Raw genomic sequence first — 71,087 nt, 5'->3', positions numbered from 1 at the left:
CTGTCAGCCTAGTCACCACAACTACCACTTATTCTCTGCTTTTCTGTTTAGCCTTTTATAGAAACCTAGTACTTTTCGAATATTTTCTGTTACACCGCATCCACCATAATTCCACGTACACCACTACATGTCGACCACCATTCACCCTTCCTAGTCAGTAGGACACCATCTTAATTTCCCGTCTAGGTAGAGACTCAACCCAAGCGTGGTAGCTAACCAAACCTTTCCAAATATCACCGCGGTAGTTTAAACGCACCATCTCTGTGGGATTCGACCCTTACGTCCACTATACTAGCCAGTAGAAGTGGGTTGAGGAATCTTTGAAACCAGGGTTTAGGCTTAGTTAGGATCTCTATCCTGACCAGTAGGATATATCCTTGCTTGAACGACACCTACGCACCGCTGTGCTCTTTCACCCACCCAGCGAGAAACCTCACTCTCTGCCATATCTTGGGAGTGTTCGTCAGAAACAAAATCATCATGACGGAGGCCGAAGACTTATCCGACCAGATCATGGTGGATCCTCCTGGTCTCTTTGATACACCTTTGTTCGTCCGAACGAACACCGCTTACATGAGGCAGGGCGTACCACGTTTCTACGCAATGGGAGAAGAAGCTATACCGACTGGGAGGTCTGCAGCACATGCGGGAACACAAGATCAGGAGCAGAGACAGGAAAGGCTAGAGAAGGTAGTGGAAGAGTTGGCGGAAGAGAAGAGAAGAGCAAGAGCGGAGTTAAGCCGTTTGGCAACTGTGATGGAAGGAAACTTGAAAGAGTTGGGAATCGGGAAGTTGGTCCGTGAATCTGGACCGAGTGGCCATGGAGGCCGAACTAATGAACCACGAGTATCAGAGGAGGTATTAACCGAGACGAAAAAAGCAGAGCAGAAAGAAGAGGCGGAACAAGAGGAAGGAGACGCCGAAGAGTCGGCAGAATCTGGGAACAAGCAGTCCGAGAATGAGGAGGAGCAACCGGAAGAACCACCTGCACACAACCTGCCCCGCGAAGGAGCAGGAGGAACAAGTGACCACCACCCCACCTGACCAGTTAGTTTTCTTTTTATTTTCAGTTTTTAGTTTTTCGTATTTTAATTGTGTTTTTTTTAGGTAGTATAATCTGTATAGTACGTGCGCAAACCCCTTTCATAACACTTAGCCTACGCAATAGTCTAAGTGTGAGAAGTAAAGGGTTTGCTATTTTTGGCCCATGTGTTTGTGTATTTTCTATTTTCCTTTCTTGTATGCAGGTCAACTCACACTTAGCCTATTTATAGTCTAAGTGTGAGGAGTTTGTTGTATATACATGTTTCATTTTGTTGGTTTCTGTTTAGATTTTTTAAACTCTCTCACTTAGCCTATTATATAGTCTAAGTGTGAGAAGCTTTTAGTATAAGTATGTTTTGTTGTGTTTTGGTATTTCTGTGCGTCAACCATACTGGCCATTACCTTTTTCCACTTCACAGCCCCATCTGAGGACAGACATTGTGAACTGGGAGGGGGAATGCACTGGCCAGTATGACATTTGTGCATATGTGTTATCTGTGTTTAAGTGTTTGCGTAGTGTCTAGGTCTAGTTTTTATTTGATTGGGCTTAACACTCAACTGGCTTGAGCTGACGGTGAGGGGAATTGAGGGAGATAAAACATGCTGGAAAATGGAAACCACCCCCCTTAGTATCTCCTAGTCAGTATGGATGATGCGAGTATGAGAGAAAAGCCCACACTTAGAGCCAAAACACAAAAGCCCTCTTTAAATGTGAGTTAAAAGCCTAAAGTGGAACCACTTTCCACTAATTCAGAAAAGAAAAGAGTGGCTGCCATAAGGTGCCTAGGGTGAAGTGACTGCGTGTAGCAACACTGAAGACAGTAGGAACCCCCCCCCCTAAAAAAAATTATTTTCCAACCCTTAGAACCCCACTTTCTAGCCATACACATACCCAGATATAACCCCTAGCCCCTGGAATTGTGTGTGCAAGGCATAAGGCAAGAAGAAAACTGGCCAGAAGGTGTACAAGAAAGCAGAATCCAACTGGGCAAGAGTGATTGAAGGCCCAAGGAAGAAAATCGACCAGGGAGTCATCCCAAGTCCCAAAAAAAGAAGGAATAAGGGTGGCGAAGCCACAAAGAAAAAAAAAGAGAAGAATATGAAGAAAAATGGTCAGAAAAACTTGACCACAAAAAAGAAAGAGAAGGAATAAGGGTGGCAAAGCCACAAGAAGCTACTGACCAGTTGGAGATCAAAGCCAGAAGCGCCAGCCAAGAGAAGCAACAACCAAGAGCCCAAATGCACACAGTTCCCCTACATCAAATAAAATAGAAGTTTTTGAACCTTAGAGCCTTAGGAACATCCACCCAAAACACTATAAACCAATAGCCCCGTTTCAAGCGTTTAAGCCCTTCAGTAGCTGCACGTGAAATCTAAGTCCGAAGCAATTGTGGTCGAGCAATATGAGAGAATGCAGTCCTAACATTCCCGGTGAAGGTATGAGTGACTGAGTGAACCTAGTGTTTGGCCGAGAGTTTGGGCGATCATGACGAGCGGATATACTGACTGGGAGAGAAAGGGGGGGGCGGCGGAAGTTCAAGGCTGTCTAAGGCCGGATTGCACCTGATCCCGAGGGGAGGGATGGTTGAAAATATAGCCCAATTACTGTGTTAATGTGTCTAAGTGTTTTAGTTTTCTTTTATGTGTTTCTCTTTGTTATGTGTTTTTCTTCGCGTCATAGTTAGAGTCTAGGGTAGGATAGAGTCGGGCAGGGGAGTAACCAGGCTAGAATTCGACTTACTTCTTTTTGTTTGTTCTTCACGCTTGAGGACAAGCATGTGGTAAGTGTGAGCAGTTTGATAAGTCGTATTCTAGGCCTTGGTTACTGGTCAGTATAATGTGCATAATTGGTATATATTCTGCAAAAACAGTTGCTAAAGTGTGCAGGGAAGTGTTCTAGCCAGTAAGTGTTCTATCCAGTAGGCAAAGCTTCGGATACTTCAGGCGAAAAGGGCGTCAGGATGTTGTTATCCTGACCAGTATGCATGCCAAAAAGGCTCGAGATGGAGAAGAAGGATAGCTGGGAAGATCAGCAGCAAGCAAGGGGGCAAAAGAGTCATTTCATGTTCGAAGTCTACCCTAAAAATCAAGGGAGGCCTCCCTATAAAAGGAAGCCACTTGGAGAGAAAAGGAGAAATTAGTTAGTTAACTCCTACGCTTAGTTAGCAATTTCTCTTCGGTAGATCCCTCCTTCAGCATTATCCTTCGTAATTCTCGTTCCTCGCCACAGCCATGGTCACTTGAAGATCATCAGTTCGCCGGAGTTCCATTCTCTCGTTCCAGTCAGCACGATCGTAGTTAGCAGTTCCATCGCCCGGAGTGGCAAAAATAATCTTTATTTGCTTTCTAGTTAATCTTGTTTGTTTTCTCTACGTTGGATCTTTCGCATTTCCAGTATTTTGCTTATTTTGAAGTCTTGGTTGTGATCCAAACGTTTTCTAAATGCTATGAAGTTGTTTTCCAGCATCGGTTCATGTTTGTTTTCGCTTCTTTCTGCCTAGATAGCTTAGATCTAGCTGTTACGGTAATTTCCAGTGTGGAATCGCATGTTTTAACTTCTGTAGTTAATCTCTCTGAGTTTGCAAGTCTAGATAGCTGTTAGATTTTTTATCTGAATTAGTTAAGTGTGAAAACCCAGTTTACGTGGTTTCTGCCACCCTGCATGTTGACCAGTAAGCATAATTGCAGTTTCAGTGATCTTTTGATTCGAAGTTTTAATTGTAGATCTGAGCTGTGAAGTTTGTTAATCTGTGTTTCTCGTTCATGAAATCTGAGATTGTTGATCTGAGTTTATTCATGTTGAAGAAGATAACACCCACATCCAAGTTTGGGACCACTTTTACTTTTTTAGTTACTTTTGCTTTTGTCCTTTACTTTTTCTACCTTTTCAGCTGGTACCCTACAGATCTGTCAACCTAGTAATTTTCTGATTCAAAACACACTCTCGAATGAAATGACAATCAACTTCAATATGTTTAGTCCTCTCATGAAAAACCGGATTATTCGCAATATAGATTGCAGCTTGGTTATCCCAATGCATCGGTAAAGGTTCATTGTTAATTCTCATTCTTGACTCCAATCATCTCAGTAGCAGTATGAGCCATAGCTGTTGGGGTTTGGTGCCCCTTGCACAGTGGAAGACTTGTACATAACAAATAAATCAGATAAGGATTGACCAATTATGCGATTAATCAATTCACATGTTAAACAGATAATTGCATGCTAGAACGCAAATAATTCAAGCTTAAAGAAAGTAAATCCTAAACATGAATACTACGGTTTATAGTTGCCGATTTGATTCTCCAAAGAATCGTCGATTGCTTGCGCCTTCTCCACGTGATGATCTTCAATACTAGACCACGGATCTTCTGATTGGTTCCCGAACTGTATTCCGATATCAAGGTAGGCTGATCTTATCAAAATACTTGGACTCGAATAAAGAAGACAGAAAAGTCTCATGGAGGAGAGCTGAAGAAATTTTCGTCCCCTACTCTGTATTGGAATGGACGAAATTTTCACAAAAATTAAGTAGTGGTTTTGTCTCCTTTATTCTCATATTTATATTAAGTTACATATTGGGTCCAATTAGGGATCTATGAAAGGTTTTGGATATGGTCTCCCCCAATTAGCTTTTTACTAATTAAATTGAATCCACAATTTAATACACGCTTACATTAGAATATTACGAGCAGCCACTACAGAAGTAATGTTGCACTGCCCATCCAAATTTGAAATTATAAGTAATTCGGGCTTCCTTGTTTAAATGATTATTTCTCGTGCTTAAGATATAAATTTCCATTAATTAATTGAAGTCTGATATGGACTTAATTAATTAACATCTTATTATTTCCAAGAGCGGACGTATCAAGAAACACTTATTTATTATTCATGGGATAATTAAATTCCAACTGGCCAGTTTCCGAATAATAAAACCTTGTTTGAGCTCCTCTTGAGGACATTATCAAACCAGACTCACCGGCGCGCGATTCAACATAATAGCAATTCTTGCACCGCTAGATATTAATTATCACTACCCAATATATCAGGATTATTGGGTTGCGAAAAACCCACACCATTTGATAAGTCAAAGTAGTGCATAATCAATATCGTATGCTCAATGCTAACGTATGTTGATTAATAAATAGTTATTTATTAAGACCTAATCTTCCAGTAGATAGCATGAAGACATGTCTTGCTGTTAGATCCATTCAGTGCTATACCACACCAATGTCATCTTATTTCAGTAAGGCTTAGAAATATGCGGACTGATATTGTAACCTTTCACGATAGGTAGTTTAAGCCTATCTGGGTTGTGAAATTCTTATTTTTCTTTGTTCAGAACAGACCGTGTTACCTTAAAGTGGACTTAGACTTTGTTTGCTTCTTATACATTTAAATGTTTGTAAAACATTTTATAAATGCACAAGCAAGCACAATGTAATAATATTAGTGATTCTTCATGTGAAATTGCTCGAATAATACTGAATCGGGTTAAAAGTGTATTATAGAGTTTTTCGTATACAAGCAAGATTCTATTCGTGCTCGAAACATGTTTTTCAGTATACCAAACCTAACAATAGCTCTATACTCAGCCTCGAGAGACGATCTCGCAGCAGTATGATGTTTCTTACTTCGCCAAGTTACCAAGTTTCCTCCCAAATAGATGCAATATCAAGAAGTAGACTTTCTATCAGACTTAGAATTAGCATAATCAGCATCTAATATCCTTAATTAACAAATCCATTACCCATTATATACAAATGTATACATAAAATAAAGATTGCAAATTTCTGAGTCACCAGAAATCTCTCCCCCACTCAAATAGATAAAGAAAAAGATAGATAGAGAGCAGAAGACACTGGGGATCTCATCTGGCCTCCAAGTCTGTAATAGTGATTGTATTCTCTGACTTAAAACTTGGTGATGTAGAACTTCCGGGTGGGCTTGAACTTCTTTGAATAAAAAATCCAGGCTCTTTTGGTTCAGGCAAAACTGCGGCATTAGATCCTAACATTGACACTACTAATGACATGATAGGCCTATCATCCGCATATTTTTGAACGCATAATAACCCCACTTGAATGCATCTCTTCACTTCACACTCCCTAAATGTCTTCCTCAAACATCCATCCATCAACTCCAAACACTTGTTTTCTTTCCAAAGCAACCATGCCTACCACACCACAATAATAACAACCTCAGTTTTTTGACATATGAATAAAAATGGAATCAAAGTAGTATTTGCATACATGGCCCAACAGGTTAACATTGTGATTGGTGTCTTCATACCCTCTGTTCTTTTTTCCACTAATAATCTCCAGCAAAACCACTCCAAGACCAAAGATGTCAGATTTCACTGAGTATTTCCCATCAATTGCATACTCAGGAGCCATGTATCCACTGCATAATATTATTTATCAACATAGGAAATATTGGAGTATATTTAGTTATATAAACTAAACTTACAATGTCCCTATAACCCTTTTTGTTCGAGCTAGAGCCTGATCCTCTTCGAAAATTCTGGCTAGCCCAAAATCTGAAATTTTCGGAGTTAAATGTCTGTCCAGTAAAATATTGCTCGTTTTTAGATCCCTATGAATAATCTTTAATCTGGAATCATGATGGAGATATAGCAGTCCCCTTGCAATCCCCATAATAATGTCATAACGCATAGGCCATGTCAAAACTGTTTTCCGACCATCATCTGTGAATGATTGAACACCAATGTCCACAGTGGATATGTTAGTCTCTTTGTCATAATGCATGTCGGATGCAGCTATGGCATTTAAATAAACAAGTAAAGGATAAATCTGAGTACCAAAAACAAGAAGATCAAGGCTTTTATTCTCTAGGTATTCGTATATTAGCATCCTCTCGTCTTCTTCAATGCAACATCCTAAAAGTTTGACGAGGTTTTTGTGTTGGAGTTTTGCAATCACCATAACTTCATTTCTGAACTCTTCAAGACCTTGGTGTGAGGATCTTGACAATCTTTTGACAGCGATTTCTTCTCCAGATGGCATGTTCCCCTGCTTATGCAAGTTGTTTGTTGGCAAATAAAGTATTCATGTGTTTTTGTTTAACTTCAAAACTCTCATTTAGTATATTACCTTGTAAACAGGACCAAATCCTCCAACCCCAATCATGTTTTCCGTTGAGAAATTATTTGTTGCTTGCACAATAGTCTCCATTTTGATGACAGTTAATTCTAGGTCCTCATTTTTACTTTTTACTGCAACAAAGTGTGGGAAAGATAAATGTGCTTCACTTTTAGCTCCAATATTGGTTTGCATTATGAACAGATTATATCATATTTTCAGAGAAGTTCACTGCAGAATATGAATTGTTACCTTGCCTCTTTAGTCTTGCCATAAAAAGTATGCCTCCATTGATAAAGGCCGAGATGAAAACACCAGAAGCCATTGATATCAGTATTAACTTCATAGGCCTTTTATTCTCCTTCTCATCCTCTAAACCTGTGCTCAAATCTACAGAGAAATTCAGCAGCCAATATTATTTCCATCTATAGGAATAAGAGTTAGAAATGGTGATGATACCTAGTTCAGAAACTGGCATGCGGATATAGATGTTCTGCTTGCTATCTGCTGCAGAAAGTTCCTTGGTGTCAATGAGTTCATTGAACCACATCAAACAGCCGCTTCCTCCATTAGTAATGAATGGATTCGCATACGCAGTGCAACTGCAGTTTTTCAAGCACTCAGCTTTACACTCACTAAGGCTCATATTTCTGTTCAACCAAAAACTCAACATGTCAGGATATTTCACCCCTCCAACCTTTACAAATCCATCTCCACCGTAGCAATTCAACGGCTTAATTCTAGTGCAACCACCCGACCAATCCTGAAGGTCCCAGTAACTTTGAAACTTAGGAGCAAATCCCTTGAAACACTGACATCTAATTGGGCTGTTAGTTCTGGATTTGCAGATTCCATTAGGACCACATATACCATATTCGTCGCATGTATCTTGAGGAACTGTAAAGGCACGATTCCATTTGTGTCTCTGAGCATTGAGCGTATGGCGTGTCATTGTACCAGATGGATCCAGAGTTATTCTTGTGACAGCCGGGCTGCCGTATTCCACAGATATCATCCTCTCTTGTCTGAACACCACAGAAACATTGTACATGGCATTGGGAAAGCGTGGACCGCCACCAAAATATAAACCGTTCCACTGTCCCAGCCGGTATCTCTTCGTTGTCCCTCTCAGCTCTACAACATCAGGCAAGCCATTGTTTTCCATTCTTAATATGTAATCTCCAGGAGAAGGGTCATCGGCATTTCTCCAAGAGGTCAAATATTTCTCGACCCCCGAATCTGCATCATCAACTAATTGCATCCCTTGCAATAAAGTGTCAGTTGGATGATCAAAACTCTGCCATAGGTAGCCGCCTTCTGCCATGTTGTCTACAAGAACCAAGTTTCCAGAATCCAGGAGCTGCAAAACTGGATTAATATTTGTTGGAATCCCTGATGAATTCGCTAACCAGATAATGCTTTCGCCACTGCTAATAACAAGACTTCCATTTCCAGATATCATAAAAAAAGGTGTTTGGTGGGCAGGGATGGGATGGTTTCTATTTGCAACCCAGGCTACAACATCTGGTGTGTTGTTGTACCATATTCCCAAGAATCTATTTGAGGACTTCCCGGGTGAGAAAAATCCCATTTCAAAAACATGGTTTGAAGAAACCAGAGTCTGCCCAATAACAAGTGTTTGATTTGGGAAAAGTATGTGATCATAAACTGCCCCAACAGTTAAACTAAGAAAGGGGGCAGAGTGAAGCAGGGCGCAGAGGATTGTTGTGAAAAAGCAGAGAGTCATCTTAGAATCGGATTACATGTATGTTCTTCTGGCCGCGGATGATTGTACATAAATCATGAAATGTAATGAAAAGTCTAATAGGTTAACTTTTTCCTTTTCCCATTTCTTACTTTGATTCCATAATTTTTCCATTGTTGATAGCGACATCAGTCCAACGACTTGGAACAGTTGTTCAGCAATAAATTGTCCAATCAGTCAAATTCTAGAAGATGGAATGAATCAGAATGTCTTTTTTGCATTCTTTAAGATGTGGATCAGTTGAGACTTGAGATAGTGGACTCCATGATTTATCTACAAACCATTGTGATTGAGGTAAAAACATTTTGTATGTTTTTCTACTGTACAAATGAATAATGATGAAACCAAGTCACATATACTGAAAAACTCTGATATTGTTTGTTTTGGTTCCGCAGACATAAAAAATGGATTGCATAGCATTCTTCATCTGGCCTCAACATCAGTGATGGTGCACGCACTTGTGTCGAAGCTCGAACTCTTTTCCGGAAAAAACCCAGGTTCTTTAGGATCGGGGATAATAGCTTCGTCGTTTCCTTGCATGAAAACCACTGATCACATGACAGGCCTATCTATCCTCTGCAAATTTTTTAACGCATAATAGTCCGACATGTATGCATCTCTTCACTTGAGATTCGATGAAAGTATTGCTCAAACATTCATCCATTAGCTCCCGGATTCTGTGTTCTTCGGGCGCAGCTTCGTGTTCTTCCGCCTCCCGTTGAGTTGCTTCCTCTGCGTCGGGGCTACTCGTATCAACTCCTCCGGGCTTAACAACCTCCTTGACCGCAAGGGGGAGGTCAGGGAAACGCTTGCGAACAACATCCACCGACTCCCATGAAGGAGAGTCCGTGCCATCCGACCAGCGCACAAGCACGTGCTCAACCGCCTTACCCTCATGCCACATAACTCGTGAATCCACAAAAGCCACCGGGTGCACGACGGGCCGCCCCCCCACAAAGTCAGACGGTAGGGGGACATGTGTCACCGAGTTCTCCCCTGCCACAAATTCCCTAAGAAGGCTGACGTGAAAGACGTCATGGATCCGGCTCCCCTCCGGAAGACGCAACCGATAGGCCACCGGTCCCACCCGTTCCACGACCTCGAACGGCCCGTAATAGCGTCTCGACAACTTGGCCGACAACGGCTTATCTACGGAGTGTTGCCGGTACTGCTGCAGTTTAAGCCATACTAAGTCCCCTTCGTCAAACTCGACATGCCGTCGCCGCCGATTGGCAGAGTCTCTCATCCTCTGCTGTGCGCTTTCTAGATTACCGCGTAGCTCGCGGAGTAGAGCTCCCCGCTGGCGGATCAGATCTGCCACTTTAGGTGGGGTGGTCGTCGATGAAGATGATGCCAACAACAGGGGAGGTTCGCGTCCATATAGTGCCCTGTAGGGCGACGTGCCTAACGCGACATGATGGAAGCAATTTAGGGACAATTCAGCCCATGGCAGTAAGTTGCACCATTTCGAAGGCCGATCCGCTGTGAATGCCCGCAAATACTGCTCCAATCCCCTGTTCCGGACTTCCGTTTGGTCTTCTGTTTGTGGATGGTATGCGGTGGAGAAATGGAGTTTGGTGCCGCTAAGGTGGAGCATTTCCTCCCACGTAGCATTCAGGAACACCGAATCTCTGTTTGACACCAACGTCTTGGGAAATCCATGGTGGCGGACCACTGTATTAATAAATAAGTGCGCCACTCGCAAGGCGTCGAATTTGGTTGGCAACGGCGCAAAGTGCGCATACTTGGAAAGACGATCAACCACCACCATGATCGACGTGTATCCTCTAGATGGGGGAAGTCCGGTGATGAAGTCCATGGACACATCTTCCCATACCTGTGACGGGATGGGCAGGGGTTGCAATAACCCAGCCGGCTTCTGCGTTGAATATTTGGTTGACTGACACACCGCACAAGAATCGACAAAGTGCCTCACGTCTTTCCGCATGTTCGGCCAATAGAATCCCGCCGACAGCAGGTGAAACGTCCTCTCGTGCCCGTGGTGGCCGGCCCTCGGCGAGCAGTGATGTTCGGTCAATAGGGGCCGCTTGAGTTGGGACTTGGCGCTGAGGAGAATACGACGATTGAAATAAACAAGTCCGTCTGTATAGGACAAGTGAGGCGGTGCGGTCCCTGCCACGATCTGCGCGACCAATTCTCGCAATTCAGACAACTCCGAAGTCTCCCTGCGGAGCAAGTCCAGTAAACGCGGTGCCGGATGAGTACTGACTGCAAGGAAAGCCGCCTTGTCGGGTTCTGGTGGAGGGAGCACGGCGGTGGCCGTCTCGGAGTCGCCGACGGCGTTGTCATCATCCCGACGTGATAAGGCATCCGCCGCCTTGTTCGTACTGCCTTTTTTATACTCGATAGTGAACCAGAACCCCATTAATTTGCGTACGTAAAGTTGCTGGTCCGGAGTCTGGACTATCTGTTGCAAGAGATCCTTTAAGCTCTTTTGATCACTGAGAATGACAAACTCGCGCCCGAGAAGGTATTGCCGCCATTTCTGTACGGCCTCCACTATGGCATAAAGTTCCTTGTGGTAAGTCGATGCCACTCGGCGACGGGGGCCCAGCTTCTTGCTAAAGTAAGCGATGGGATGCTTATCCTGGATTAGCACCGCCCCGACGCCCACATCAGACGCGTCTGTCTCGAGGCAGAATCGCTTGTCGAAATCCGGTAGGCTAAGGACCGGGGCCGTTGTCATTGCCGTCTTGAGATTGGCAAATGCCGCATCCGCGGCTGGGGACCAGGCGAAGGCCTCCTTCTTTAGTAAATCCGTGAGGGGGGCGCTATCATAGCATAGTTAGCCACGAAACGACGATAGTACCCCATCAATCCCAAAAATCCTCGCAACTGCTTGAGCGATTTGGGTTGAGGCCACGATGTCATTGCTGCAATTTTCGTCGGATCGGCTTTCAAGCACCCGTCGGTCACCAAATGACCCAAATACTCGACCGTCGTCCCGCAGAAAGAACATTTGGAGAGCTTAACAAAGAACTGATGTGTCTGTAGTAATGTTAGTACCTCGGCCAAATGAGAACAGTGCGCCTCCAATATCGGGCTGTAAACCAGAATGTCGTCAAAGAAGACGATAACACATTTGCGTAGTAGTGGCTCGAAAATCTTGTTCAATGCTGCCTGAAAGGTCGAGGGGGCATTAGTGAGTCCAAACGGCATAACCAAGAATTCAAAATGGCCGTCGTGGGTTCTAAAAGCCGTCTTGAAGACGTCCGCGTCATGCATGCGGATTTGATGGTAGCCCGAGCGCAAATCCAATTTAGTAAAAAACTGCGCTCTGCCGAGCTCATCGAACAGTTCGTCCTCGGTCGGAATGGGGAAATGATCCGGGACCGTGGCCAGGTTCATGGCCCGGTAGTCAATGCAGAATCTGAATGTCCCATCCTTCTTTTGTATAAGGAGGACCGGAGACGAAAAAGGACTGTGACTGTGTTGAATTATCCCTTGGTCGAGCATCTCCCGCACCTGTCGCTCGATTTCGTTCTTCTGAAAATAGGGATAACGGTACGGCCGGACATTTACCAGTTTAGTGTCCGGTAGGAGGTGGATACGGTGGTCAAAATCCCGCCGCGGAGGCATTCCCGGTGGTACCGCAAACACTTGTCGAAACTGGTCCAACACCATCCGGACATCCGGGGGCGTATCCGGTCGAAAATCCTCGACCGTCGTCGGCCCTACACCCCCAGCCCCCGTGTCCATCCGAACAATCTCTTAAAACTCGTGAGATGAAGAATGAGCTGTCAGCATGGCCAAGGACTGGAAAGATATGAGGCGTGGTGCTGGCTGGACCCCGTGCAGCGTCACGCGGATCCCGTTCTGGGTAAATTCTAGAGTCTTTCCCACAAAATCGGCCGAGACCTTGCCCAATGACTCGAGCCAATCCATCCCTAGGACAATATCAGGCCCGTGGATTTCGATAATAAGTAAGTCGATGAGGAAGTCGACCCCTTGAACGGACAGCTTGGTACCCCGCGCGATATGAGAGCACACCAATGACGCCCCATTGCCAACATAAACGCGAAACAGGCGTATAGGAGTCAGTGGCAAGCGTAATTGCGCCGCCACTCTGGGATGAAGAAAATCCTGAGTGCTGCCCGTGTCGATCAGAATGCTAACCGTGGTCTCCGCTATTCTACCCACCACATTAAACGTTCGAGCCTTAGGGCCTCCTGCTAAGGCATGCAGATGCGACAAGTCGGCCGTAATAAGCGTTTCACCGTCCTCACTGCAATCAGATTCCTCGGCCACATTGTCGCCATCCTCCTCGCCCACATAAGAAAGCATCTTTAGTTTGCACACATGGCCCGGCACCCACTTTTCTGGGCAGTGGTAACACAGTCCCTTTCGTGAACGTTCCGTTTTTTCTGCGTTCGAGACTCGAATCGGGCGGAAAGTGGTACGGGGGGAATCTCGTACTGCCGTGTCTGGGTGGCTTGGTTGGGCGGCTGGGGTCGTGGGCGACACCCTGTTGTCGCGGGTGCTCCACTTGCTCAAAGTGTGCAGGTTAAGTGTTCTAGCCAGTAGGGAAGTTTCGGAATGTTCAGGTGAAAAAGGGCGCCAGCATGATCTCATACTGATCAGTATTCGTGCTGAAACGGCTTGAGATGGAGAAGACGGATAGCTGGGACGGATTACCCACAATTGAGGGCAAAGAAGTCAACTTGCAATGAGGATTTACCCTAAAATCAAGGGTAAACCTCCCTATAAAAGGAAGCCAAGAAGGAGAGAGAAGATATACACATTCACTCATTCACCACCATCTTTAGGTAGAGAGTTCTCTCGGTAATACCAGTCTTTCAGCCGTGTCCCGCTTCTTGCCTCGCCGCGGCCATGATCACCTGACGCCCAGATGTTCCCGGAGTACCAGTCATCCTTATTCCAGCCAGCCAGATCATAGTTTAGGAGTTCCATCGCCCGGAGTGGCAAAACACTTTTATTTCGCTTCCGTAGTTTAATTTACTTGCATTTTCCTTACGTTGGATCTTTGCTGCTTTTGAATTTCACTGCTTTGAAGTATTTTGTTGAAGATCCGAACAATGTTTAATGCTATGAAGTTGATTTCTGTTCAGTTTGTCGAGCTGCTTTCTTTCTTTTCTGCCTAGTTAGTTAGATCTAGAGTTTCTGGTCGTTTTGAGTATCGAATCATGTGTTTCCAGTTAGTAGTTTATTTCTTCTAGTTAGCATAATCTGTTTACTTTTATTTCATATAGGTTTGTTTCATGCAAGGTGCAGTTATGTGTTTCTTGTCTTCTTCCATGCTGATCAGTAGGCGGGATTTCAGTTTCGATGTTTGATTTTTGATTTGGAATTTTTGATTGTAGATCTTTGTTCGTGAGTTATTAATCTGTGTTTTTATGGTGCTGAATCTGGTTTGTTTTTTCTGATTTTAGTTTGTGTTTGTTTAAGAAGATGATGTCCATATCCAAGTTTGGGACCACTTTGCTTTTTAGATGCTTTTTGTTTTTTGTCCTTCACCTTTAGTACACCCTGCAGATCTGTCAGCCTAGTCACCACAACTACCACTTATTCTCTGCTTTTCTGTTTAGCCTTTTATAGAAACCTAGTACTTTTCGAATATTTTCTGTTACACCGCATCCACCATAATTCCACGTACACCACTACATGTCGACCACCATTCACCCTTCCTAGTCAGTAGGACACCATCTTAATTTCCCGTCTAGGTAGAGACTCAACCCAAGCGTGGTAGCTAACCAAACCTTTCCAAATATCACCGCGGTAGTTTAAACGCACCATCTCTGTGGGATTCGACCCTTACGTCCACTATACTAGCCAGTAGAAGTGGGTTGAGGAATCTTTGAAACCAGGGTCTAGGCTTAGTTAGGATCTCTATCCTGACCAGTAGGATATATCCTTGCTTGAACGACACCTACGCACCGCTGTGCTCTTTCACCCACCCAGCGAGAAACCTCACTCTCTGCCATATCTTGGGAGTGTTCGTCAGAAACAAAATCATCATGACGGAGGCCGAAGACTTATCCGACCAGATCATGGTGGATCCTCCTGGTCTCTTTGATACACCTTTGTTCGTCCGAACGAACACCGCTTACATGAGGCAGGGCGTACCACGTTTCTACGCAATGGGAGAAGAAGCTATACCGACTGGGAGGTCTGCAGCACATGCGGGAACACAAGATCAGGAGCAGAGACAGGAAAGGCTAGAGAAGGTAGTGGAAGAGTTGGCGGAAGAGAATCGAAGAGCAAGAGCGGAGTTAAGCCGTTTGGCAACTGTGATGGAAGGAATCTTGAAAGAGTTGGGAATCGGGAAGTTGGTCCGTGAATCTGGACCGAGTGGCCATGGAGGCCGAACTAATGAACCACGAGTATCAGAGGAGGTATTAACCGAGACGAAAAAAGCAGAGCAGAAAGAAGAGGCGGAACAAGAGGAAGGAGACGCCGAAGAGTCGGCAGAATCTGGGAACAAGCAGTCCGAGAATGAGGAGGAGCAACCGGAAGAACCACCTGCACACAACCTGCCCCGCGAAGGAGCAGGAGGAACAAGTGACCACCACCCCACCTGACCAGTTAGTTTTCTTTTTATTTTCAGTTTTTAGTTTTTCGTATTTTAATTGTGTTTTTTTTAGGTAGTATAATCTGTGTAGTACGTGCGCAAACCCCTTTCATAACACTTAGCCTACGCAATAGTCTAAGTGTGAGAAGTAAAGGGTTTGCTATTTTTGGCCCATGTGTTTGTGTATTTTCTATTTTCCTTTCTTGTATGCAGGTCAACTCACACTTAGCCTATTTATAGTCTAAGTGTGAGGAGTTTGTTGTATATACATGTTTCATTTTGTTGGTTTCTGTTTAGATTTTTTAAACTCTCTCACTTAGCCTATTATATAGTCTAAGTGTGAGAAGCTTTTAGTATAAGTATGTTTTGTTGTGTTTTGGTATTTCTGTGCGTCAACCATACTGGCCATTACCTTTTTCCACTTCACAGCCCCATCTGAGGACAGACATTGTGAACTGGGAGGGGGAATGCACTGGCCAGTATGACATTTGTGCATATGTGTTATCTGTGTTTAAGTGTTTGCGTAGTGTCTAGGTCTAGTTTTTATTTGATTGGGCTTAAAACTCAACTGGCTTGAGCTGACGGTGAGGGGAATTGAGGGAGATAAAACATGCTGGAAAATGGAAACCACCCCCCTTAGTATCTCCTAGTCAGTATGGATGATGCGAGTATGAGAGAAAAGCCCACACTTAGAGCCAAAACACAAAAGCCCTCTTTAAATGTGAGCTAAAAGCCTAAAGTGGAACCACTTTCCACTAATTCAGAAAAGAAAAGAGTGGCTGCCACAAGGTGCCTAGGGTGAAGTGACTGCGTGTAGCAACACTGAAGACAGTAAGAACCCCCCCCCTAAAAAAAATTATTTTCCAACCCTTAGAACCCCACTTTCTAGCCATACACATACCCAGACATAACCCCTAGCCCCTGGAATTGTGTGTGCAAGGCATAAGGCAAGAAGGAAACTGGCAAGAAGGAAACTGGCCAGAAGGTGTACAAGAAAGCAGAATCCAACTGGGCAAGAGTGATTGAAGGCCCAAGGAAGAAAATCGACCAGGGAGTCATCCCAAGTCGCAAAAAAAGAAGGAATAAGGGTGGCGAAGCCACAAAGAAAAAAAAAGAGAAGAATATGAAGAAAAATGGTCAGAAAAACTTGACCACAAAAAAGAAAGAGAAGGAATAAGGGTGGCAAAGCCACAAGAAGCTACTGACCAGTTGGAGATCAAAGCCAGAAGCGTCAGCCAAGAGAAGCAACAACCAAGAGCCCAAATGCACACAGTCCCCCCACATCAAATAAAATAGAAGTTTTTGAACCTTAGAGCCTTAGGAACATCCACCCAAAACACTATAAACCAATAGCCCCGTTTCAAGCCTTTAAGCCCTTCAGTAGCTGCACGTGAAATCTAAGTCCGAAGCAATTGTGGTCGAGCAATATGAGAGAATGCAGTCCTAACATTCCCGGTGAAGGTATGAGTGACTGAGTGAACCTAGTGTTTGGCCGAGAGTTTGGGCGATCTTGACGAGCGGATATACTGACTGGGAGAGAAAGGGGGGGCGGCGGAAGTTCAAGGCTGTCTAAGGCCGGATTGCACCTGATCCCGAGGGGAGGGATGGTTGAAAATATAGCCCAATTACTGTGTTAATGTGTCTAAGTGTTTTAGTTTTCTTTTATGTGTTTCTCTTTGTTATGTGTTTTTCTTCGCGTCATAGTTAGAGTCTAGGGTAGGATAGAGTCGGGCAGGGGAGTAACCAGGCTAGAATTCGACTTACTTCTTTTTGTTTGTTCTTCACGCTTGAGGACAAGCATGTGGTAAGTGTGAGCAGTTTGATAAGTCGTATTCTAGGCCTTGGTTACTGGTCAGTATAATGTGCATAATTGGTATATATTCTGCAAAAACAGTTGCTAAAGTGTGCAGGGAAGTGTTCTAGCCAGTAAGTGTTCTATCCAGTAGGCAAAGCTTCGGATACTTCAGGCGAAAAGGGCGTCAGGATGTTGTTATCCTGACCAGTATGCATGCCAAAAAGGCTCGAGATGGAGAAGAAGGATAGCTGGGAAGATCAGCAGCAAGCAAGGGGGCAAAAGAGTCATTTCATGTTCGAAGTCTACCCTAAAAATCAAGGGAGGCCTCCCTATAAAAGGAAGCCACTTGGAGAGAAAAGGAGAAATTAGTTAGTTAACTCCTACGCTTAGTTAGCAATTTCTCTTCGGTAGATCCCTCCTTCAGCATTATCCTTCGTAATTCTCGTTCCTCGCCACAGCCATGGTCACTTGAAAATCATCAGTTCGCCGGAGTTCCATTCTCTCGTTCCAGTCAGCACGATCGTAGTTAGCAGTTCCATCGCCCGGAGTGGCAAAAATAATCTTTATTTGCTTTCTAGTTAATCTTGTTTGTTTTCTCTACGTTGGATCTTTCGCATTTCCAGTATTTTGCTTATTTTGAAGTCTTGGTTGTGATCCAAACGTTTTCTAAATGCTATGAAGTTGTTTTCCAGCATCGGTTCATGTTTGTTTTCGCTTCTTTCTGCCTAGATAGCTTAGATCTAGCTGTTACGGTAATTTCCAGTGTGGAATCGCATGTTTTAACTTCTGTAGTTAATCTCTCTGAGTTTGCAAGTCTAGATAGCTGTTAGAATTTTTATCTGAATTAGTTAAGTGTGAAAACCCAGTTTACGTGGTTTCTGCCACCCTGCATGTTGACCAGTAAGCATAATTGCAGTTTCAGTGATCTTTTGATTCGAAGTTTTAATTGTAGATCTGAGCTGTGAAGTTTGTTAATCTGTGTTTCTCGTTCATGAAATCTGAGATTGTTGATCTGAGTTTATTCATGTTGAAGAAGATAACACCCACATCCAAGTTTGGGACCACTTTTACTTTTTTAGTTACTTTTGCTTTTGTCCTTTACTTTTTCTACCTTTTCAGCTGGTACCCTACAGATCTGTCAACCTAGTAATTTTCTGATTCAAAACACACTCTCGAATGAAATGACAATCAACTTCAATATGTTTAGTCCTCTCATGAAAAACCGGATTATTCGCAATATAGATTGCAGCTTGGTTATCCCAATGCATCGGTAAAGGTTCATTGTTAATTCTCATTCTTGACTCCAATCATCTCAGTAGCAGTATGAGCCATAGCTGTTGGGGTTTGGTGCCCCTTGCACAGTGGAAGACTTGTACATAACAAATAAATCAGATAAGGATTGACCAATTATGCGATTAATCAATTCACATGTTAAACAGATAATTGCATGCTAGAACGCAAATAATTCAAGCTTAAAGAAAGTAAATCCTAAACATGAATACTACGGTTTATAGTTGCCGATTTGATTCTCCAAAGAATCGTCGATTGCTTGCGCCTTCTCCACGTGATGATCTTCAATACTAGACCACGGATCTTCTGATTGGTTCCCGAACTGTATTCCGATATCAAGGTAGGCTGATCTTATCAAAATACTTGGACTCGAATAAAGAAGACAGAAAAGTCTCATGGAGGAGAGCTGAAGAAATTTTCGTCCCCTACTCTGTATTGGAATGGACGAAATTTTCACAAAAATTAAGTAGTGGTTTTGTCTCCTTTATTCTCATATTTATATTAAGTTACATATTGGGTCCAATTAGGGATCTATGAAAGGTTTTGGATATGGTCTCCCCCAATTAGCTTTTTACTAATTAAATTGAATCCACAATTTAATACACGCTTACATTAGAATATTACGAGCAGCCACTACAGAAGTAATGTTGCACTGCCCATCCAAATTTGAAATTATAAGTAATTCGGGCTTCCTTGTTTAAATGATTATTTCTCGTGCTTAAGATATAAATTTCCATTAATTAATTGAAGTCTGATATGGACTTAATTAATTAACATCTTATTATTTCCAAGAGCGGACGTATCAAGAAACACTTATTTATTATTCATGGGATAATTAAATTCCAACTGGCCAGTTTCCGAATAATAAAACCTTGTTTGAGCTCCTCTTGAGGACATTATCAAACCAGACTCACCGGCGCGCGATTCAACATAATAGCAATTCTTGCACCGCTAGATATTAATTATCACTACCCAATATATCAGGATTATTGGGTTGCGAAAAACCCACACCATTTGATAAGTCAAAGTAGTGCATAATCAATATCGTATGCTCAATGCTAACGTATGTTGATTAATAAATAGTTATTTATTAAGACCTAATCTTCCAGTAGATAGCATGAAGACATGTCTTGCTGTTAGATCCATTCAGTGCTATACCACACCAATGTCATCTTATTTCAGTAAGGCTTAGAAATATGCGGACTGATATTGTAACCTTTCACGATAGGTAGTTTAAGCCTATCTGGGTTGTGAAATTCTTATTTTTCTTTGTTCAGAACAGACCGTGTTACCTTAAAGTGGACTTAGACTTTGTTTGCTTCTTATACATTTAAATGTTTGTAAAACATTTTATAAATGCACAAGCAAGCACAATGTAATAATATTAGTGATTCTTCATGTGAAATTGCTCGAATAATACTGAATCGGGTTAAAAGTGTATTATAGAGTTTTTCGTATACAAGCAAGATTCTATTCGTGCTCGAAACATGTTTTTCAGTATACCAAACCTAACAATAGCTCTATACTCAGCCTCGAGAGACGATCTCGCAGCAGTATGATGTTTCTTACTTCGCCAAGTTACCAAGTTTCCTCCCAAATAGATGCAATATCAAGAAGTAGACTTTCTATCAGACTTAGAATTAGCATAATCAGCATCTAATATCCTTAATTAACAAATCCATTACCCATTTATATACAAATGTATACATAAAATAAAGATTGCAAATTTCTGAGTCACCAGAAATCTCTCCCCCACTCAAATAGATAAAGAAAAAGATAGATAGAGAGCAGAAGACACTGGGGATCTCATCTGGCCTCCAAGTCTGTAATAGTGATTGTATTCTCTGACTTAAAACTTGGTGATGTAGAACTTCCGGGTGGGCTTGAACTTCTTTGAATAAAAAATCCAGGCTCTTTTGGTTCAGGCAAAACTGCGGCATTAGATCCTAACATTGACACTACTAATGACATGATAGGCCTATCATCCGCATATTTTTGAACGCATAATAACCCCACTTGAATGCATCTCTTCACTTCACACTCCCTAAATGTCTTCCTCAAACATCCATCCATCAACTCCAAACACTTGTTTTCTTTCCAAAGCAACCATGCCTACCACACCACAATAATAACAACCTCAGTTTTTTGACATATGAATAAAAATGGAATCAAAGTAGTATTTGCATACATGGCCCAACAGGTTAACATTGTGATTGGTGTCTTCATACCCTCTGTTCTTTTTTCCACTAATAATCTCCAGCAAAACCACTCCAAGACCAAAGATGTCAGATTTCACTGAGTATTTCCCATCAATTGCATACTCAGGAGCCATGTATCCACTGCATAATATTATTTATCAACATAGGAAATATTGGAGTATATTTAGTTATATAAACTAAACTTACAATGTCCCTATAACCCTTTTTGTTCGAGCTAGAGCCTGATCCTCTTCGAAAATTCTGGCTAGCCCAAAATCTGAAATTTTCGGAGTTAAATGTCTGTCCAGTAAAATATTGCTCGTTTTTAGATCCCTATGAATAATCTTTAATCTGGAATCATGATGGAGATATAGCAGTCCCCTTGCAATCCCCATAATAATGTCATAACGCATAGGCCATGTCAAAACTGTTTTCCGACCATCATCTGTGAATGATTGAACACCAATGTCCACAGTGGATATGTTAGTCTCTTTGTCATAATGCATGTCGGATGCAGCTATGGCATTTAAATAAACAAGTAAAGGATAAATCTGAGTACCAAAAACAAGAAGATCAAGGCTTTTATTCTCTAGGTATTCGTATATTAGCATCCTCTCGTCTTCTTCAATGCAACATCCTAAAAGTTTGACGAGGTTTTTGTGTTGGAGTTTTGCAATCACCATAACTTCATTTCTGAACTCTTCAAGACCTTGGTGTGAGGATCTTGACAATCTTTTGACAGCGATTTCTTCTCCAGATGGCATGTTCCCCTGCTTATGCAAGTTGTTTGTTGGCAAATAAAGTATTCATGTGTTTTTGTTTAACTTCAAAACTCTCATTTAGTATATTACCTTGTAAACAGGACCAAATCCTCCAACCCCAATCATGTTTTCCGTTGAGAAATTATTTGTTGCTTGCACAATAGTCTCCATTTTGATGACAGTTAATTCTAGGTCCTCATTTTTACTTTTTACTGCAACAAAGTGTGGGAAAGATAAATGTGCTTCACTTTTAGCTCCAATATTGGTTTGCATTATGAACAGATTATATCATATTTTCAGAGAAGTTCACTGCAGAATATGAATTGTTACCTTGCCTCTTTAGTCTTGCCATAAAAAGTATGCCTCCATTGATAAAGGCCGAGATGAAAACACCAGAAGCCATTGATATCAGTATTAACTTCATAGGCCTTTTATTCTCCTTCTCATCCTCTAAACCTGTGCTCAAATCTACAGAGAAATTCAGCAGCCAATATTATTTCCATCTATAGGAATAAGAGTTAGAAATGGTGATGATACCTAGTTCAGAAACTGGCATGCGGATATAGATGTTCTGCTTGCTATCTGCTGCAGAAAGTTCCTTGGTGTCAATGAGTTCATTGAACCACATCAAACAGCCGCTTCCTCCATTAGTAATGAATGGATTCGCATACGCAGTGCAACTGCAGTTTTTCAAGCACTCAGCTTTACACTCACTAAGGCTCATATTTCTGTTCAACCAAAAACTCAACATGTCAGGATATTTCACCCCTCCAACCTTTACAAATCCATCTCCACCGTAGCAATTCAACGGCTTAATTCTAGTGCAACCACCCGACCAATCCTGAAGGTCCCAGTAACTTTGAAACTTAGGAGCAAATCCCTTGAAACACTGACATCTAATTGGGCTGTTAGTTCTGGATTTGCAGATTCCATTAGGACCACATATACCATATTCGTCGCATGTATCTTGAGGAACTGTAAAGGCACGATTCCATTTGTGTCTCTGAGCATTGAGCGTATGGCGTGTCATTGTACCAGATGGATCCAGAGTTATTCTTGTGACAGCCGGGCTGCCGTATTCCACAGATATCATCCTCTCTTGTCTGAACACCACAGAAACATTGTACATGGCATTGGGAAAGCGTGGACCGCCACCAAAATATAAACCGTTCCACTGTCCCAGCCGGTATCTCTTCGTTGTCCCTCTCAGCTCTACAACATCAGGCAAGCCATTGTTTTCCATTCTTAATATGTAATCTCCAGGAGAAGGGTCATCGGCATTTCTCCAAGAGGTCAAATATTTCTCGACCCCCGAATCTGCATCATCAACTAATTGCATCCCTTGCAATAAAGTGTCAGTTGGATGATCAAAACTCTGCCATAGGTAGCCGCCTTCTGCCATGTTGTCTACAAGAACCAAGTTTCCAGAATCCAGGAGCTGCAAAACTGGATTAATATTTGTTGGAATCCCTGATGAATTCGCTAACCAGATAATGCTTTCGCCACTGCTAATAACAAGACTTCCATTTCCAGATATCATAAAAAAAGGTGTTTGGTGGGCAGGGATGGGATGGTTTCTATTTGCAACCCAGGCTACAACATCTGGTGTGTTGTTGTACCATATTCCCAAGAATCTATTTGAGGACTTCCCGGGTGAGAAAAATCCCATTTCAAAAACATGGTTTGAAGAAACCAGAGTCTGCCCAATAACAAGTGTTTGATTTGGGAAAAGTATGTGATCATAAACTGCCCCAACAGTTAAACTAAGAAAGGGGGCAGAGTGAAGCAGGGCGCAGAGGATTGTTGTGAAAAAGCAGAGAGTCATCTTAGAATCGGATTACATGTATGTTCTTCTGGCCGCGGATGATTGTACATAAATCATGAAATGTAATGAAAAGTCTAATAGGTTAACTTTTTCCTTTTCCCATTTCTTACTTTGATTCCATAATTTTTCCATTGTTGATAGCGACATCAGTCCAACGACTTGGAACAGTTGTTCAGCAATAAATTGTCCAATCAGTCAAATTCTAGAAGATGGAATGAATCAGAATGTCTTTTTTGCATTCTTTAAGATGTGGATCAGTTGAGACTTGAGATAGTGGACTCCATGATTTATCTACAAACCATTGTGATTGAGGTAAAAACATTTTGTATGTTTTTCTACTGTACAAATGAATAATGATGAAACCAAGTCACATATACTGAAAAACTCTGATATTGTTTGTTTTGGTTCCGCAGACATAAAAAATGGATTGCATAGCATTCTTCATCTGGCCTCAACATCAGTGATGGTGCACGCACTTGTGTCGAAGCTCGAACTCTTTTCCGGAAAAAACCCAGGTTCTTTAGGATCGGGGATAATAGCTTCGTCGTTTCCTTGCATGAAAACCACTGATCACATGACAGGCCTATCTATCCTCTGCAAATTTTTTAACGCATAATAGTCCGACATGTATGCATCTCTTCACTTGAGATTCGATGAAAGTATTGCTCAAACATTCATCCATTAGCTCCCGGATTCTGTCCTCTCTCCACAGGAACCATGCCTGCATAAATGCATTGGTTTAGTCCTTCGGATACAAAATGGTTAATTCAATGACAATGAAATTACATGTCCCGAAAGGCTATGGTGGTCGTCAATTTGGTCATAGCCTCGGTTCTTCCTTCCGCTCACAATCTCTAACAATATCACTCCCAGTGCAAACACATCAGATTTCACCGAATACTTCCCATAAACCGCGTATTCTGGAGCCATATAGCCGCTGCATAAACTTATGTTAAGGGTATTCCTCCTTACGATCGAATTCTTCGCGAACAAGAAACGGTGGCCGAAGCCGTCGAGCGCCCACGATAGCGGGTCGGCGAAGACGTCGGCGGTAGAGTGCTGGGCGCGAGATTTAAACCTCGTCAGCAGCGAGTTTGAGTGTTTCTTGTTGGGCAATCAATTGAGCCAATGTCGTGTATTTCATAGATAGATTTCAAAGATGACATATTGGCTCTATTTATACTAAAACCCTAGGGTTGGTTCGACCTATCCTAATACGTTCGGGAAAGAACCAACTAAGAAAACCCGAACGGGGCTTATAAATCGCCCGACGCAAATATAATTAAAATAACAAAAATAATTCCCAAAAATAAAAAGAAACAAACTATAGCAAAACGTAACTACTTCGTGAACTTTGTCGGAGCCTTGATCTTATCCCGCGGTCTCAGAGTCCTAGTCGCGGCTGCTACCTTCTTCTTGCTCTGCGGCGCCGGTGATGCTTCGGGCACAGCTTCGTGTTCTTCCGCCTCCCGTTGAGTTGCTTCCTCTGCGTCGGGGCTACTCGTATCAACTTATCAGTAATAACAACTCATACAAGTTAACCGAATCCTTTCTTAAAAGTAAGATTAGCTTACTATGTCCCAACAACTCGTCTTGTTCTAGCAATAGTTTGTTCCTCTCCCAAAATTCTTGCTAAACCAAAATCTGAAATTTTCGCTTTCGGATCTTTGTCCAGAAGGATGTTGCTTGTTTTGAGATCTCGGTGTATAATCATTAGTCTGGAGTCCTGGTGGAGGTATAGCAGTCCCCTTGCAATCCCCATGATTATGTCGAAACGCATAGCCCACGTCACAAGCTTCCTTCGGTTTTGATCTGCAGGCGCTTCATTACTCGGTGAGTTTTATGAAATGCAATTAGCCAAGTTTAATACAGAGACATTTGCATTAAGATCAACCAAAAAGGAAATGATCCAGGCTTTTATTCTCCAGGTATTCGTAAATCAGCATTCTTTCTTCTCCACAAATGCAGCATCCCAAAAGCCTGACGAGGTTTCTATGTTGATGTTTAGAGATCAAGATGACTTCATTCTTGAACTCTTCAACACCTTGTTGTGAAGTTCGCGACAATCTCTTGACAGCTATTTCTCCTTCTGCAGACAAACTCCCCTGCTCATTCATGCATGTTAAGGTCAGAATGCCAAACTATTATAATCCCTGTTCTTTCATGTTCTTCGTTACCTTGTATACAGGGCCAAAACCTCCTTCTCCGACCATGTTTTCCGAAGAGAAGTTGTTTGTTGCAGCCACAATAGTTTCCAGCTTGAATATTTTCAGTTCTATATCTTCGTCGTTACTTTTTGATGCTGTAATCGACCAAAAGTAAAGCGTTACTGCCCACATCGTTAAAGAACGCTAATAGACCGGAAAAAAAAACAATACCTTCTCTTCTCCGTCTGACGATAAAAAGCACACCCCCACCTAAAAGTGCAAGAATTACAACTCCAAAAGCAGCTACAAATATTACTACAAGCTTTTCTGCACCACTCTTTTTTCCCTCTTTCGTCTCTTCCTCTCCGTTTGGTGGCAGAACCTGCTAGAAAAGAAAACAAACACTCATTCTTAGTTCATTTTTCAAAGGAACATAAAAATCTAACAAGAAAGAAGTTACGGAAAGATTTACCTAGCTCAGAGGCCGGTAGACAGACATAGGTGTTTTGGTAATCGTCTGCTTCAGGAAATTCTCTGATATCAATGAGATCCCCGAACCACATCACACAGCCACTGCCTCCATTAGTAATATAGGAATTAGCACAAGCAGTGCAGCTGCAGTTTTTCAAGCACTCGGCTTTGCATTCTTCGAGGCTCATGCTGGTATTCAACCAAGTCCTCAACATATCAGGGTATTTAACCCTTTTAACTTCTAGAGAGCCATCATCTCCATTCGGGCAATTCGTTCTAGTGCATCCGCCCGACCAATCTTGAATGTCCCAATCATTCTGCGACTTGGGAGCGAACCCTGCCACATCTGCGGTTTCTTGGTGCTGCACAAAGCATATGCTCCACAGTTACCATACGCGTCGCAAGTATCTACTCTTGCATTCATGTTGTATCTCTGTAGCAAACCCGATGGATCGAGTGTTGTTCTTGAGAAAATTGAGCTGGTGACCGGCCTTGATATAGATATCAACCTCTCATCTCTGAAAGAAAAGCTTGTGATAGAGCCATTTGGTAAGAGAAGAAGCCCACTGAAACCAAGCCCGTTCCAGCTTCCTGTTCGAAACATCTTCTTGGTCTGTCTGTACACCACCAACTGAGGCAAGCCCTGGTTTTCAATCCTGTAAACAAACTCTCCAGGCGAAGGATCCTCGGAAGTTCTCCACGACCTCAAATACGTCTCCACACCACCATCACTATCATCCACCAACTTGATTCCTGGCAGCCAGTTATCAGTTGGGTAGTCAAAGCTCTGCCATATGTAATCTTGCTTTTTCGAGTCTACTACAACCAGGTTTCCGGTATCCAGGAGCTTTAAGACGGGATCTGATCCGACAATTGATGGATTGCCCGACCAGATAACGCTTCTGCCTCTGCATAGAGCATCCACAGTGGTTATAGCTCAGCTATAGCCTAGCCACAAACTTCTCCGGCCACATCATCAATACTAAAAATACTCCTGTCATATCAGAAATAGCCCATCCATAGCCTAGCCATATCATAAATAGCCCAGCCACATCAATAGCCACATCACTAATAACACAATATACGGAATTTAATTTACGAGACATATACGGGAAACATTAATAATACTATTTTAATTTTTTAAAAAAAGTACAAAAATCTTAAAAAAGTACATTAATAAAAAAATTACATTCAAAATCGCAAAAAGTACATTACTTAAAAAAAAATCACTCGCCCGCTCCCTCGCCTCCGTCGTCGCCACCGCCACCGCCGCCTCCGTCGCCACCGTCACAGCCGCCTCCGCTGCCACCGCCGCTGCCGCTTCCACGCAGATCGTCATTCATGCTCTCGAGCAATGTGAAGAGAAATCTCTTCTCCTGGGGGTCTGTCGCCGCTCGCCATTCGGCTAACGTCTTCACCATCATCTGGCGCGTTTGTTGACGCGCGAAGTACTTGAGATCCTCTGTAGACTGGCGGTCAAAAGGGGATGCCGACTGGACCTCCTGGGAACCCCCGGCGACCCTCCTCGCCTCCCGTTGCGCCCGCTTTTGCCCAGCGGGGCGAGGTCGGCGGCCGAACGAACGAGGGTTGGGGAGCACCTGGTCCGTCTCGGGAAGGTCGTGGGAACCACCGCTGCTGCCGCTGAAAACCCCGGTATAGTTCAATCGTTGCTTCTTAGGCCAGCCAGCGTCGACACCTACTCAGAATTTCTCAGAGTCGTTCAGCACAAGATAGCAGTTCCAGTAGGTGAAGTCCTTATACAACCCGGGCTAGGGGAAGGCTTTCTCCGCTATCCTCCTGCAGTCGTCCTCCGTTTGGCCACTACTCTGCATGCGGAGGGCGTTGGCTTACAAATCCGAAAATCGGGAGACGGTAGCCCTGATTCGGTTCCACGCCTTCCGGCAATCCTCCCCGTTGTGTGGCCTCTCCTCCGGGCAAAATAGCTGGTAGGCTATTGCTACCTTGCCCCACACGTTGACGATCCTCTGGTTATTAGAAACAAGAGGATCGTCACAAACACTCACCCACGCCTTTGACAGTGCAACGTTCTCCTCGTCCGTCCACCTTCTCCGTACCGTGGGGTCATCCCCACCCGGCTGCGACGACTCCCCGACCTTCTTTCCCTTGCCCTTCTTCTTTGGGGCTCCCCCCGTTTGAACGGGAGTTTCCAGAACTCTGAGACTATCAAACCCCAAATCCGACAACGTAAAATCATCAAAACCGCTCGGCGTGAACTGCGCATCCATTGGGGTCGATGTGTGCGACGAAGCAGTCAAAAAATCAAAACTGGGGCGATAGACGTCCCCCCGCGTCACCTGCGTCGCCGGTACACCCCCCGGCGTCCCCTGCGTCGCCGAACCTCCCCCGGGTGTCATCTGCATATTGGGTGCCCACCCCAGCATCATCTGCATATTGGGTGCCCAACCCCGCATCGCCGGGAACCCCCCGGCGGACTCCCTCTGGTCGGCATCCCGGGTAGCCTCTGCTGCCACGGGTACATGTTGTAGTACCCGGGCATCTGATTCCATCCGCCTCCAACGGGGATTGGGGGAGTTTGAGAACCGCTCGTCCCTGAACTAGGCTCGTTGTTCAGATCCATTTCTCGGTGTTGATCTTGTACAGAAATTAAGATAGAGAGAGTACTCGTTAATACAAGTGGTGCGAATGAAAATGAAGTGCAAATCGCGTATATATAGTGTTTCGAAAATAAAAAATAAAAAATCCGCTAGGCTATGCGCTGGGCGATCCGGGCGCTGCAATGGAGCCGAGCGGATCGCCCAGCGCATAGCCCAACGGATTTTGACCGCCTAGCGCTAGGCGAAATTGATTTCCGGAAAACCGCTCGGCGGTTTTCGGCTCCTCCAATGGTTCGCCTAGCGACCGCCTAGTGCCGGCGCTCGGCTAGGCGGTGCGGTAGGTGCCATTGTGGATGCTCTTATAGAAAGATTTCCATGTTCAGACACTTTCAAGACTACTCCTGAACCTGAACCTGAACCTGAACCTGAACCAGTGATGGGATTGTTTCTGTTTGCAACCCAGACTAAGGAAATACTAGTAGTACTATTTTGACTTTCAGCCCACGAGGAACAAAACACCTTATAAAAATCATATAGTCAAAATTGTAATGAGGACTTTAATGATGTGGTGACGATAGGGTGGGTGATTCATCATTCTGAAGGGGTTGGCAGCGGAAGCGTGCATGAATAAAAACGATCACATGAATTTGATCTTTTTAGCAGATTACGTAGACAAATTATATTCGCGCAATTATCACATGTATCATGCTCGTAACTTGAATTTAAATCATGCTTTAGAACAAATAAATCCTAAAACATGCATACTACGGAGGAACCTACTTCCAGGAAATAATCGCCAGGTCTAATCAAGATTATCCACATTTATATGATTAGTTCATATGATGTTACATTTACTATATTCAGAATAACAATGAAGATTAGCTCAATTCAAATTTGTTACTGTTTCAATCTCCATGAGTTATAACATATCCTCACTTGTTATATGGATTGAATACAGAGCAATAAAAATATTCACATACATAGGTGTTTGTAGCATGCAATAACTATATTCTTCTCATCTGGCTTCTAACTCCGTGATGGTAATTGTTTCCTGGCTTGAAACTGTTCTACAGCTCGGACTCCTTTCGCCAAAAAATCCAGGTTCTTTAGGATCTGGGAGAATTGCTCCATTACTTTCACTTCCTAACATGGAAACTATTGATGACATGACTGGCCTATCTTCTGCATATTTTTGAACACATAATAACCCGACGTGTATGCATCTTTTCACTTGAGATGCAATCAATGTATTGCTCAAACATTCATCCATTAGGTCTAGAATGTTGCCTTCTTTCCACAGCAGCCATGCCTGCCCAAATATAGTAAGTATTTGTTAGCTTCTCTAATACTGTAATATAGAACGGGAGGCTGATTGAATGATAGATGACAGATTACATGTCCCAAAAGGCTATAATTGTGGTCGAAGCCTCTGTTCTTCTTTCCACTCACAATCTCTAACAATATCACTCCCAGCGCAAACACGTCAGATTTCACTGAATACTTCCCATCAAAAGCGTATTCTGGAGCCATATAGCCACTGCATAAACTAATTAATCATAACGTCTCGTAAAATGTTAAATAATTCTATGTTGTATGAAACAGCTTACTAGGTCCCAATAACTCGTTTTGTTTTAGCAATGCATTGGTCCTCTCCAAAAATTCTTGCTAATCCAAAGTCTGAGATCTTCGGATTCAAATCTCCATCTAGTAGAATATTGCTCGTCTTTAGATCCCGATGGATAATCTTCAGTCTGGAGTCTTGATGAAGATATAGAAGCCCCCTGGCGATTCCCATGATTATGTCGAAGCGCTTAGGCCATGTCAATAGTTTTCTTTGGTTTTGATCTGCAATTAATGCATAAATTCAAAACTACATGGGATGCTCCAATCTATTCGAAATATAAAAACATGCAAAAACGAACAGAGATATATATCTTAGACTGTACCAAAAACAAAATAGTCGAGACTTTTATTCTTCAGGTATTCATATACCAGCAGTCTCTCTTCCCCTTCAATGCAGCATCCCAAAAGTCTGACGAGGTTTCTATGCTGAAGTTTTGCAATCAACGTGACTTCGTTCTTGAACTCTTTGAGGCCTTGTTGTGAAGTTCTTGACAATCTTTTGACTGCTATTTCTTCTTCCGTAAATAACTTCCCCTGCTTAAGCAATGTTAGCGTAAGAGAATACACAACTGATCATACTCATATCGTGATGTAGCACGTTACCTTGTACACAAGGCCGAAACCTCCCTCCCCGATGAGGTTCTCCCTAGAGAAGCCATTTGTTGCAGCCATAAGAGTCGGAAACTTGAATAATTGCAACTCCTGATCTTCGCTGTTAATCTTTGAATCTGATGCTGTTAAACAAAAAGAAAAGAAAATTGATCACTCTTAGATTCAATGCATTAACCATAAAATTAAGCAGAGCATCCATACCTGGCTGCCTCTTTCTTCTTGTCACTAAAAGTATTACTCCAACAATAAAGCCTGCTGAGATAACTCCACATGTAACTGAAATCATTACCACTTTTATTGGCCTTCTCCTCTTCTCCTTCTCGTCGGTAGTACCACCTCCTCGTTCTGAATGTGGCAGCCGAATAAACAAGTTCTGGTTACTATCCGCACCAGTAAATTGTTTAATATCAAGGAGATCCCCGAGCCACACGAGGCAACCACTGCCTCCATTAGCAACATATGCATTAGCATACGCAGTGCAGTTGCAATTTCTCAAGCACTCATCTCGGCATTCATTGAGGCTCATACTCATGTTCAACCAAAACTTGATCATATCAGGATACTTCACCCCTTTAACCTCATAAAAAACATCCCCGCCCTCACAATCCAACGGCTCGGATCTCCTACATCCACCGGTCCAATCCTGAAGGTCCCAATCATTTGGCGACACGGGTTCAAACCCCTTCAAACACTGGCATCTCTGCACTCTACCAATGCTGCACACTGCATGGGGTCCACAATAACCGTACTCTTCACATTTATCTGGTGGGTAGGTGTAGGCATTAGTCCACATGTCTCTTCGTGAGCTCATGGTAGGCCGCTGGACAAAGCCAGATGCATCGAGCCTCAGCCGTGTGAAAAGTGAGCTGTCATAAGGCCTGGTGATGGATATCAACCACTGATTGCTGAAATTCAGATTAGGTTGAAAAATTGAACTAGGAGAGGATGGCATGCTGGTAAACTGAAGCCCATTCCACGTTCCGGATCGATAAAATGTTTTTTCTCCATTGAGGATCACCAACTGAGGCAATCCAAGATTCTTGACCCTGAACACAAACTCTCCAGAGGAAGGATCGTCCAAACTTCTCCAAGAAGTCAAGTTCGTCTCAACACCGGAGTGAAGATCATCTACGAGCTTCATTCCAGGCAACAAGGTATCAGTTGGGTGATCAAAACCTTGCCATAAGGTGTCTTCTTGGTCGACAACAACCAGGTTTCCCGTATCCAGGAGGCGTACTAATGGACGTGATGCTGGCCTTGATGGACTCGCAAACCAGATAACGCTTCCATTTCTGCTTATAACAAGAGTGCCGTTGCTGGAAACGCTGAAGACGACCCCTTGCGACTCAGTGATGGGATTATTTCGGTTCGCAACCCAAACCACTACGTCTGGTGTGGTTTTATACCGTATGGCCAAAAACGTGTTTCTTGATTTTCCGATGCTCAGGAATTGCAGCTCGAAAACTTGGTTTTGACTCACCAAAGTCTCCCCCATGGCCACTGTTTGATTTGGGAGGAGTGTGTCTGCAGAATCTGAGAGTTGTGAAGATATTATGAATAGGAATAGTCCACACACAATTTTGGTGAAGATGAAATTCTCCATCTTTTGAAAATGAAACTAGCTTAGAATGGTTCAAATATATCAATGTAATATGTCTGTGGTATGTACAAAATATTTAAGAATGTGTGTTTGACAATGTCCATGCTTAGTATTTCTTTGACGTTTACAAAGGCTTGGACTTTGAACACATGATGGAGATAGTCTCCTTTATGTAATAATTTAACTACGTGTCTTATATAATGATTAGGTTAATTTAGACTTAAGAGGTAAACGCTTAAGAAAAATATACTAGTTGAGACTTTGAAATAAGGCATTCTATTTTAATTTTCGGTCTTCTTAATAGTTAAGTTCTATAAAAAACTTGCTAAATCTATTATATGAAGATAAGAAGGTGTTGGAGTGTTATTCTACAGCGCAAAATCAAATGCCACATTTTTGCCTTAAAAATTGTAGCCTCAAAACCAGAATGTTGAATTTTAGAGATTTATTTAAACATTTTTTTCCATTGCTTAAAGTGATCATTAAGAAACAAGCATGGGAAAAAATCAGAATAAGATTCACATGTCATATACATGAAACAAATTCAGTTGGCAATATTAGAAGATTTGAAATTTTTTTGACATTCATTTATCTTTTGAGGGAAGGAAAGAACAAATTTATAGCATGTGACACATGGTCATATGGCTTCCTACTCAGTGATGCTGAGTGTTTCTTGACATGTACTGGCTTTGCAGCTCAAAGTCCTTTCGATGATAAATCGAGGTTCCTTAGGTTGTGGGAGAATCGCTCCATCACTTCCTAACATGGAAACCACTATTGATACGTCTAGCCTATTGATAAGGCTAATTTCATGCATTCATTAAGGGGTTAAATTCAAGGATTTGCGGGGTCTAACACATGTTTTAAGCCAGGTGTGTAGAAGGTTTCGCTAGGTCCAGGAAGAAAGAAGGACGTTTGCATAGCGAAGGGAAATGGCGATAAAAGTGAGCATTGTGGAGAAAATGACTATATGGAGAAGATCACGAAGCTGAAGGGCAGAATGGAGATTTCTGTGAAGGCTTCTAGAAGATCAAACCTTCACCTATATAAGGGAGAGAGCGTGTAATTCACGAGGAGGACTTTTTTTGGTTGGCTGGTTTTTGGCTCTCTTAGCTCACTTATTTCTACACACTTAGGGGGATGTCCGGGAACTTATAGGGGATTTCGCTTTCAATTTCTGTTTGTTGTTGGGTAACACCGTCCTCACGGAGGGCGAAGATACAATTATTTGTTTTCGTTTTATTTTGAAGTCGTGAATTTCACCAAGCTTCGCTGTTCGAAGCTCGGCTCTATTTTTCTATTAGTTTATCGTGATTAATGCAATTTCTATTTTCTGATATGGCAATGTTTAATTTGAGTATGGATGATGTTTTATTTCTGAGTTTGTAGTTATTTACTCGATTGGATGCTTTTCGCGTTTGCTTGTTGAATTAGAGTTGAATCGTTGAGGATTGTTGTTGATCGGAATAGATTTGCTGAATTGGAGTTTATTGAGTTGATTTTGGTTGTAGATGGGATCGGATTGCTTGGATCCGGAGTGGATTGACCATCCGACGTGTGGATCTGAAACAGAGTAGTTGAAGTTTGATGCCTAGTTTTCGTGTTTTCGTTTCATTCCGTCTAGTATATGTAGATCTGTTTTATTTCCGGGTAATTGCAAGTTTCAGACGTCCGAACTTTTACATTCTGTTTGAATCTGGATATGTGCTCTGTTTTCTTCATGTTCGCGTTTGATTTAGGTAATGAGATGAACGTCGTTGTTAGTTAAATTCTTAGTTTGTTATTTGCAGTTTTTCTTCCGTACTTGCTGTTTCTGGAAAATAGTCAACACTGTTTACTCGCATTTTGTCTAGCTATATTAGGTAGTCGTTTGCTCGGTCTAGGAAGTTAGTTTGATATCTCGTAGTTACAAGGATGTTCGATGTCTGCATGATGTTTTCAGTCTCCTAGGTCTAGTGTTAGATTTTTTTCCTAAGTCTAGTAATAGTTACACCTCAACCCAAATTTGCGTGGCAGCATCCATTCACTTTTCCAGAGTCTTCTAAATGCTTTCTTACGCGTCCATCTTCGTGGGATCGATCCCTGCTTCCCTGTACTAATTCATAGTATAGCAGGTTGAGGGTTTTGAATGCGGAATTTGTGTGTCCAACGACTGAGACTTATGAGATCTTCAGAGTTCCTAGACCTTGTGATCTAGCGGATTCTCTGGTTTGAGAAGCTCGGCCTAGCATAAAAGCACACACGGTATTCTTTTAGCAACTTCACCTATCTTTTGCAAAATTTTGAACTCATAATAGCCCGATTTGTATGCATCTCTTTACATGGAATTCGATACATGTACCGTTCAAGCATTCATCCATTAGCTCTATAGTGTTGTGTTCCTTCCATAGCAACCATGCCTGCCAAGATATATTTATTGATAAACTTCTGAGAGATAGAATGGTTAGCTGACTGCTATCAATAAGTAGAGCTTACAAAAATTTACATGACCTAAAAGGCTATAAAAGTGATTGCAGTGGTCGAAGCCTCTGTTCTTCTTTCCACTCACAATCTCTAAAAATATCACTCCCCACGCAAAGATGTCAAATTTCACTGAATACTTCCCATCAAGAGCAAGCATCCTATCTCAGGAGGAATGGCACCGGAAAAGTCATTAGAAGAAATGTCAAGAACTTGTAATGTAGTGAGATTTGGAAGTGAAAGTGGCAACTCACCCTTGAGTCGGTTTTTAGACAAATGAAGATAAGTTAGTTCTGATAAGGTTCCTATCTCATGTGGAATGACACCAGATTAGATGATGTTAGAAATGTCAAACCTCTCCAATTTAGTGAGATTTAGCATTGAAAATAGGAAGTCTCCCATGAATAGATTGTCAGACAAATTGAGATGAGTTAGTTCTCGCGAGCTTCCTATCTCAGGTGGAATGACACCACCAGAAAAGATATTGGTAGACATGTCTAGCATCTTCTAATCAGTTAGGTTTTGTTAAGAATATTAGTATTTTGTCCCACATCGGTGACGTGACATAGCCTAGCTTAGTCTCTTGTACTATATATATATGTGGGTTGTGTTGAGTAATAAGATACATCAAATACACTACTACTTTCTCTACTATGTCTATTTACTTTTCTGCTTATATCTATATTTTACTGTTCTACAAATTTGAGAGGCAACTCACGCCCGAGTTGATTGTGAGACAAAATGAGAAGAGTTAGTTCTGATAAGTTTCCTATCTCACGTGAGACGACACTGGAAATCTCATTGAAAGAAATGATGAGCACATGTAAGTCAGTCAGATTTGCTAATGAAATAGGTAACTTACCATGGAGTTGATCGTCAGACAAATCATAAGTTAACTTTGATAAGCTTCCTATGTTTGGTGGAATGTGATTGTTATGAGAAATGTGGTGCACATGTAACTCACTTAGAATCGGAATAGTTATGAGATAAATTGAGATGAGAAATGTGGCGCACATGTAACTCACTTAGAATCGGAATGTAATCAAACGTGCAGTAGTTATCAGAAATGTCAAGCACATGAATAAGGCAGACAATTTTCAAGATTATTACTATTCGACAAATTGAATATAGGCTTATCTCTGCTACGCGGCCATGATCGTCACAGGTAATGCCTTTCTATTGACAGTGATGAGCAGTGGAGTTTGTATAAGACCATCCCAAATCCAACATTAGATGCAAGTAGATTATATATATATATATATATATATATATAATATATATATATATATATATATATATATGATTCTTCTAGTCTCGGTATCTGGAGATTTAGAGACATGGTGAAGGCTTTTAGCATGAAACTGTGGAGGTTCAGGGAGGGGGAATCATTATGGGCGGAGTTCATGCTTGAAAAATATTGCCATGCCGCAGCACCGCCCATGGTGAAGGCCATCAAGAGAAGTAGCCCCACATGGAGACGCATGGTCAATGCAAGAGTTCAAACACATCCGCTTATGAGGTGGGCTCTTGAAAAAGGGAACGTGGACTTTTGGGATGACATTTGATTACAGGACCAGCCCATCCGAAGCTTGTTCAATCCGGATACTAAGTTGCCGAGGTTGAATGTTCGGGACCTTTGGTCAGATGGCTCTTGGAATGTGCAAAGGATCATGGCGCACCTCCTGCCTCTAGGGATCTCAAATGATATTGTGGAAAGAATTGCTGAAGTTCCAATCGATGAAACAGGGACAGATACCGCGAGATGGACTGCTACTCCACATGGTAATTTCTCCACTACTTCAGCATGGGAGATAATTAGACATAAGCAGCAACGTTTGGAGATTTTCAAAATCATCTGGTGTCCGGCCGTCTCCCCATCCATGTCGATTTTCATTTGGCGCCTCCTCGTCAATAGAATTCCGGTGGACGCTAAGTTGCAATGGAGGAACATCCACCTTGCATCCAAATGCAGATGTTGCAAAAATCCAAATGTGGAGACTCGAGAACATCTGTTCATGATGGGAGCAGCTGCGACGAAAATCTGGAGCTTCTTTACCACCTTGTTCCCGGAGCTCTCCCAGGATTCCTAAATGCAATGCAGGTATTGAACAACGGATCACATGGTGGAAAGCAAACATGGTTGGATCTGCTAAAAACCATGTCAATATCATCATACCATGCTTGATACTCTGGTTCATCTGGACTGAGAGGAACAACGTCGTCCATAGGGGGATTACCTTCAGCAGCGACTAGTGATAGAAAGGATAAAGAACCACCTCCAATGGGCCGTCCTTGCAAGGAAAATCCAGACCAAGCAGTGGACGGGGGTACATCCAAGTTCTCAATTCAAGAGTCCACAACCGAAGGTGCCCAGGTCCCCCCGATCGCGTGTTATCAAGTGGCAATGCCCAGAGCAGCATTGGGTGAAGCTCAATACGGATGGCGCTTTTGCCGGAAGCTCCTTGCTAGCAGGTGTGGGGGGTGTCATCCGAGATGAGCAAGGAACAATACTGATGGTTTTTGCAGACCATTCCCCTGCAGGGTCTGCAGTTGAAGCGGAGTTACAAGCACTGTTGAGAGGCTTAAGGCTGGCCCGCGAAGTTGGTCTTAATATTTGGATCAAGGTGGATGCACACGAAGTGATTAGCCTAATGGAAAATAGGAGGAGGGGCGCGGCGGAGCTACGACATGTTCTGACGGGAATCCCAAACGAGTTAAAAAACTGTAGCTTCAAAATCTCGCACATGTAATGCAATCGCAGATCTCCTCGCAAAACAGGGCAGGAGCCGGGAGCACAGCTTCGTTTTTTATCAAACATCGGCACCGCCCCTCATAAGAGCCTGGGCGCGCATGGACAGCCTAGGTGTGCCCAACGTTAGGAGAGCTAATGAGGAAAGCGAAGAGGAAGCATGATTGGAAGGAAAACGGGGCAAGAGTACCGGGGTGCAGTCATCTTCAAGCAGATTTAGTCACCTAACTACTCTAGCCCCCCCGTAGTTAATTAACTTCCCTCGATGTAATTCTTGCTTTACATGTCACTTTTGGGCATGAATCGTGTAAATGAGTTTTGTTACTTTTGGCTTCGACGTCTACTCATACTTGGGTTATTGACGCAGGAGCTACTGATCATATTTGTTTTGATCCTGACTTAATGCAGGTGACAAGGCGGCTATATGATCGTGAGATCGAGGTCCAAGTGGGCGACGCTACTAAAGTGGCGGCCGTAGCAATGAGAGACATTTATTTGCGTTTTAGTAGTGATAGATTTTTTATTATGAAGAATGTTTTATTGATACCTTCGTTTAGAAGAATTTTAATTTCTGTTTCTAAATTAATTTTTGATGGATATTCGATTTCTTTTAATGACAATTGCATTATTAAGAAAGATGGTTCTTATATCTGTCGTGGTATCATGGAATGCAATCTGTACATAATCACATCTACACAATTTAATGATCGCAAACCAGAACTCAATACAACATCGAAAATTTCAAGGAAAAAGAAAGAACCTTCAAGTTCAATGAACGAAACATACTTATCGCACCTTAGACTTGGTCATGCCAACGAAAGAAGGTTTCATTCTCTTGTGGACCAAGACCTTATTAAAGGTCTAGAGAAGGAGTCGTTTCAAACGTGTGAATCCTGCTTAGAAGGCAAGATGACTAAGAGGCCTTTTAGGGAAAAAGGCAATAGGGCCAAGGAAGAACTTGAGCTCGTTCATACTGATGTTTGTGGACCAATGTTAACCGAGGCAAAATGCGGTTTTCAATACTTCATCACCTTTATTGATGACTTCTCGAAAATTGGATACGTCTATTTGATGCGCTACAAGTCTGAATCTTTTGACAAGTACAAAGAATTCAAGGCATATGTTGAGACGTATCATGGAAAGAGTATCAAAAGCCTGCGATCTGATTGCGGAGGCGAATACCTTAGTGCCGAGTTTTTGGACTACTTATCGGTAGCGCGAATTGGATCCCAATTGATTGCACCGGGCACGCCCCAGCAGAACGGTGTGGGTGAAAGAAGGAATAAGACCTTGTTAAACATGGTCCGATCGATGATGAGTTATGCACGACTACCCATTTCGTTTTGGGGACATGCCTTGCTTTCTGCAAGTCATATTTTAGACAACTTACCTTTAAAATCCGTACCTACTACTCCATATGAGTTGTGGACTGGGCGCAAGCCCAATCTTGAACATCTCAAGACTTAAGGTCGCCTGGAACTTTGCAGAGGCGCGGGCGGATGTCAATCATTGCGAATGGGTGAAAGCAATGGATTCAGAACTACAATCAATGATAAACAAAGACGTCTATGATTTGTTCGTCCTACCCGAGGGTTGTACTGCCATTGGGAGCAAGTGGATATACAAACGTAAGCGTGCACCCGATAGACGAGTTAAAGTCTTTAAGGCAAGACTAGTGGCTAAGGGGTATACCCAAAAGGAAGGTGTCGATTACGACGAGACCTTCTCTTCGGTGGCCATGCTCAAATCGATCTGAATACTTCTATAGCAGCTTACATGGATTGGGATGTATGGCAGATGGACGTTAATACTACGTTCTTGAACGGTAGTCTTGAGGCGACCATCTACATGGAACAACCCGAAGGATACGCCGTGAACGGCAAGGAACACATGGTTTGGAAGCTTAAGAAGATCATTTATGGCCTCAAGTAAACATCTAGATCATCGAACCAGTGTTTTGATCAGACTGTTCATAAGTTTGGATTCGAAAATTGCCCAAATGAAAGCTGCGTACATAAGAAGGTTGAAAAGGGAAATGCTGTGCTCTTAGTTTTATATGTAGATGACATTCTTCTAATTGGAAATAATAAAAATATGTTGTCATCAGTACGAACTTGGTTGTCAAACCAGTTCGAGATGAAGGATATGGGAGACACGAGAAACATTCTCAGCATCAAGGTTCTTCAGAATCGTGAGAAGAGAACGTTGTGCGTATCTCAAGAACCTTACATCGACATTGTACTTAGTCGCTTTAGCATGCAAGATGCCAAGAAAGGTTTCTTACCGTTTAGACATGGCATCCATTTATCTCAAGAGCTGTGTCCTATGACGCCGTCTGAGATAGAAGAGATGAGAAGGATACCATATGCTTCGGTAGTTGGTAGTCTCGTGTATGCTATGCATTGTACAAGGCCTGATATTTGCTTTGTTGTTGGCATGGTGGCAAGATATCAGTTAAATCCGGGCCAAGGACATTGGACTGCCGTAAAGAACATACTCAAGTACCTTAAACGGACTAAGGACTATGCTCTAGTTTACAATGCAGCCGAGCTCTGTCCTTTGGGATATACTGACTCAGATTTTCAAGCTGATCGGGACTCGAGAAAATCTACTTCTGGATATGTGTTCACCTTAGGAAGTGGTGCTGTAATTTGGAAGAGTGTGAAGCAGAAATGCATCGCAGACTCTACCATGGAAGCCGAATATGTGGCCGCTTCGGAGGCTGGAAAAGAGGCAGTATGGCTCAAGAACTTCCTTATGGACTTAGGTGTGGTTACGAATCTGCCCAAGAGCATCACCATTTATTGTGACAATTCTGGTGCTGTGTCAAACTCGAAAGAACCACGGGCTCACAAAGCGAGCAAACACATAGAGAAGAAGTATTGTGTCATTAGAGATATAGTGCAGAGAGGAGACATACAAGTAGTCAATATTGCGTCCTTTTACAAAGGCATTGGCGGTGAAACCGTTCGAGCGCCATGTTGAAGGGATGAGAGTTCGACTCATTCAAGACCTCAACTCGCTTTCAGTATGAGTGGGAGAATTAGACATAGTGCACATTTATTTTGTATACTCGAAAGCTGGTTTGAGTATAAGTGGGAGATTGTTAGAGTTTGTGAAGTGCGGGAAGTTTGTTATATGTTTTCGTTTGTTGTGAAAATGCGATGCTAGGTCGAGACACCAAGTCCTATGAATCCACTAGATCACTTGGTCTAGGAACTCAATGTAACAAGGAATACTCTGTCGTTGTACAAATAAACTCTCCTTCAAAGATCCCTCAACCCGAATACTATGGATTAGTATAGAGAAGCATTTAGAGACTCTTGACTAAGCAGTTGCTGCCACGCAAACAGGGTTGAGGTATAACTACTACTAGACCTAGGCAGGAAATATAAACGCTAGACCTAGAAAGCTGTAAACATGCTGAGATCAAACATCATCAAGACTTCGGTATATTAAGCTTACTTCCTCGACCGTGTAAACGACTTCCTAATTTAGCTAGACAGAGACCAACCAACAGTGGGGACCATGACCCAGAAATAGCAAGTACGGCAGAAAAGCTGCAAATAACTAACTGAGCATTCAACTCACAACGGCATGCATTTCTTCAACAGATTTAAACACGAAGATGAAGTAAACAGAGCACATACCCAAATTCAAACAGAATGTAAAAGTTTGGTCGTCGGAAACTTACGACAAACCGGAAATAACTCAGATCTACATATACTAGACGAAACGAAATGAAACACGAAGACTATGCATCAAAATAAACCAACTCTGCTCAGATCTCACGTCGAACGCTTAATCCACTTCGGATCCAAGCAATCCGAAACCAACAACAAATAGATTCCACTCCATAACTTCCGATCTAACAGATCTACTCCGATCAACTCCAATTTCCAGCAATCGCACACAACTAGCAACAACACCAAACTTAAATCTCCGATTCAACCACCAGCAAACTCCGATTACCCAAATTAAACCATTAACCTGCATAAGTTCATAAAACAATTGCAAAACGCATCCAACTCAGGCAAACTAACGCAAACTCCAAAAAATCTCGACAACCAAATCAGAAATCAACACCAACGTCATAATAGAAAATGAAACTTGCATTAAACACAGAAATATTCGGCGAAATCGGAAGGCCGAGCTTCGAACAGCGAAGCTCGGTGAAATACGAAATACGAAAGCAGTAAAGTGGAGCTTGTTTCTTCACCCTCAACAGGACGGTGTTACAACCCAACAACAAATGTATGAAAGTTAAAGGTGAACCCAAGTGTGAAACCCCCTGAATTTCCCTCTAAGAACCCAAGTGTATAGAAAAGTGAACTAGCTGCAGACTGTTAGTGAGGCCTCCACCCAGAAGGTCCCTCCAGAATGCATGCATCCTTCCTTTTATAGACACAGACATAATCTTCTAGAACCTTCGCAGAAATCTCCATTCTACCCTTCAGTTCTGAGATTTACTCCGTCTTGCAATTTCTTTCACAATGTTCACTTATTCGCCAGTTTCCTCGGGCGTGTGATTGCCTCCTTCTTTTCCTGGACCTGGCGAATTTCTTCTATACACCTGGCTTAAAACATGTGTTAGACCCAGCAAATTCACGAATTTATCCACTAGACCTATGCATGAAATTAGCCTTGTCAAACTGCTCACACTTAAACCATGCTTGTCCTCAAGCATGAAAGACAAGAAAAAGGAATAAGGCGAATTTCAATGCACGGTTCCCAAGTACGACTCTACAAACAAGACACTAACAAAGAACAGACTCCTAGACCTAGACAACTACAGACTCAGAAAAGAAAACATCACACAAAGAGAAACAAAACACAACAGATAAGCATGCACTAGCTTCAACTTTTAGGCGACTGTCCCCACAAGCTTAAGTTCTCTCCGATCGTCTACAGTCTTCAATTCCCCCCCTTCCTTCTTCTACCTAAACGGTCCGTCAGTTTGTCAAGATAGCCTATTGATTTCCCAGCGGTTAGGTTCGCTCGATCATTCATTCCTCACCAGGGATGTTAGGATCAAAACGCTCCAAAGTTAAAGTTACACCACTGATGCGTCGGGTTATGAGAGTTTCTCCTTTTTATCGTCTCCTTTTTTTCTATATATTTTTTTCATTCCTGGGTCAGGTAATTTTTACTTCCTACCCTTAGGTAATTAATCTTCTTTTTCCCTATTTTTTCTATTTTCCCCCTGGACTTCGTCCAGCTTATACCTCCGAATTGTTATTTTATTTCTCCCCTGGACTTCGTCCAGCTTATACCTCCTTTTCCTGAACTTCGTCCAGCTTATTCCTCCATAACTCATTTTTTTTCCTTTATACTCTACTCCCTAAGCATCAAGTGGCAGCCCAATTTTTACATGTTAGTTCGAAGTGTTTAGGCTTATAACTCTTTCTTATAGTAGGGCTGCATAGCTAGGTTAACTAGGGTATTTTCTATCGTCCTTACTTCATTCAGACCGCTTTTAGTTTACTAAGGAAAAAGGCATCAAAGTTGACGTGTATCCTTTCTTCAATCGCTCTTACTAACGGAATTTTTCCTTATTATATCCACTAGCTCATGCAACACGCAAACACAAAAACAACCATTACACCTAAGCTATACCTAAAGACTCTAAGACACAAAAACAGACACAGTACTTACTCCCACCCCCTCCCACTTCACTCAAGCTTGTCCCCAAGCTATCCTTGTGAAGGGGGGAAAAAGGGAAGTATGAACAGCAGACATAAACATTAAACACAAACAAAACGTACAGACAAAACAAACTTCTCACACTTAGACCGAACAACCCCTTCTCACACTTAGACCAAAGATTGGGCTAAGTGTGGGAAGGTACAACACATATAAATAAAAACGAAGCATGCTGGCACACATAAACACAAACAAAAAATGAAAAAGAAAAGAAAAGACAAAGAAAAAGTAACTTGGTTTGGGGGAATCAATTCGGGGTCTGGCCCCCGCGGGAGCCAGCCTTGAGTGGGGCGGACGGTTGGGTCACTTTAGCTTTCTTCTTTGCCGGAGATTCTGGCGTCTCCTTCTCTGTCTCACTCGGTCTGGGGACTGTCTTCTTCACGATCATCGGACTAGTAGAGGATGGGATAGTCAAGGGCTTCGATGCCTGAGGGGGTTTTTGAACAGATATACTTCCTGGACCCGGTGATTTGGAAACGCTGCCAGGTCCAGAAAGCGACTTCGGTGCGTCAGGGAATCTCTCACGAAACCACTTCGCCATCATCATCATTAGTGAAACCGCTTCTGCCACCCTATCAGTGTACCGGGACGACGTTGCCACCAGATCAGTAATACGCCCCTTGAGGGCCACGACCTCCTCTCTGACCTTCCCGATTTCCATTCTCATCTCGTCTACCTCCGTTCTCACTCCTACGACCTCTTTCCGTACTCTCTCAACCTCGACAATGTCCCTTCCTTTACCCCGTAGGGCCAGAATTTCCTCTCTAACCATTTTAATTTCTGACCTCATCCATCCTACCTCCTTGCTCATTTCTTCCACTTCAATCTGGGCTCCTGCCTCCATACTTGCTTTTACGTCCACCACATCCGGCTCCTGTTTCACCTGCGCCTTTGGCTTGCCAACATCGTAAAAACATACCTCCTTTCCATGCGTGATTAGCAGCCCCTTGTTGAAGAAGTATTCCATATTGAAAACCTCCGGGGGTAGACACATTTCCACATCTCGACAAGCTTTGTTGATCTTCATGATCACGTTGCGCTGCAGATAAGCACCTAGGAGATGGCATGTCTATAGGTGCCTGGAAGGGTTGGCAGTTACTTGGTGACAAGCTTGGGCAAGCCAATAGCCTAGATGGACACGGACCCCCTTGGCCATACAGCAAGTAAAATAAAGGTCGGGCGTTGTCAAGGCGTTGTTGGCGGTGCCCATCAGGTTATAGCTAATGAATGTCTGGGCAAATCGCAGGATTCTGTCCTCGATGTGGTGGGCTTTCGAAATGCTAGTCTTAAACTGACCTAACCTTGGGTGGGTAACAAACTCCCAAGCACTCTGCGTCTTGAAACCGGGTGTGAATTTAGGTGGACCTACCATTCTCTCGTTCCACAAACCTTCGTCATCCTGTGTACGTGTCAGCAAACCCATCCAGAGAGTCCAATCTCTGATGCTCATCTCGTGTTCTTCATTAAAGAGGCGGAAGTTAATGGAGTCAGCATCCAAGTCAGTGGTGGACTTAAACCGGAAGGTCGAAAAGAATTCCCGTGGTAAAGCTATCGGAACCTCAAAGGTGCTGTGCTTGAGCAGCCAGTCAAAACCGATTGCATCTATGTATTCCCGAAATTCGTCGTTGGACGCAAACTCCTTGAGCTCCTCTGGGTCATACATCTTCCCGGACTTAGCATACTTTCCCATGGCACTCTTCTCTTTGTACGTCGCTGCACGTTTTGGGTCAGTGAACTTTCTCACCGCGTCCAGTAATTCCTTGGTAATCCAGATTTCTGTAGGCTCAAAATTGAGCTCCTCTTCTTGTTCATCTTCGGAGTCTCTGGACCCAGCAGCGTATGGTACCTTAGCAGGCTGAGGAAGAGAGGGTTCAACGGACTTTCCTTTTGCTTTCTTGGTCGAGGAAGGAACAACCTGTTTTCCCTTCCTCTTTCTCTCGGTCGTGTGGCGGCTTTCCTTCTCTTTGCTCTCCCCACTGCTAGGTTTTGGGGAATATGCCTGCTCAGGGGCTGCGGTTGCTAGACCCAGCGCTCCCTCCTCCGTCTGCTGGACGGATTCGTCAATCTCATCAATCAAGCTCCGACGAGCTTGCCTCCTTACTTCCCTCGGTGAATCGGGCCCCTCGGGGTCATCTGTCGGATCCACGGTAAGATTTACCCTGTCGTCGGTGGGTTCTTGTACATTTTCAGAGTCGAGGGCTTCTCCCTCCTCAGTCAACAAAGGGGTTGCCCCCGTGATGTAAATAGGGGTTTCCACCCCAACCGAACCTTCCTCATCATGGGTCTCAGTACCACAGCTCTTTCGGGGGTCTTCCCCTCACTTACGTTCTTAGAGACATGGGCCTCACTGCCCCCAAATACTTACAGGGTTTCCCCCTCCACAGCCTTCTCGGAAATTAGGGCTTCGTCGCCCTCCGTCTGCTCTAGGGTTCTCTCCTCCGAAACACTCTCACAAACACCAGGGATCTCCCCCTCTTCGAACTTCTCAGCAACTGGGGTTTCCCCCTCAACGAACGAATCTAACCTCGGGTCGCTTCCAGCCAACAGTTCCAACCCCGCTGCCAGAATTGCCTCCTCTCCTCGTATTTCTGCGGTGGTTGTTTCTGCGACAGCGGTGGCGGGTTCTGCAACGGCATGAACTGCCTCTAGTTGGGGTGGTGAAGCCTCTGAAATTTTTGGTGGTGGTGGTGCGGCAGATATTGAAACGGCCGGTGTGGTTTTTCCCATCGTGGCGGTGAACAAGGCAAATGCCTTCATCGCTTCTTCCGGCCCACCCAGCTTTTGTACAAGATCGGCCATGAATGCCGCGTTAGAATCGCCGGATCCTGAAGTGCGTCTTGTGTTCGTAGTGTTGTCCATGGCAGACTCTGTAGAATTTTATCAAGAACTCAGAAGAAAATTTCTCCGATTAGGGTTAGAGAGAGAGAAAATTTGAGAGAAATTTGGGGGTTTTTTTCTTTTTTTTTCGTTGTAGAGATTGAGTGTGTTATGGAAAATAAAAGGAGATACACGGTTTTAGATTGTAGGTATGGGAGAGGACGGTTTTGCAGCAGTTGCAGGTGTGACGCCAGCGTCCGTACGCCTCCTCATAAAGTTTCCTTTTGAAATTCGAACCGGTGCTAACTCCCTCCAAAAATTTACTCCTCAACTCCTTGCCCATGTGAATATCTCTGCAATATCATACTTAGAAAAACATTAAACTAAAAATGAAACGCCAGACTCCTAGGTCAAGGATATGACAGTATAAAAATTTCCCCTAAGGAGTCTGGTATTTCGAAAAATATTTTTGGAAGATTATTTTTTTCTGATTTGTTTGGGTTTCCTTGATTTAAAGAAAGCGATTAAATATTTACAAATTTTGTTTCCAAGTGCCCTCAAGATTCCCTAGGTCAAGGTATATATAAAACCTTCTTAGTCACCTGACCCAGGAATTCTCTGAGAACACTTCCTTCCCAGACCGGTTAGGCGATATCAGGGAGTGCGCGTAGCGGCACTTCGTCCACTATACACATCTCCGAGTTATCCCTAAATACCTTCACCCTATGACCATTGACAAGAAAATGTGTAGAGTTTGAAACACTTCCCTGAATTTCAACTGCTCCTTTCGCTCGAAGCCCCACAATGGTGTATGGTCCGATCCATTTAGATTTTAGCTTTACAGGCATCAGCTTGAGTTTGGATTGAAACAGGAGGACCTTCTGCCCTACTTTCAGTTCCTTGACCCGGAGGTTTTTGTCATGCCATAGCTTAGTCTTCTCCTTATACCACATCGCAGACTCATAAGACTCAAGCCTTAATTATTCCAACTCTTGTAGCTGCAATTTTCTTTCTTCTTCGCAGGATTGGGGTCGCATGTTGATCTCCTTGACCGCCCAATATGCTCGGTGTAGACAACCTGTGGTGGACTCCATACTTCTTCATCAGAGCTTCTATTGTACGGTTCCGGAAATGGGTTCCTTGATCAGAAACAACAGCCCTAAGAACACTGTACCTGTTGAAAATGTTAGACCTAAGAATTTGGCTACCTCACCAGCTTCGCAAGAGGAGGTCGCTTTTGCCTCTATCCATTTCGAAACATAGTCCACCGCCACAAGTATCTATGTATTCCCATATGAAGATGGAAATGGACCCATGAAATCCATTCCCCAGACGTCGAAAATTTCACAAACGATCACAGGGACTTGCGGCATTTCGTCTCTTCTGGAGATTCCCCCTGCTTGTTGACACCTTTCACAATTCTGACAGAACTCGAATGCATCATTGTGCATTGTAGGCCAGTAAAAACCGCTATCTAACACCTTTCTTGCAGTTTTCCTAGATCCAAAATGATCTCCACACGCTAGGGCATGGCAATGATTCAGTACATCCCTCGTTCCCACTCCGGGATACACCTCCGAATTACTTGGTCAGCTCCCATTTTCCACAAATATGGGTCGTCCCAAAAATAATACTTGGCTTCGCTTTTGAGCTTCATCCTCTGGGCCAGGGAAATTCCCTGTGAACTGGGCACCTCTCCAGTAACCAAGTAATTTGTCAGGTCTGCGAACCATCACTACTAAAAAAATGGTCTGTTATCACATTAAATTAGTCACATTTTATTAAAACTGTGAGGATATATACTCAAACAATACATTGATCTTTCTTCACATTTATATCATACAATGATGTTACACTAGAGTTAAATGTCAGTTCAACAGTCCTATACTCACACTTCTATTAAGTACAATAATGGTGATTTGCTCCTATTATAACTCACGGAAGTTGTTACACGCAAATACTTAAACATGATTCTAAAAAAAATTCAAATTACTAATGAAGTTTAATTATTGAAGAAATTAATTAAAACAACTTATTCAAAAGATAATTGACAAAAATAAATTGAATAGAAATTACAAAAATAAATAAAGTAGAAATTATTTGTTTTATTGTATATAAATTTATTTTGATGTTAATACTCTAACAATTAATTGCATTATTTATATTATTAAGTTATCTTATGTGTTTTATTCATTTAAAATTTGGAAATGAAAAAACCGAATCAAAGTTTATGTATTTATAAATTAGTGATAATAATAATATGTATATTAGTCAATTATTATAATAGTACAATGAAGGATGAAGCACTAATTTGATGAAAGAATAGAAAATTTAAAAACTGCATGAAACATTTAAAAATAGTGATGGCAATTTTCCCACTAAAATACTACATTGGCATTAGAAATAATGGCAATTCGTCAATTATTATATATAGTAGTAATACATTTAAGCCCTAATTTGTTGAAAGAGTGGAAAATTAAAAAAGTGGCGGCAATTTTCCCACTAAAATATTACTACATAGGAATTAGAAAGTGGCAATCCGTCAAATATTAACATTTAAGTACTAATTTGTTGAAGGAATAGAGAATTTAAAAAGTGCGTGAAATAATTAAAAATAGTGGCGGCAGTTTTCCCACTAAAATAGAATTAGAAATAGTGGCGGTACTTAATCAATATTTTATCACGCCGCCTATAGTTCCTTAAACCCTATCTCTTTCTCGTCTTGTCTCTACACCTTCTCGGCTGAAAAAATTATAGTAGAAGCTTCAGATTACTCAGAAAAGGTGAGGAGTGTTCTGGTATTTTTATCATCCTTGCCCTATTTACAGATTTTTATGACGCTTCTTTTTAATTCTCTACATTTTGTTGTGTAATTGAATTTTTGAATCGTTCAATTCGCATATGAAATTTGTAGAGACTCAATAAGGCGACAACTATAGTCCTCCATTTCATTTCAGTATTCTAATCGTTCAATCCTAAAAGTTTTCTATGCTTATTTTATTGTTGTAATATATGCAGTTATGGCTTCTAAAGGACGAAGGCAACGTAAAAAGAATGTTCGTTTACAAGATGAATCAGATATATCACATCAAAGGCTGACAAATCCTGAAGGTAAAAAGACAATTGGATAGGGCATGCCCATGCTCATCAGTTGGTTTTATTTGATTTTTGCTGTATGATATTCTTTTCCAAGTGGGGTTATTTACACATTACACTGCAGTTTGTAGATATGTGGGTTTTGTGTTTTGGATGTTGATGATTTCTTGAATGCGTTTAGTGAAAAAGAGATGGATTCATGTCGTGGGTGTCTTGTTTGAGATGTATTTTCTAGTTTTATATGGTTGTTTAGTGATGGAGTGCAGAACTTGATCTTTAGGGTAATCTATAGGTTGTATGCTTTTCTTCATTTTCATATTTTTTTTGCCAAAGGAGCTTGCATTTGTCGCGTCTACCCTCTTTGTGTGTTAAGTTTCTATGTGGACTTACTTTTGTACATGGAAATGATTTAATCTCTTTGAACATATATTTTATAATGATATACAAATTTTACTACCATAACTACATTAGGCAGAAGAATTTATAATAGAAACATACATCGAGAAGATTCAAACATAGTCACACATTCAAACCGTGAGGATATGAGCATTGATATTGAACAAGAGGAAGATGAAGGTAATGGACAATCAAACATTATGACAAGTTATGTAAGCTTTTTTTATTTTTAGATTAATCCTATTATTTTTTATGCTTCAAGACGGTGCATTTGGAGCTAGCATTGTTGAAAAAGAAAGTAGAGGTCCTACCTATATGAAAAATATATGGGGTCGTCCTTTAAACTTACCACTCATGTCAGTTGAATATAATGAGTTCGGTCAACCTATAGGTGGTGAGAAAAGCAAGCTTTGTCATTTCTTAGGTTTGCTTGCAAGAAATGGCAAATATTGTCCAATAGATATTAAAAATTGGCACGCTATGCCAAATGAGAATAAAGATGAGATGCTCAAAGTTGTAAAGGTAATAACATTTAAAGAAAGCTAAGGTTATTTAATTTATCATTTAATTAGTCAATTATATATACATATTTTTAACACTGACTGACTATGTGTCATGCAGTTACGGTTCGGGATCCCTATCATTGCCGAGAAGTGGATTTTAAGCTCCATCGGACTTAAATGGAGAACTTGGAAGCATTATTTAAAAACAAGATATTGGGCTGACGTATCTATTGAGCATTTAATACATGATCGAGATGATAGAGTTTTAGAAGATCAATGGATCAATCTTCTTGCTTATTGGAGAACCGATAATGCAAAGGTAAATTTAATACATCCATATAATAATCATTTCATTTAAACTATGAATTTACGCATCCTTTTTGACTTGCTTTTAGAATACAAGTAAGAGAAACAAAAATGCTCGTGCGAAAAAGGTAATGAATCAAAGAACAGGGAAAACGTCATTTGCACAAGTTAAGGCCAAATTGGTAATGTTTTATTTCTTATATATTGAATTTTATCATTGATTTTTACAATATATTAGTAACTTAATAATTTACATATTCATAGACAAAGGAACAAGGACAATGCCCGACTCGTGCTCAACTGTTTAGCTCCTGTTTTGTTTCTTCAAATGGAAACTCAAGTGACGCTGTATCGAGTAAAATTGTATGTGTTATTGATATGTCCATTATATCAAATTTATTATATTTTAATTTATACATTAATTTTTGTTTTATAAACAATCAGCTATGGCAGAATATAGGGATCAACTTTCGGAAGGTTCTGAAGATGTAATCGCTCCAAATGATATATTTGCCCAAGTCATAGGGAAGGACATACCTGGTCAAGTAAGAATGATGGGTCAAGGAGTGTGTCCCTCAGATGTGTGGAATGGAACTCCTATAAACACATCAAATCGTTTACTAAGTGAGTATACAGAAAAAATTGCACGACTAGAGGCAATGCTTGGAGCACAACAAAGACCTTGTGCTTCACAAGCAGACGGAAGGCCAAATGCGATAGCATCTGAATCTCTTTCACTACGTTCTACGACGGCTGAAACTAATCAGGTATCTTTATTTTTTTTACAGTCCTGACTTCTGAAATATATATCACAGTCATATATATAGATTTAAAATACTTATTTATTTATTTTGGTTTCTTGGAGGTTGGAAAATATGTTTCTTTGAGAAGTATTCTCACGAAGAAAATCGTTGCTAAAGGATTTATTCAGAGCATTGATCCAAATAAAAAAGTCAAGGGACAAATGTTAGGATTGAATTGGTGTGAAATTAATATTAAAGTTGTGATTGAGCCAAAGGAACAATTGATTAGGCCTTACGACAACTTTCAAGAGCTTTCCCAGACAGTTGGTGATATGATTTCTTGGCCATGTTCCTTGGTATTCTCTATCAATTATTTACTACTACTATATTATTACTAAATGCATTTTAGTTTGATTCTAAGTATATTTTCATCTTATATATGTAGGTGACTCCCACTGAGTAGTGACAATTTCTGGATTCACATATGGATTCAAGGTAATCTATTGTTAATTAGTTAACTAATTATATTGATTACATGATCAATCTTGGTTTATATTTTTAATTATGTTACTTATATTACAGATTCATGTTAAGTCCTATTTTTTTTCACAAGTTTTATTTATGACTGCAATATTTTATATTTTATCTGTTTAGTGTTTCTTTCAATGTTAATTAATTTGTTAATTAAGTAGGCTTTTCTGTTTAGATGTTTAATATTAAGTAGACTTTCAATGTTAATTATCTTTTCTGTTTAGTGTTTCTTTCAATGTTAATTAATTTGTTCTAGGAAGTTGATTTATTTGAGGTTTTATTCTATAGAACACATGTACCTTTTCAACTCATGATAGTAATTTAAAAATTTTAAATTTTTTTTGCAGGACACTTTGCAGAGGAACTTGTTCTTTCGACTAATAGGAAGAAGAGGCTCACTTATATAAAGAGAGAAGCAATTTACCTACAAATGTGTTATGCTCTTTATAATAGATTATGCTTTATAGTCTGTACTAGTATGCTCACATAGTTTAAGAAGAAAATGAATTGACATTTCATATTGTTGGAATGCATGTTTAGAGTTTTGAAATACTTTGGATTTTTATATATTTGAATGTTAATTTTATTTACATGATTTGTTGATAAAAGTAACAAAAATAATTATATATTTTAAAAAAATATAATTTTAAGCATTTAAAGAATGAAATTATATTTTTTTAATATTCGAAGGACCAATGTATAAATTATGGAAATTCGTAGGTGAAAATTGTAAATTGCATACAATCAGGGGGGTAATGTAATTAGAACCATTCACATGTGGTATTTTTTAAAATTTTCATACGTACTAAGATAGTGTAATCTCAGTTTATGTCTTATGACATTCTCGAATGACACTACAAGTAATTTTACATTACGTTTCCAAGTGAATAGTAGACCCTCTATCCTTTCACTCAAACTATTATTACATCTTTCGTTATCACACTTGCACCCACTGTGATTATAGATGAAGTGTATAAAAAAATATATATCCTGATATTTTTAAGTGTGATAACAGGCCATTTTTTTAGTAGTGCATAGCTCATTGTTTATACGAACATTTTACTTTCTCAGAATCTCCTGGACCTGTTAACGCCATGATCTCTTCCCAACTGATAGGTCTAGGAAATTCTTTCATATAGTACAAATGTTCCTCGGGGAATGTATCTGATATTGCTTCATCGGTCTCCCCTTAGAAGATGCGACTCAGGTGATCAGCCACCTTGTTCTCAATTCCTTTCTTGTCCTTAACCCCCCAATCAAATTCTTGTAAAAGTAACACCCAACGGATTAAGCTCGGTTTAGACTCCTTCTTTGCTAGCAGGTACATAATAGCTGCGTGGTCTGTGAAAACGATCACCTTCGACCCCAACAAGTACGGGCGAAACTTCTCAAATGAGTACACTACCACCAGCATCTCCTTTTCAGTGGTGTCGTAGTGCTTCTGGGCTTGATTGAGCGTTTTCGAAGCATAGAAAATCACGTAGCTTTTTCCATCCACTCTTTGACCGAGCACTGCTCCCACTGCGTAGTCACTTGCGTCGCACCTTATTTCAAACGGTAAACTCCAATCTGGTGCTCTGATGATGGGAGCAGATACTAGTCTATCCTTCAATACCTGAAAAGCTTTCTTGCACTCTTCGTCGAAAACAAACTCAACATCGTTATGCAACAAGTGGGTGAGTGGTTGAGCAATCTTTGCGAAATCCTTTATAAACCTCCTATAGAATCCTGCGTGCCCTACGAATCCTCTCACTTCTTTCTGATTAGTCGGGTAAGGTAATTTTGAAATAACATCAATTTTTGTTTGATCTACTTGTATGCCTCTTTCTGATACCACATGCCCTAGGACAATTCCCTCAGGGACCATAAAGTGACATTTCTCGAAATTCAAAACCAAATGCTTTCCCTGGCACCTCCTCAGCACTATATCCAAACTTGCCAAACATGAGTCAAATGAATTCCCGTACACAGTGAAGTCGTCCATAAAAATCTCGATGCAATCCTCCAGGAGGTCCGAGAAGATACTCATCATACACCACTGAAAAGTGCCTGGCGCATTGCACAAACCAAATGGCATTCTTCTGTAAGCATACGTTCCAAAGTGACACGTGAAAGTTTTCTTCTCCTGGTCCTCGGGATCCACGTAGATTTGAAAATACCCACTATATCCTTCCAGGAAACAGAAATATTGCTTGCCCGCCAACCTCTCCAACATCTGGTCAATGAAAGGTAATGGGAAGTGATCCTTCTTAGTAGCCTCGTTCAGCTTCCGGTAGTCAATACACATCCTCCACCCAGTAACAAGTCGAGTGGGGACCAACTCATTTTTATCGTTCTTCAATACTTCCTTCAGCACCTCCTCCCTCATGTTCGGATTCAACTTGCGTTGCGGGTCCCTACAGGCTTTTGCTCCTTCTTCTAGCCGAATATGATGCATGCACAGATCTGGACTGATTCCCACCAAGTCAGAGAGTGTCCACCCAATAGCCTTCTTGTTCCTTCGAATTACCTTCAACAATTCCTCTTCTTGTCCCTTGGTCAAGCTGCTGTTAATAATCACCGGGAAATTTTCATTCTCCTCTAGATACGCATACTTGAGCCCAGGTGGAAGTGTTTTCAACTCCTTCTTGGGGACATCCTTTTCCTGGGGTAAGAGATTTTTCTCTGTCGACTCAGTTGTTATTCCCTTCGTAGACTCAGTAGAATTTTCCATGCTCGCCACATAAGGTGTCCTCCTTGATCTAGCTAGCTCTGGGTTCGTGCAGAATTCCAGAATCGCTTCAGCTAGTTCATCATCTGATAACTCACTCGTATTCATTGTTTGACACCAACTGGCTACTTCTCTATCAATAGCCTGACTCATCTCGGAATTCTCGATCTGTACTTGCATTAATTCGGTCTCAATATACTCCTGGACCAAGGGGTTAATAACATCAATAGCATGCAAATTTTCAACGTCAAGAGGTTTCTCCATCGCCTCGTCGATGCTGAATGTATATTTCTCCCCATTGTAATCACGGCAGATGGTGCCATCAGGGACATCAATGATAGTCTTAGCGGTACGTAGGAAAGGTCTCCCTAAAAGTACTCCGCCAGACTCTGCAGACTCACTATCACTCATTTTAATCACATGAAAATCAGCTGGGTACAAGAAGTCATGTACCTTCACTATCACGTTTTCAAGCACTCATTCAGGACAAATGCATGACCTGTCTGCCAATTGGATCATAACTTTCATGCCTACCATGCCTACCCCTACCAACTTCTTGTATATAGACAGTGGTAGCACAATTATCGACGCACCTAGGTCACACATAGCATGCTCGATTTTTACATCACCAATAGAGATAGGTAAAGTAAACATGCCTGGGTCATTGCATTTCGAAGGCATCCCCCTCTTTTGAATTACTGCGGAGACGTTCTCTCCTATCACAATTTTCCCACTAGGTCTAGCCTTCCCAGCTATAAATTCCTTGATGAACTTGCTAAACACCGGCAATTTCAAAGCCTGTAAGAATGGTAGATTGATCTCCAATTTCCAAAAAATATCCATGAAGTCTACCGGCTCTTCCTTCTTCTTCTTGGCTTCTCCCCGGTTTGGGAAAGGTTTCGGTCGCTTCCCTGCTCCTGTAGAACTTTCAGCCGAGAATTCTCTAGTTTCCTTCCCTACTGCCTCATTCTCCAACTCCGGCTCTGGATCTAGGAAGAATGGTTCAGTTGACCTAGGCAAGGGTCTCTCCAAATCTCCTGCCTTCAGGTCATCCTTGATCAAGGAATTATCGCCCTCCAAATTCCTGGGTCTAGGAATTGTATCCTCTTCCTTTTGGCCTTCCTTTGGATCTGTCGCTTCCTTCATTCTTACCACTGGCCTCTCATATCCCTTTCCGGATCTCAAGGTAATCTGACTTATATTCGCTCTATCAGGTGGCCTTACTGAGGCGGGAATCTTTCATTCATTCCCCCTCATATCACTCAAAGAGGTGGCTATCTGGGATAATTGTTTTGCTAGTATATCCATTGCTGCCTTTTGCTCCTGTTGAGCGTCTTGAAGCTTGTGCACTACGTCATTGTTCGATTGCAGGTTGTTTTGCATTGTTGCTGAGAACTGACGAGGTCGTGCACCATATCATCGATACTCTTTGATGGCTTTGGTGGCTGACTGGGCCCTGGCCATATACTCAGAGTCGGTCCACTCACTTGATTCTGACGGCGTTTCCTTGACCTCCTGAAGAGTTGTTGTACTGATTTCCTGGACCCTGGTAATTGTTTTGAAAATTCCTTTGGTGCGGTGGTACATAACAGTTCCCTTGATTGTTCTGATTTCTGTTTCCCCAGCTCGAGTGGTCTCCTTGGTTCCGATTGATCCAGTTGCCCTGCCCCTCTTGGTTCCTTCCTGACCAGTTACCTTGTCTCTCGGGCTGAGGTGCAAACTGCTGATTCTGTTGTGGTGCTGGCTGGTTCTGTTCGTTGTCAGTCCACCTGAAATTTGGATGGTTCCTCCAGGGTGCATCTCTCTGTCTCCCTGGATTCCAGCTTCCATCGGGATTCCAACTTCCCATTGCATTGACCTGGGCCCGATAATCTCCTTCCTGAGTCCCGTAATATTGCTGAATTTGATTATCTCCTGGACCAGGAGATTTCGCCTTCCCTTGTGAAGCTAGTGGAATTGTCTTTTCAATCGCGTTCAAAAGAGCCTTCTCCAGCCTGTCAATCCTTGCTTCTACTTTATCATCTTCTTGCTCTCTTATGGCATTCACCGATCCTCTCCTCACTGCATTCCTAGGATTATCGTACGCCTTCTTAGCGTCGATCAACTTCCCCAGGATTTCTCTTGCTTCACTTCCCCTCTTTCTTGTGAAATTCCCCCCACTCGAGGAATTCATTAAGTCCTTTGACTCAGGAGTCGCCCCTTCGTAAAACAGAGAGTAGGTCTCTGCCTCTATCATTCGGTGATTCGGGCATGCATCCAACAACCCCTTGAATCTCACCCAATACTGACTCAAAGATTCGTCGTAATCCTGCTTACACTCTCATATTTCTTTTTTCAGTGCATTCGTCTTGTTGGATGGGAAGAAATAATCTAAGAATTCCAACTTGAAGTCCCTCCATGTGCGGATAGAATCTGGGGGCAACCTCAATAACCACGTGTTGGCTTTCCCCTTCAAGGCAAACGGAATTGCACGTAGGCGATAATCCTCCTCTGTTGCATCATTCGGCCTCTTCTGAATTCCGCACAACTTACTGAATTCATTTAAGAACTCGTATGTACACTCATTTCTACGCCCAGAGAACGTTGGAAAAATGCCGAGTACGTTTGTCTTGATCTCAATAGTCCTCTAGCGTGGATTCATCACTATAGCTTGAGCTGGTTCTCCATCTAAATGGGCGGTTAACGAACCGATCTTTGGATCTGGATCAACTACTTGCACCATGACTACTTCCTCTATTTATGACTCTGTTTCTGACTCTGGTGGTGACTTGGGATCCTCCCTTCCGGATGAATTCCAATCCTCTTCACTTTCCGAACCGAACGGAAATGGATCTCCCGTAGATAACCCTGATCTGGTGGTGACCGTGGATGCGGTGTCCTTGATCTGCCAAATAAATCTATCGTCCCTCCACCCAGATGAGTTACTCCAGAATCCAGTCCGCGAGCCTCTGCTCATAAACTAAAAATAAAAGAAAAATAAATCAAAACTATGTACGCTAAAAAAACTCTAAAAATAATCACAAAATACGCCATCCATCCCCGGCAACGGCGCCATTTGAAGTGCGGGAAGTTTGTTATGTGTTTTCGTTTGATGTGAAAATGCGATGCTAGGTCGAGACACCAAGTCTTGTGAATCCACTAGATCACTTGGTCTAGGAACTCAATGTAACAAGGAATACTTTGTCGTTGTACACACAAACTCTCCTTCAAAGATCCCTCAACCCGATTACTATGGATTAGTATAGAGAAGCAGGGGTCGATCCCACGAAGATGGATACGTAAGAAAGCATTTAGAGACTCTTGACTAAGCTGCTGCTGCCACGCAAACAGGGTTGAGGTATAACTACTACAAGACCTAGGCAGGAAATATAAACGCTAGACCTAGAAAGCAGTAAACATGCTGAGATCAAACATCATCAAGACTTCGGTATATTAAGCTTACTTCCTAGACCGTGTAAACGACTTCCTAATTTAGCTAGACAGAGACCAACCAACAGTGGGGACCATGACCCAGAAATAGCAAGTACGGCAGAAAAGCTGCAAATAACTAACTAAGCATTCAACTCACAACGGCATGCATTTCTTCAACGGATTTAAACACGAAGATGAAGTAAACAGAGCACATACCCAGATTCGAACATAATGTAAAAGTTTGGTCGTCGGAAACTTACGACAAACCGGAAATAACTCATATCTACATATACTAGACGAAGCAAAATGAAAACACGAAGACTAGGCATCAAAATAAACCAACTCTGCTCAGATCTCACGTCGAACGCTTAATCCGCTTCGGATCCAAGCAATCCGAAACCAACAACAACTAGATTCCACTCCATAACTTCCGATCTAACAGATCTACTCCGATCAACTCCAATTTCCAGCAATCGCACACAACTAGCAACAACACCAAACTTAAATCTCCGATTCAACCACCAGCAAACTCCGATCACCCAGATTCAACCATTAACCTGCATAAGTTCAGAAAACAATTGCGAAACGCATCCAACTCAGGCAAACTAACGCAAACTCCATAAAATCTCGACAACCAAATCAGAAATCAACAACAACGTCATAATAGAAAATGAAACTTGCATTAAACACAGAAATATTCGGCGAAATCGGAAGGCCGAGCTTCGAACAGCGAAGCTCGGTGAAATACGAAATACGAAAGCAGTAAAGTGGAGCTTGTTTCTTCGCCCTCAACAAGACGGTATTACAACCCAACAACAAATGTATGAAAGCTAAAGGTGAGCCAAAGTGCGAAACCCCCTGAATTTCCCTCTAAGAACCCAAGTGTATAGAAAAGTGAACTAGCTGCAGACTGTTAGTGAGGCCTCCACCCAGAAGGTCCCTCCAGAATGCATGCATCCTTCCTTTTATAGACACGGACATAATCTTCTAGAACCTTCGCAGAAATCTCCATTCTACCCTTCAGTTCTGAGATTTACTCCGTCTTGCAATTTCTTTCACAATGTTCACTTATTCGCCAGTTTCCTCGGGCGTGTGATTGCCTCCTTCTTTTCCTGGACCTGGCGAATTTCTTCTAAACACCTGGCTTAAAACATGTGTTAGACTTAGCAAATTCACGAATTTATCCCCTAGACCTATGCATGAAATTAGCCTTATCAGTTTGTATACTAGAAATCACCTTTCGAATGATTGAATACTGTAAAACTCTTTATTTTATTTTCCAATGGATGAAACAGATTATTTTTATCATAATGTTGTTATGTTTTACATTTAATGGATGTTTATTGCATGTTTAAATGTATAAGTAACTTAACAAAGTCTAAGTCTTTGTTTTAGTAGACCGGTTGTGGGCGTCGTCCACTTTAAGGTAACACGGTCAGTTCTGAACAAAGAAAAATAAGAATTTCACAACTCAGATAGGCCTAGACTACCTATCGTGAAAGGTTGCAATGTCAGTCCTCATATTTCTAAGCCTTACTGAAATAAGATGACATTGGTCTGGTAGAGCACTGAATTGGATCTAATAGCGAGACAAGTTTTTAAGCTATCTACCAAAAGACGAGGTCTTGATAAATTATTTATTTCTTAATCAATGTAGGTTAGCATTGAGCATACGGTATTGATTATGCACTACTTTAATTTACCAAATGGTGCGGGTTTTTTGCAACCCAATAATCCTGGTATATTGCCACCAAATTATTCGAGGATTGGTTGATCAAGTGGCTTTATGTTGTTCACACTGTGATTGCTGGATTCATTTTTCTTTTGCAAGGGATTCACTCTCATCCTTTGGTATTCGTATGTCAAGGATTTTTGGGGAAATTACAGAACAAGGGATATACGAAAATCTAGTTACCTGATATTTTATGTAGCAAGAAATAAGGTTACTTACATCATAGTACATAGTTTCACTAATCTTTCAAATTCGAACTTTTTTTTATATCAATTTGAAATATTGATGAAACATTTGTATGTATAGTTATATTGCTTTATGTAGTTGTTTATATTGTGATGCGGACGAGGTGTGTATATTTTATGAAATAGTAATAAATATAAAAGATCATGGTTTTATGAAATTTGATTTGCCTATTTTGTTATTATCTATTTTGAGGACAATAATATAATATCATATATTATTATTTATTGTTATTATTATCACCATTGTCATGATTATGCATGCACACCGCTGGTACCGGTTCGAAACCGGCGGTTCACGGCTCAAAAAAATCGTGAACCTGAACCTGCCCGCCAAGGATTTAGGCGGTTCCAGTTCAGGTTAAAAAAACCGGCGGTTCCGGGCAGGTTCGGCGGTTCAGTATTTTTTTTTTGCAATTTCTTATTTATTTATCTATGGAATGTGTGTAAATAAAATTCAAAAAATCACGAAGAAAATTACTTTATTGATATAAATTTAAACGAGGCTACAAGTTACAACAATTACAAATCACTAAGACTTGAAGTCTTAAACAATAAATTTAAATATTGATTGCTTTTTTAATCGTCTATTTTTATCATTCTTATACAAATTATATTAATTGTTACTTTTTTGCACATTTTAATCAATACATTAGGAAAAATGAGTAACATACCTACATTTAAATCAAATTATTTGAACATGTCCACATTCTATAAATATACAAATTATGAGCAACATGCCACATTCAAATTTAATTAAATTATTATAACTAAACTATTCTAGTTGATGCTATTATTAACTATAGATTTGTCTTGGAAAAGGAATTATGACAAAAATAAATATAAAAATAGTAAATAATACTCCCTCCGTCCCGCACTACTCGCACGTTTCATTTTCGGCACGGAGATTAAGGAATGAGTGTATAGCAAAGTCAAATATTACGGCTGTAGGTGAATTTTTTTACTAAAAATGGAAATAGTGCAAATAACTTGGGACGCCCAGAAAAAAATAAGTGCAAGTAGTCCGGGACGGAGGGAGTAAAATTTAAAAAATAAAGAATGTTTTGTCTTCTACATTAGAAAAAGATTAATGAATGATCTAAATATATAGTTATAAAAGAAAATACTTCAACATATTTTGTCCTACATCGAAAGTGAAACATAAAGGATATCTTTATAAAAGAGAAACAACCAATAATGGTTTCTTAAAATTCAGAGGCCCAACAAATAAATATGGGATATTATGAAAATTTTGTATTTATTTTTTTGTGAAAATTAATTTTTATAAATATAAAATTTTTTTTATTTGAATCGCCGGTTTGAACTGTTGAACCGGCTGTTCCGGTTTCTAAAAATCGTGAACCTGAACCGAACCGTCCGAACCGCCGGTTCCGATTTCGGTTCCGGGTTATGAACCAGCGGTTAACCGCCGGTTCGGTTCGGTTTGTGCATGCCTAGTCATGATATACAAGAATCTCATTCTACTTATGTATTTATAACTCTAATAATTATAATTCCGGATACTTGAAAATGAAATATTATTGTTGTATGATTTGTCTTTTATAATCTAAATGAATTATATCATGAGAAAATATAATCTATACTACTTGAGTAAAAACTCCAAGTATACTGTATTCTGACGAATGGTGATTGTGTTATTTGGCCTTCTCACATAAATAAATAAGGAGTATCTCTTAACCTAGTAGGGAAGAGTATCTATTGTCAACAGTTGCAGTGTCAGGGCAAAAGTTTCCTAACCCTGAAATGACAAATGATACTAGGATGAGATAACATTGAATGGATTGCAGTGAGATAAGTTCTTCCTTTGATTCTTGAAGGACAAGATCTCAAAAGCTATGTTTTTTAGTCTTTGTATATAATATCGAACATACTTATACTTTAACTTAATTTATTAATAGATGGGGATTTTCGCAACCCAAAGAAATCCTATCATGTTGGATAGTACTCCTCTGGTCACCAATAAATATATCATTACTACTAAAAACTTATTTTTTAAGGATACAAAAATTGAGACGCAATTACGTACGTCGGAAAATTTTAAAAAATAACAACAATTTAGGAAGCAAAAGAAAGCATTTCTAAATAAAGGACGAATTATCTTTTGTTTTTTAGGACGCTTCCATTTGCGCCCTCTTATTTTAGTTGAGACACCAACAACAAAGACACAACCAATTCTTTAACTTCATTTTATTTAATCCATTCAATTTTAATATATCAAGAATGAATGACCATATGGAAAAAAGAAAATGACATGAGTTTCATATATTTTAATTATTGGAAGTTTTAGTATCCTGCATATGCACTAATTCAATATCTACTTTTTAGTTGACATAGTTGCAAAATATAAGTTTGACCCTAAGTTGTTGGATTTGAAAATATCTATCTCGGGTTTTGATCTATGCAAAACTCAATCTTAATAAAAAAAAAATGCAAAATCAAGCATACGGAGTCATTTTTAGGTCATTGTTAGTGTATGTTTAGGTCATTATAGTAAGGATGACCTAAAATAATCTTAACATGACCTCAAACCCGAATTTTATAATATGGCCTTAAACTTCTTAATAATGACCCTCCTTGTTTTCGGTGCATTATTGACCATTAGATTGGCAAATATCATTGTCCGAAATTTGTCTGAATTTTATATTGAGTTGCAATTTTGTATTTATCATTTTCCTATCTATCTCCGATTATATATTGTACTTAGAAGGTTAAGTCATGACATGAAAGAGCGTGAAACGGAAATGGATCACATAATCTTAATCTACCATAGAAGCTCAATATGTGGTTGCTTTAGAAGCAGTAAAAGAAGTTGTATGCCTCGGAAACTTCTTAATGGACTTAAACATGATTGCAAGTTTGTCTATGAGTATCACAATTTATTGTGATTTCAATGACTAACTTAAAGGTCCATGGGCCCATAAGGTCATTAAATAAATATTTTTTCTTAATATAGTTTTTATTGGATCCTATAAGAGATTGTGTAATAACTACAAAATGATTATTCAATTTCAATGCAATATGGTCCTCATGCGTTTTTAGTGTTTTATTTTTCAAATTTTAATTATAATTTGTGTCACTGAAAATACTAAAAAGAGAAGACAAGTTGAGAAATGTGTAATGAAAAGTTACCTTATAAAGAGGACCAAAACCTCCTGCGCATGTTAGTGAGTACCAACGGTGACAATATTATTCAATATTTGTAAGACCGTAACCCTTAATGTACACAATGTATTTATCCCATATCATTATTATATATATAGAGACAAAAAAATGTCATGATATATGATACGTGAATATCTCCAAGAATATCTCCAAATCTCTCTTATTTAGTTTAGTATTGATTTAACATATCTTTTCATATCTTTTGTGTTGCCCATTAAGTTAGAATCCTAATTATAAATAGGGCTATTGTTATTCTCTTTAATTAATCAATGAAATAACATATTTTTTCCCTCAATTTATCGTTTACTTTATTTTCCGCAAAATCATAGTTGGAGCTGATCTAGGGGAGAGCCCGGGACGTCCGTTTATCTGTTCTCGATCACCGATTATCATCGGCAATTCAGCATTAGGGGAGAAAGCCCTTAACAATTGGTGCTTTCATTGCTGAATTCATGTCCGATTTTCAAGCAGGAGTAGGGCGCACGAACCTTATGTGTTCGCTGCCTTCAATCGCAAAACTACCAGCGGTTACAGACCCAGTTCTGTCACCGGCTATGGAGTCGCCCTCCATAGCTTCACGTACAGACCCGATTAGGGTTCTGTTCGAGCAGTTGATGGCAGGTTTAGCGAGAGTGGAGACACGCATAGACGACTACGTACGCCGCCAATCTTCACGCCATACGCTGCGATCGGATCCGGAGCCACCGCACAGTCGCGCGCAATCACGCCCGCTGGAGGTTCCATTGCCATTCACACAGTCGTTTACGGCTGTATCAGTCACGACGCCGCCGCCACCGGCGAGCGCAACCTTTTTGGGCCTGCCCGAGGGGTTTCGCCCTAACCCTAGTTGTGCGTCAGGCCCGTTTCGGGCTGGGTTCACAACGCAGCAGTCGTCATGGGACCTATCGCCCACATCGAGCGAGAGGACCTCGCACTGGGAGTCTTCGCCGTCGACGTGGTCGTAACAGCTCCAGCCGTGGGGTCTTTCACCATCATCGACGAATCAAGCCGCATGGGACCCGTGGGTTAACAGGTTCCCTGATCACCAATTTCACAATGGGCAGGCGTCGTTGGACCAGCGGGGTCAGCGTCAGCCCGTGCCACCGCCGATCGCGGATGCAATGTCAGATTCTTTGATTTTAGATGCTCAGTTTGAATATTCATGTGATGATCCCAAAGATTTTGACTGCGTTTCTAATCGTGGTATGGTGGAAGGGGAGCATTGTGATATTCCAGAGAGTGGGTTGGTGTCCACGGGCTCTATATTAGCAACGGAAGCGACTAAATTCATAGATCGTGAGGCTGCTTATTCTCATAAAGGAAACGTGTCGAACCAAGCCATTGTTGTGACTAGCAATATCAGTGGGGAAGAGGGGAAATTGTTCGACGACGAACCGCCCCAACCGTCCCCAATTTTGCAGTTGTACACCCTCGATATTAGTGAGGAAGAAGAGGCGTTGGAGGAGGATTCTATTGGTGAAGTGAAGGAGATCATCTCATCAATTCATGTTGCTCGTGTGTCATCTCAAGATGTTGAGATTTATTGGAACAAGAGAGGAGGTGCTTATACCGGTTTGAAGATAATTATCTATGGGGATTATATACAATCAAGTGGCCAAGCTGGTCGCCGAGGAATTGGTGCATGGAGACGCTTATCCATTCAGTGTGCATTTGATACAGGAGGGGAGAGCTCGCCAAAACTTCTGTTCGCGTCGCTCTTCGTTGTGTCAGGGGAGAGCTCGCCAAAACTTCTGTTCACGTCGCTCTTCGTTGTGTCGTGGTTCCCACCTTGCGGACAAGGTGAATTTCAACCGTGGGGGAGTTGATACGTGAATATTTCCAAGAATATTCCCAAATCTCTCTTATTTAGTTTAGTATTGATTTAGCATATCTTTTCATATCTTTTGTCTTGCCCATTAAGTTAGAATCCTTATTATAAATAGGGCAATTGTTATTCTCTTTAATTAATCAATGAAATAACATATTTTTTTCCCTCAATTTATCGTTTACATTATTTTCCGTAAAACCATAGTTGGAGCTGATCTCGGGGAGAGCCCGGGACGTCCATTTATCTGTTCTCGATCGCCGATTATCATCGGCAATTCAGCGTTAGGGGAGAAAGCACTGAATTGTCGATGATAATCGGTGATCGAGAACAGATAAACGGACGTCCCGGGCTCTCCCCGAGATCAGCTCCAACTATGGTTTTGCAGAAAATAAAGTAAACGATAAATTAAGGGAATAAATATGTTATTTCATTGATTAATTAAAGAGAATAACAATAGCCCTATTTATAATAAGGATTCTAACTTAATGGGCAAGACAAAAGATATGAAAAGATATGCTAAATCAATACTAAACTAAATACTAAACTAAATAATAGATATATGGGATATTCGTAGAGATATTCTCGTATCAACTCCCCCACGGTTAAAATCAACCTTGTCCTCAAGGTGGGAACCGACATAACCAAGAGTGTCGCGAACATAAGCTTTGGCGAGACCTCCCCTCCTGGATCAAACGGTCGGTGCCGATAAAGGAACAAACTTTGTATACTAGATCGACACCATGACTCAATTATACCGGTGAACATAAGCTTTGTTGCTCCAATAAATCTACTATTAGATAGGCTCTTAACTAGAATAAAGTTATCTGCACAACCGACAACATTCTCCTCAAGCAAAGCCTCTATATCATATTTTATTCTCAATTCATGATGTGTTGGAACAATAATTCCATCCCCATTTTTGTCATCATATGACTCAACGAGCAATTGAGGCCTCATATTGTCGTTCCTGAGGATCACTTTGCAGGACTCGTCGTCTAGAACATCAAGAGTAACACCATTATCATTGCGAGTAGCATTGTTGGAAACTTCTTTATTGTCCTCAGGAATATCCTCACTCAATACCATAGTGGGAGTATTATCAATATTCTCCGCAGCTATATTTTCATCATCAATGTTCTCCTCAAACCGAGCGGTCACACGGGCGAGCAGGGCGGCTTGGTCCAACTATACACACGTAACTTCTCATTGTAATCGTTTACGGCGGCTAGTTGGGCAGGGGAGGGCGATCGAACCATGAGGTTGGTAATATTGTTGAGACCACGCGGCTGCCCCGAATCAATAAACTCCCGGGACTGTTGAGGCAGGATCGTGGAGCCAGATCGTGGCTGGGCAACAGCAGGCAGCAACGCTGTGCCGGGATTCAGTGATCGGTCGAACTGCGATGGCTGGTACGTAGGCTGCATATGCAGCACTCCAGGTGGGTGGTGAATCGGCTGCCATTGTTGATAACCGGTGTGGAAGGTCTTTGGGCAGCGGTAGCTGGGTGGGTCCCAACATGAGGGTTGACGGGGCTGCTCGGCGCGGACATTATGAGGCTGATGGTGTAACCCCGGATACCCGTCGTTAGGATTTTGCTGAGGAACTGGTCCATCTACGAACGGGAGCGGCGACTGATCGCGTAGCCATGGTGGGTCCCAGCAGGTGGGCTGTCGGGCCTGGTAGGCCGGCTGTGCATATGGGTCTGGCCTAGTCTGGTAGTTGTGCGACTGCTGTACCTCGCGCTGGGGTGCGTGGTAGGCGTCGGAAAAATTGTGTGGTTGGGTATATGAGCCTGGGCTGGTGAAGGTCAACTAACCAAAGGGTGGATACCATTGGCTCGTGACAGAGGTCTGCGTGAGTGGCTGATATGGCTGCCATAGCCGCTCCGGCATCTCCGGTTGTAGAGTAGGTGGGTCCGGATCAGGCTGTAGCTGGACTGGTGGTCGAAATTCTCCAACGAACCGATCTGTATCGTCCAGGCAAGTCTCCAATTTCGATACAACCGTAATCAGACGATCAAGGATCGTGGCTATAGGGTCCGCTGCTTGCGCCTCCTGGAGCAGCGACATCTCCGCGTCAAGGAAAGTTTTTGTTCGCGGTGTCGCCCATGGCTGATATTGTTGGTTGCGACAATACATGATGTGGTTGTCGAGATGGTGGTAATCCGGAGGATGAGATCCAATGAAAGCACCAATTGTTAAGGGCTTTCTCCCCTAACGCTGAATTGCCGATGATAATCGGCGATCAAGAACAGATAAACGGACGTCCCGGGCTCTCCCCGAGATCAGCTCCAACTATGGTTTTGCGAAAAATAAAGTAAACGATAAATTGAGGGAAAAAATATGTTATTTCATTGATTAATTAAAGAGAATAACTATAGCCATATTTATAATAAGGATTCTAACTTAATGGGCAAGACAAAAGATATGAAAAGATATGTTAAATCAATACTAAACTAAATACTAAACTAATTAATAGATATATGGGATATTCGTAGAGATATTCTCTTATCGAACAATATATATACTCCATATGCCTTATATAATTGATTCATTAACTTGACCATATGTTGAGGAGTTCCTCATCTGGCTTCCAAGTCAGTAATGGTGATAGTTGCATTCTCTAACTCATTTAGAATCACAAAATATCCAGGCTCTTTGGGATCAGGTACGACTGCTCCATCAGTTGCTAACATTAAAACCACCGATGGCATAATAGGTCTATCGTCTGCTAATTTCTGAATGCATAACAACCCCACATGTATGCATCTCTTCATTTGCGACTCATCGCATGTTTCCTTCAAACATTCGTCCATTACTTCCATAATCTTGCCATCTTTCCATAGCAACTATGCCAATGTTAGTATGTGTAGTTCTAATAATACATCAAAATACTGATTGGTAATACACACATGGCCAAGAAGGGTATGATTGTGGTAGTCATGCTCATATCCTCTATTTTTCTTCCCACTCACTATTTCTAGCAATATCACTCCAAAGCTAAAGATGTCAGACTTCACTGAGAATGTCCATATTCTGGAGCCATATAACCACTGCATACAATTGTTGTTCATAAGGCCACAACTGGAAATGACAAAATCTCTTTCATATGATAAAAGAAACTTACTATGTCCCAACAATTCTTTTCGTTCTAGCAATCGATTCGTCCTCTTCAAATGCTCTTGCTAACCCAAAGTCGGAAATTTTTGGATTTAAGTTCTCGTCTAGTAATATATTACCCGTCTCCAAATCTTATCTTTAACCTGGAATCATGCTGGAGATAAAGCAGTCCCCTCGCAATTCCCATGATGATTTCGAAGCATTTAGGCCATGTCAAAAGCATCATTCGCTTCTCATCTACACATACTTGATTAATATCATCAATTGGTTCATTAAACATTTATAGAACAAATAAAATTTTGTAAGATTTTTGAGGCAGCACCAGATATAAATGAATCCAAGCTCTTATTTTGTAGGTATTCATATATTAGCACCATTTCTTCTCCTTCAACGCAACGTCCCACAAGTTTGACGAGGTTCCTATGTTGAAGTTTAGCAATCAATTTAACTTCATTTTTGAACTCCTCAACACCTTGTTCCGAAGTTCTGGACAATCTTTTGACAGCGATGTGTTGTCCCGTTGATAACTGGCCCTGCTTGATCATGCCATGTTAGTAAGGATGTCTAGAGTTATTATACATTGGCCATTGAAACTGAAGTAGTATATATATATATATATATATATATATATATATATATATATATATATATATATGTTACCTTGTAAACAGGCCCAAAACCTTCAGATCCTAACATGTTCTCCAATGAGAAGTTGTTTGTTGCTTCCACAATATCAGCCATTTTGATTGTAGGTACATCTATATCCCCATCTTTCGCGTTTACTGCAATAAGGAAATTTCGTTAACATCCGGGCTCTGCTTGCATTACGTCCATGTTTTCAACTTGAGAAACATGCTACCTTGCCTCCTTCGTCTTGTCAAATAGACTACTCCCCCATTTAAAATGCTTGCTACAAGGACTCCAACAGCAAGTGATATCGCTATCAACTTTATAGGCAACTTCTTATCCTCTTTCTCCAAATCTGTGCTAAAATTACCGGCAACAAATCCAATCTTTACACAAGGACATGATATTTTGTACAAAAACACATCACACCTTGAATAGTTACGTTTTTTAAGTAAGAAGATTGGCGAGCAATAAACACGGATTTTGCATATTTTTAGAGCTTATATTTGGCCAGTTTTGAATGACAATCATGCAAATTATGTCATTTAATTGCATATATTATATATTTTGGTATTTTGACGTGTGTTGTGATAATAAATATGCAAACTAGACACAGTAAATGGTAGGTAGAAATAGGTCAAAAACGAAGACTGGAGAAAACGTACCAAGTCAGTGGTAAGCGACTTGCCTAGTTCATGAAGTGGTAAACGAATGTAGATATTCTGCAAAGTACTCCCCCATTTAAAATGCTTGCTACAAGGACTCCATATTAATAGATATATGGGATATTCGTAGAGATATTCTCTTATCTAACAATATATATACTCCATATGCCTTATATAATTGATTCATTAACTTAACCATATGTTGAGGAGTTCCTCATCTGGCTTCCAAGTCAGTAATGGTGATAGTTGCATTCTCTAACTCATTTAGAATCACAAAATATCCAGGCTCTTTGGGATCAGGTAGGACTGCTCCATCAGTTGCTAACATTAAAACCACCGATGGCATAATAGGTCTATCGTCTGCTAATTTCTGAATGCATAACAACCCCACATGTATGCATCTCTTCATTTGCGACTCATCGCATGTTTCCTTCAAACATTCGTCCATTACTTCCATAATCTTGCCATCTTTCCATAGCAACTATGCCAATGTTAGTATGTGTAGTTCTAATAATACATCAAAATACTGATTGGTAATACACACATGGCCAAGAAGGGTATGATTGTGGTAGTCATGCTCATATCCTCTATTTTTCTTCCCACTCACTATTTCTAGCAATATCACTCCAAAGCTAAAGATGTCAGACTTCACTGAGAATGTCCATATTCTGGAGCCATATAACCACTGCATACAATTGTTGTTCATAAGGCCACAACTGGAAATGACAAAATCTCTTTCATATGATAAAAGAAACTTACTATGTCCCAACAATTCTTTTCGTTCTAGCAATCGATTCGTCCTCTTCAAATGCTCTTGCTAACCCAAAGTCGGAAATTTTTGGATTTAAGTTCTCGTCTAGTAATATATTACCCGTCTCCAAATCTTATCTTTAACCTGGAATCATGCTGGAGATAAAGCAGTCCCCTCGCAATTCCCATGATGATTTCGAAGCATTTAGGCCATGTCAAAAGCATCATTCGCTTCTCATCTACACATACTTGATTAATATCATCAATTGGTTCATTAAACATTTATAGAACAAATAAAATTTTGTAAGATTTTTGAGGCAGCACCAGATATAAATGAATCCAAGCTCTTATTTTGTAGGTATTCATATATTAGCACCATTTCTTCTCCTTCAACGCAACGTCCCACAAGTTTGACGAGGTTCCTATGTTGAAGTTTAGCAATCAATTTAACTTCATTTTTGAACTCCTCAACACCTTGTTCCGAAGTTCTGGACAATCTTTTGACAGCGATGTGTTGTCCCGTTGATAACTGGCCCTGCTTGATCATGCCATGTTAGTAAGGATGTCTAGAGTTATTATACATTGGCCATTGAAACTGAAGTAGTATATATATATATATATATATATATATATATATATATATATATATATATATATATATATATATATATATATATATATGTTACCTTGTAAACAGGCCCAAAACCTTCAGATCCTAACATGTTCTCCAATGAGAAGTTGTTTGTTGCTTCCACAATATCAGCCATTTTGATTGTAGGTACATCTATATCCCCATCTTTCGCGTTTACTGCAATAAGGAAATTTCGTTAACATCCGGGCTCTGCTTGCATTACGTCCATGTTTTCAACTTGAGAAACATGCTACCTTGCCTCCTTCGTCTTGTCAAATAGACTACTCCCCCATTTAAAATGCTTGCTACAAGGACTCCAACAGCAAGTGATATCGCTATCAACTTTATAGGCAACTTCTTATCCTCTTTCTCCAAATCTGTGCTAAAATTACCGGCAACAAATCCAATCTTTACACAAGGACATGATATTTTGTACAAAAACACATCACACCTTGAATAGTTACGTTTTTTAAGTAAGAAGATTGGCGAGCAATAAACACGGATTTTGCATATTTTTAGAGCTTATATTT

At 41.3% G+C, this 71,087-nt stretch overlaps 4 protein-coding genes and 2 pseudogenes across 6 annotated transcripts; all 6 read right to left on the bottom strand.

Moving 5' to 3' along the window:
- Positions 1-5,746: 5,746 nt before the first annotated feature.
- Positions 5,747-8,936, bottom strand: LOC121786349 (G-type lectin S-receptor-like serine/threonine-protein kinase At4g27290). Of its 2 annotated transcripts, none has more exons than XM_042184965.1 (7): positions 7,602-8,936; positions 7,395-7,532; positions 7,155-7,276; positions 6,863-7,073; positions 6,511-6,748; positions 6,294-6,444; positions 5,747-6,217 (listed from the first exon to the last, which is right to left on the bottom strand). In XM_042184965.1, exons 1-7 carry the CDS (start codon positions 8,887-8,889, stop codon positions 5,912-5,914), a joined length of 2,454 nt encoding a protein of 817 aa, XP_042040899.1. In that variant the 5' UTR covers positions 8,890-8,936; the 3' UTR covers positions 5,747-5,911. The 2 variants fall into 2 exon arrangements, with proteins under 2 accessions (XP_042040899.1, XP_042040900.1); XM_042184966.1 differs by having other exon boundaries at positions 6,026-6,217; positions 6,334-6,444.
- Positions 8,937-20,207: 11,271 nt separating this feature from the next.
- LOC121786348 (G-type lectin S-receptor-like serine/threonine-protein kinase At4g27290) lies at positions 20,208-23,373 on the bottom strand. Of its 2 annotated transcripts, none has more exons than XM_042184963.1 (7): positions 22,039-23,373; positions 21,832-21,969; positions 21,592-21,713; positions 21,300-21,510; positions 20,948-21,185; positions 20,731-20,881; positions 20,208-20,654 (listed from the first exon to the last, which is right to left on the bottom strand). In XM_042184963.1, exons 1-7 carry the CDS (start codon positions 23,324-23,326, stop codon positions 20,349-20,351), a joined length of 2,454 nt encoding a protein of 817 aa, XP_042040897.1. In that variant the 5' UTR covers positions 23,327-23,373; the 3' UTR covers positions 20,208-20,348. The 2 variants fall into 2 exon arrangements, with proteins under 2 accessions (XP_042040897.1, XP_042040898.1); XM_042184964.1 differs by having other exon boundaries at positions 20,473-20,654; positions 20,771-20,881.
- Positions 23,374-23,909: 536 nt separating this feature from the next.
- Positions 23,910-27,365, bottom strand: LOC121786758 (G-type lectin S-receptor-like serine/threonine-protein kinase At4g27290). The gene is made up of 9 exons (XM_042185383.1): positions 27,355-27,365; positions 26,357-26,852; positions 25,971-26,306; positions 25,705-25,855; positions 25,504-25,628; positions 25,221-25,431; positions 24,901-25,138; positions 24,113-24,263; positions 23,910-24,047 (listed from the first exon to the last, which is right to left on the bottom strand). Exons 1-9 carry the CDS (start codon positions 27,363-27,365, stop codon positions 23,910-23,912), a joined length of 1,857 nt encoding a protein of 618 aa, XP_042041317.1.
- A 2,033-nt stretch (positions 27,366-29,398) lies between these two features.
- LOC121786350 (G-type lectin S-receptor-like serine/threonine-protein kinase At4g27290) lies at positions 29,399-32,372 on the bottom strand. The gene is made up of 6 exons (XM_042184967.1): positions 30,957-32,372; positions 30,747-30,877; positions 30,467-30,677; positions 30,128-30,365; positions 29,916-30,057; positions 29,399-29,829 (listed from the first exon to the last, which is right to left on the bottom strand). Exons 1-6 carry the CDS (start codon positions 32,356-32,358, stop codon positions 29,536-29,538), a joined length of 2,418 nt encoding a protein of 805 aa, XP_042040901.1. The 5' UTR covers positions 32,359-32,372; the 3' UTR covers positions 29,399-29,535.
- Positions 32,373-67,780: 35,408 nt separating this feature from the next.
- Positions 67,781-69,624, bottom strand: LOC121786757 (annotated as a pseudogene).
- A 200-nt stretch (positions 69,625-69,824) lies between these two features.
- Positions 69,825-71,087, bottom strand: part of LOC121786756 — a 1,868-nt pseudogene continuing 605 nt past the window's right edge.

The sequence above is a fragment of the Salvia splendens genome, chromosome 22 (assembly GCF_004379255.2).
Source record: "Salvia splendens isolate huo1 chromosome 22, SspV2, whole genome shotgun sequence".
Taxonomy (NCBI): Eukaryota; Viridiplantae; Streptophyta; class Magnoliopsida; order Lamiales; family Lamiaceae; genus Salvia; species Salvia splendens.
The sequence above is the reverse complement of the archived record's forward strand: the minus strand, read 5'-3'. Positions and strand labels throughout refer to the sequence as shown.

What these genes read in the sequence shown, in the direction of transcription:
- LOC121786349 (XM_042184965.1), bottom strand. Translation starts at nt 8,889, where the DNA reads ATGACTCTCTGCTTTTTCACAACAATCCTCTGCGCCCTGCTTCACTCT. An exon ending in CCTTGATCTTCTTGTTTTTG is followed by an intron (nt 6,749 to 6,862) that starts GTACTCAGATTT and finishes AATCATTCACAG; the next exon opens with ATGATGGTCGGAAAACAGTT. An exon ending in ATGTTAACCTGTTGGGCCAT is followed by an intron (nt 6,218 to 6,293) that starts GTATGCAAATAC and finishes GTGGTGTGGTAG; the next exon opens with GCATGGTTGCTTTGGAAAGA.
- LOC121786758 (XM_042185383.1), bottom strand. An exon ending in CCTGGATCATTTCCTTTTTG is followed by an intron (nt 25,139 to 25,220) that starts GTTGATCTTAAT and finishes AAGCGCCTGCAG; the next exon opens with ATCAAAACCGAAGGAAGCTT. An exon ending in ACCATAGCCTTTCGGGACAT is followed by an intron (nt 24,048 to 24,112) that starts GTAATTTCATTG and finishes GCATTTATGCAG; the next exon opens with GCATGGTTCCTGTGGAGAGA.
- LOC121786348 (XM_042184963.1), bottom strand. Translation starts at nt 23,326, where the DNA reads ATGACTCTCTGCTTTTTCACAACAATCCTCTGCGCCCTGCTTCACTCT. An exon ending in AAAAGGGTTATAGGGACATT is followed by an intron (nt 20,882 to 20,947) that starts GTAAGTTTAGTT and finishes AATATTATGCAG; the next exon opens with TGGATACATGGCTCCTGAGT. An exon ending in ATGTTAACCTGTTGGGCCAT is followed by an intron (nt 20,655 to 20,730) that starts GTATGCAAATAC and finishes GTGGTGTGGTAG; the next exon opens with GCATGGTTGCTTTGGAAAGA.
- LOC121786350 (XM_042184967.1), bottom strand. Translation starts at nt 32,358, where the DNA reads ATGGAGAATTTCATCTTCACCAAAATTGTGTGTGGACTATTCCTATTC. An exon ending in AAACGAGTTATTGGGACCTA is followed by an intron (nt 30,058 to 30,127) that starts GTAAGCTGTTTC and finishes TAGTTTATGCAG; the next exon opens with TGGCTATATGGCTCCAGAAT. An exon ending in ATTATAGCCTTTTGGGACAT is followed by an intron (nt 29,830 to 29,915) that starts GTAATCTGTCAT and finishes ATATTTGGGCAG; the next exon opens with GCATGGCTGCTGTGGAAAGA.